The 72,089-nt window shown below is 33.4% G+C and overlaps 4 protein-coding genes across 5 annotated transcripts; 1 reads left to right on the top strand and 3 right to left on the bottom strand.

Annotated features, from left to right (window-relative positions):
• Nucleotides 1-16,662: 16,662 nt before the first annotated feature.
• On the bottom strand, nucleotides 16,663-17,530 carry LOC110683903 (protein FAR-RED IMPAIRED RESPONSE 1-like). Its single transcript, XM_021860309.1, has 2 exons — nucleotides 16,834-17,530; nucleotides 16,663-16,751 (listed from the first exon to the last, which is right to left on the bottom strand). The coding sequence occupies exons 1-2, from the start codon at nucleotides 17,528-17,530 to the stop codon at nucleotides 16,663-16,665; spliced, it is 786 nt and encodes a 261-aa protein (XP_021716001.1).
• A 13,928-nt stretch (nucleotides 17,531-31,458) lies between these two features.
• Nucleotides 31,459-42,083, top strand: LOC110683789 (DExH-box ATP-dependent RNA helicase DExH10-like). The gene is made up of 16 exons (XM_021860201.1): nucleotides 31,459-32,765; nucleotides 33,960-34,274; nucleotides 34,562-34,666; nucleotides 34,758-34,826; nucleotides 35,312-35,479; nucleotides 35,558-35,629; nucleotides 35,721-35,837; nucleotides 36,012-36,218; nucleotides 36,347-36,505; nucleotides 37,537-37,626; nucleotides 37,725-37,817; nucleotides 38,755-38,908; nucleotides 40,234-40,382; nucleotides 40,499-40,594; nucleotides 40,849-40,941; nucleotides 41,742-42,083. The coding sequence occupies exons 1-16, from the start codon at nucleotides 31,671-31,673 to the stop codon at nucleotides 41,850-41,852; spliced, it is 3,093 nt and encodes a 1,030-aa protein (XP_021715893.1). The 5' UTR covers nucleotides 31,459-31,670; the 3' UTR covers nucleotides 41,853-42,083.
• An 868-nt stretch (nucleotides 42,084-42,951) lies between these two features.
• Nucleotides 42,952-45,946, bottom strand: LOC110683790 (cytochrome P450 CYP73A100-like). Of its 2 annotated transcripts, none has more exons than XM_021860202.1 (2): nucleotides 44,444-45,946; nucleotides 42,952-43,861 (listed from the first exon to the last, which is right to left on the bottom strand). In XM_021860202.1, exons 1-2 carry the CDS (start codon nucleotides 45,337-45,339, stop codon nucleotides 43,129-43,131), a joined length of 1,629 nt encoding a protein of 542 aa, XP_021715894.1. In that variant the 5' UTR covers nucleotides 45,340-45,946; the 3' UTR covers nucleotides 42,952-43,128. The 2 variants fall into 2 exon arrangements, with proteins under 2 accessions (XP_021715894.1, XP_021715896.1); XM_021860204.1 differs by having other exon boundaries at nucleotides 42,952-43,786; nucleotides 44,444-45,945.
• Nucleotides 45,947-61,651: 15,705 nt separating this feature from the next.
• LOC110683788 lies at nucleotides 61,652-67,191 on the bottom strand. The gene is made up of 6 exons (XM_021860200.1): nucleotides 66,989-67,191; nucleotides 66,704-66,910; nucleotides 63,345-63,630; nucleotides 62,406-62,984; nucleotides 62,003-62,093; nucleotides 61,652-61,913 (listed from the first exon to the last, which is right to left on the bottom strand). Exons 1-6 carry the CDS (start codon nucleotides 67,157-67,159, stop codon nucleotides 61,769-61,771), a joined length of 1,479 nt encoding a protein of 492 aa, XP_021715892.1. The 5' UTR covers nucleotides 67,160-67,191; the 3' UTR covers nucleotides 61,652-61,768.
• Nucleotides 67,192-72,089: the final 4,898 nt, after the last annotated feature.

The raw sequence follows: 72,089 nt of genomic DNA, 5'->3' as shown, positions 1-72,089 counted from the left end.
ATTCCAATTTCCCCTGTTATTGGCATTCATGTTTTGATTGTATTGCCCTTGATTACCTGCATTTTGTTGGTAATTATTCTGATTACCAAAATTACCATGTTGATTATAAGACCCTTGGGGATTTTGGTCCCTTTGGTTCCTGTTTCCCCACTGGTTTTGCTGTTGGTAGTCAGAATTATTACCCTGTTGATTATAATTGTTCCCTCTTTGATTAGGTGGTAAATATCTGTTATTGTCATTCCTAGGTCTATTATCATAAGACAAGGCATTGACTTGTTCATTATCACACTCATTACCATCATTATAGTTGGATTGAAATTGGGAATCTACGTTACAGGCAGAGGTATCATGGTCATAAGACCCACAGTTTTCACAGAATATACATCCAGCAGGCATATTATTAGAGTTAGAGTGCATACCTGCTCCCTTAGAATAGGATGGAAGATTTTGATGCGGTAGAGCGTTGAGCTTCTCTTTGATAATTGACATTTCCTTACCTAGATTTACAATTTGCGATGTCAAATTCCCGATTGCATTAAGATGGTCTACCGAATAGACCGCTCCTCCACTCTTGCTCATGGCCTCTCGCTCTCCATCTTGCCAATCCATGTGGTGTCGTACCACATCTTCTATGATATCAATGACTTCTTCTTCAGTTTTGTTCATTATTGGGCCACCTGCTCCCGCATCCAAACTGGTCTTCCCTTGAGGACTCAATCCTCCATAGAAAATCTGTAAAACTTGATATGTTGGGATTCCGTGGTGTGGGCACTCTCTTTGGTACTCCTTGTACCTTTCCCATGCTTCATAGATCGACTCCCCACTCCTTTGCCGAAACCCTTGAATCAAGGCTCTAGCATCGGCCGTCTTCTTTTGAGAATAGAATCTTCCCAAAAATGCTGTCGTGACATCATCCCAAGTGTGTAGAGAGTTCGGCTTCACCTCCTTCTCTAACCATTTGAGAGCTCTCCCAATAAGTGAAAAGGGGAAAAGCTTCAATCTCACGAACTCTTGATTCACCCCATTAACCTTGATGGTATTGCAGTACTTCTCAAATTCGTTCAAATGAGCCAAAGGGCTCTCATGCTTGGCACCACTAAACTGCCTTCTCTCGATGAGGGTGATCATAGCCGGCCGGATCTCGAAATCATTGGCCTCAGTAGTGGGTGGAGCAATCCCACTTGAAGCTCTATACGCCCCAGGAGTTCCCAACTCCTTAAGGGGTCGTGGTGCTGGCCGATTGGGTTGGCGCGGTATGTCTGCCATTGGAACCTGTTGTGTGTTGTGTTCCTTTCCTTGAGAGTTTGATGACGTCAATCGAGATTTACGATTGCTCTTCAAAGTTCTTTCGATTTCTGGATCGAAGGGTATTAATTCTCTCTGTTTAGACCTGCGCATACACACTAACCAAACCAATTAAATAGCAGGGCTACAAGTGTAGCCAAAAGGGAAAAATCTTTTTGTGTTTTTTTTTATGATGAACTAGACTCAAGAAATCAGAAAGCAATTAACAAACACCGTTCCCCGGCAACGGCGCCATTTTGACAAGGGTTGAATCGGTCGCTACAATCTAACTCTCAATCAAACAATACTTATACGAACACCCTATAACCAAGTACAATGGCAAATAAAGGTTCGGTCCACGAGGAACGAGAGTAATTGCAAATCAATCTTAAACCTAAGCTAGTTCGAAATCAATGGAAAATGGTGTTCTAAAATAATACTAATAAGATGGAATAAATCAATAAACTAAGACACTAGGGAGAACGGGAATTCACCAAACCATTGGTAACTATGCAACAAGGAATCACAGAGACAAACGGGATATGCAAAGACAATATGTCTGATCAATATCATGTGATAGGAAGACAACGGGCAATACTAAGCTTGGATTTCTCATGCACTTAACATTACTCGATACATAATCAAACCACATTCAATAATGAAATACTCAATTCACAATCTCTTGTTCAAATCAAGAATATCATGCAATCAAATTCAAGATTCTAGGTTAGCTACTCCTATTATAATGAATTAACATGCAATCGCATATAATCAATTTAATCACAATCCGTTTATCAAAATCAATCCTCAATTACATAGATTACCTGGGCCGGGTTTCATCCCGAAACCCTAGCTAGGAGACTACTCACACATATTCATAATCAAAGCAATAATGAATTCCAAAAGCATAATAGATATAAACATGAATTCTGATTAAGGAATAATAAAGCTTGATTAATAAACAAGAATGAATAATACCAATTGTATTGATGCGAATCAATGGAAAAGTTCAGAACTTTGATATCCGTCGTCAATGAATAATACAAAGAATCTTCGCAAATCTTGCTTCAAATCAATCTAAGAAAACTAAAATCGCTAGAATAATCTTTTAGAAAACTAAAGAATCTCTAATACTAAGAACGTTCTCCAATAACTCTCTACAAAGGCTCTCAAAAACTATCTCTAAAACTCTCCTTTAATCCTCTTAAAGTCGGGCCTTATATACGTCTTCTAATTCGGAGAAGTCAAGCGCGCAGTTAACCCTGGATCAGCACGGCCGTGCTGTATTTGGCACGGCCGTGCTAGCTTGTCAGGAAGTAAACCGGATTTCTTCTTCAAATTGGCACGGCCGTGCTATATATGGCACGGCCGTGCAGCTTCCTGGCACGGCCGTGCTAAAAATGGCACGGCCGTGCTGAATATGCTCTAGCACGGGGCTCATACTGAAGCTGACACGGGCACGGGCAACATCTGGCACGGCCGTGCTAATGGCCTGCACGGCCGTGCTGGTGCGTGGATACTGACACGGCCGTGCTATTGGCTTGCACGGCCGTGCTGCCTTGCCTGGGGTTGCTTGCTTATAGGCCAGCACGGGTGTGCCTATGGTAACACGGCCGTGCTGCCTGTGCTATGTAATCAATGCACGGCACTTGAACTTCCTTAACTCCTCGGACTCCGGTCAAGGCTAGCTCGGTTACGCATCAAGGGCTCGGGATCCGATTAAACTCGGTTGATATTACCTGAAAACACATCAAAAACAAACCGAAAACCCGTGAAGCACGTAATTTGGGGAACGTAAGCATAACAAGGTAATAATCGGCCAAAGCGGCCCCAAATACATCCAAAATCATCCTAAAATATGCTCTAAAGCGCGCCCTAAAGTGCGCTTGTCAAAATGTTGATATGATTATTATGATATTAAACCTAGACCCATGGAATTTATATAAGGGTTGATATCGGCATACAAGTTGGTGATATCAGTAACTTCCCATACAACTAGCCACCCAAGTGAGGACGGCGGTGGAACCGATGTTCTCACTTAGTGCGTCGGCTGATATCTTGCTTTAATCATATTGACTTTCAGAGACTAAGAAGCAACTTAGTATCGTATGTTTCTTGCAATATGTCTAGTACTTGTTTTCTGATTTCATGTTTTGTGACACTCGGGTTTGTTGAAGTGAGAAAAAAAAATATAAGGAGGGAGCGAAAAAACTCTGTTTTCCCCCCAAGTGACCTTGTCTGCCAAGACCAGACAAGGTCTACTTCAAATATAATTCTGGAGCGAAAAAAATCCGTTTCCCCCTAAGTGACCTTTTCTGCCGAGCGCAGACAAGGTCTACTTCAAATATAAGTTGAGCGAAAAAACTTCGTTTTTCCCCCCAAGTGACCTTGTCTGCCGAGAGCCCGAGAGTAGACAAGGTCTACTTCAAATATAAGTCGGGAGCAAAAAAAACTCCGTTCCCCCCCCCCCTCACCCCAAGTGACCTTGTCTGCCAAAAGCAGACAAGATTTACTTCAAATATAAGTCAAGCGCGAAAAAAATCCGTTTTCCCCCCTAGAGTGACCTTATCTATCGAGAGCAGACAAAGTCTACTTCGAATTTAAGTTGAAAATACTGTTAGCCTGGCAAAAATAAATGTAAATACACACACACAAGCTCAATGGCTAGTACGTGGTCGGAAGTTGGGAACCTAGCGTAGCTCTGTATAAGTGGCGACTACTCCTTGACACACACACACACACACAAAAGCTCAATGGCTAGTACGTGGTGGGAAGTTGGGAACCTAGCATAGTTCTGTATAAGTGGCGACTACTCCTTGGATGAACATGCAACGTAACACCTTAGACTTTACCCTTGTATACTACAAAGACTATATGTATGGAGTACCATATAGTACCAACTTTCACTTAGGTACTGTTCTTTTGAGCTGCTCTACTAAGCTGAAATCCGCTTCGTTTTACTGTGTAATGTTGGGAAGCTCTACTCTATTCAGACCAGGGCCTTATATTTTAACAATATGTACATCACATGTATATCTGTCTATCTGATGAAGTTCATTGTGTGGAAAAGAAACTAACAGGAAAGATTAGATTTTCTACTCAAGTAATTGTCATTGACATTTTAAAGGCGGTTGGTAAGTTAGATTTTTGTTCCTTTGTGAATAATTAGCCTCGGGCTTGTAATAAAAGTGGCTGATTCCCTCGCCAAATTGTCCTTCTCATAAAGGAGCAACTTTGGATAGAAGACTGTCCTCCCTCTTTTTTACCCCTTTATGGCTTTCATTAATTTATAAATTTTGACTGGGTCGTTCTCGTCAAATAAAAACATTTATTCGACTTAAAGGTAATAACAAACAAAATTGTGTGTCAGTAAACGTGTCAAGTTCTTTAACTAAGAGAAGTACGTAGAGAGCTTATTATTGATAAAATGGTACGTAGTACAAATGATATAATTCAATGCATAACATGTGCATTACGATTACACCTAGAATTAAGGATGATTCTAGCATAGTGGTCAACTATGGTCGACTATAATAAGAGATTAAATATGAACCGTTGATATTATTTATTGCTTAATTTTAGCCTTCGAATATTTCATATATAAAAATATTAAAAAAAATTAATTTACACATCATTTAAATCACGACAAGTCAGCGACCAATCAGCAAAGTGCTATTTGATTTGTTACTTTTAGAGGGTAATTTTTTTTTTCCAAATTATAATATTATAATCTATAAACAACTATCAGCCAACGCTATAAAATTGAAATAAGACTTCATCTTCAACCTCCAATATTTATTATTCATCCAAAACACATACAAAAATTATCAAATTACATTTGGAATCAATAAAATTAATGTTTAATCATCATATATATGCTTTAAATTTTTTATTTCAGAGTTTGTATTAATTTAACTATCTATATAAAAAAATTCGATGGAAAATTACGAATTATAATATTTTGGGATTAACTTTTAGAATTGAAATGATTTTTAGTTTAATTTAGATCAGTCATATGAATTCCTGAGTAATCATCTGCCATTGTTGAATGTTGAAACTTGAGCATGTGAATAAGTGAATTTTTGTTGAAAATAAAATAAAACAAAATAACTAAATACTGATTTGCATTATTGTTCCTTAATTAACGTTTTTTTGGGGAGGACTTTTGCTATATAATTTGCTATATATAACTAAATAAAGATATCCCTACCTTATAAAAAGTAGAAAGTTTCTCTTATGAATAGTGCACGGACTTTTATACCCTTCAAAATGTTATTTATTTTACCTTTGTACCCCTATTTACCTTTCAAAATGTGTTTTACCTTTGTACCTCTATTTGTAATTTTGTACTCCAACAGTCCAAGTTCAAATCGTTCTTACCCGTCTATATTTCCTTACACATTTGAGCTTTCTCTCCTCCTCTCCATGACTCAATCTGTTGAAAGCTTTTAACTTATATATGTTAGAAAAACAATGAAAATTGATGTTCAAAGAGACCGGATAAATTCTTCAAGGCACGTGATAAACGCTTTCCTAATAGTTATTTATCGACTCTCTTTGGAATAATCGAGTTACACGATAACACTATTGGGATACAATGAAAAACCAATTAGTTTTGCTTGTTCTTACAAAACTAATTCAACAAAGTTTGAGTATAAATGTGTTTGTTTTCACTCTAAGAAAATTACTGCAGATTTTCTCTCAAAGTAAGCAAGAATGATTTGTCATTGTAATCTCATCCATCATACATGTCATATAAACTCCTATTTATAGAGTTTATATGAAGAGCAGTTTTAATTCCAACGGATATGTCCGTTCACAAAGCAAACCGTTCAAAAAACTGTCAAAACCGTCAGTTTTGAACTTTGCCCGGTCAGACCGGGCAATGGAGCCCTACCGGGCGCGAGCAACACTTTTGTAAAACATGTAAAAACTGACAAACTCCCTTCGCCCTGGCAGACCGGGCAATTGAGCCCTACCGGGCGCGAGCAACATCTCAATGAAATTGAGAGAATTGACAATTTTTACTCGTGCTCGCCCTACAGGGCAAGATTGCCCTGGCCGCCAGGGCGAAGCACAAATTTGTCAATTTTGCCTTGTTTTGTCACTTTTATACATCTTGCTTTGCTATACCTCTAAGTATAATCATTATACTAATCCTCCTCAACTCCTAGCATAATATAAACTTCATATATGATACATAAGCTCCATTTATTCCATAAATGTTCCAACAATATATATATGGATGGCTGCTTTAGGAAATGGTTGTTTCGGTTTCATCTAGAAGGATTGTACTTTTAAATTAGAAATGAGCTCATTGATTAATATTGTTAGTCTCTGTGGTGGATTAGAAATTGGTCGTTTCGGTTTCATCATTGATGATTCTTTAATTTCTCTGTTTCGTATTGTACCACCACAATTAAATAATGCTAATATCAACATTGCAAATATAAACAAACAACAATTCTAACATTTGTTCCTTTTCTGCATTATCATTGAAAAACCTAAGCATTATATTATACTGTAACTCTACGTAGTATTCCAATTAAAAGAATCACCATATACAAATAAAAAAAATAAAGATTTTTTTTTTCAATATACGAGATATTTCACACGTAACATTCAACTTAGGACGACTTCAAAAAAACAATGCCTAAGCAATAGAAATATATTCCTTTTACCGGTCTTTTATTCCTCCATGTGGAGTGCAAATACAAAATAAGTAAAATTGAGTAGCAAAGGCTAGCCATTCCGCGCGCAACACGCACGTTGACTGCCCTAGTATACAATAAAAAGTGGAATATATGCAAGATTTTTCTGACTCTTTTAATATATATCCTAGATTAAAGATCTTTTCATTTAATTTGTTTGTTTTAAATATATACTAGTATATCCTAGACCAACGATCCATATAGCAAGTCTATCTACTTTCTAGCAAATTAGTCTTGCATCAATGTCAATTATACTCGTATTTATTTAATGTCGTCTCTTAACACAAAAAAAAAAAAAAAAAAAAAAAAAAAAAAAAAAAAAAACACATTTTTATTCAAATTTTTTTTTTGGTTTTAAAAAAAGACAGGGGCGTTATTTAGGGAGGTTATGCATGACAAAATAAATCATTAACTTTTTTTTTGAAGGAAAATAAATAATTACCTTTTTTTTTATCAGAAATAAATAATTAACTTTTTTTCTCTTAAATTTACTCGATCTTGTTTATTGTAGCCATCATAAAAACAAAATCTATACAATTGATTATCACTATGTATATTATAACCATTGATTTTTATTGACCAAAAAAATATCCAAAATATCAAATTTCCTTCATTAGATTTTCATTACGTACTCCATTCTCTACAAAATAAACTGATACGAATGGTCGGATTGGTGGCTAATTTTGTCAAGGCAAATCTAATAATGTCAAAGATATTATATCAATCATTAAATATTCCAATGAAATGGCTTGATTACTGCAAAATTTAACACAGTATATGTATATCATATCTTTTTTTTTTTCTTTTTTGACAAGAGTATATACCATATCAAACTTTAAAAAAAAATATGATGTACAATAAAATATTGTACATCCGTTATAAAGTTACCCTAAAATGAGTTAGAGTTACCCCTGAAATGAATAAAAGTTACCCCAATACAAATAAAAATTATCTACGCTTTATTAGTAAAAAATCACATTTTAAATGATTAAAAATCAATTATTAGTGATTAAATGTAATTAAATTGCCTTTATAAAACTTTTCTTGTTAGCTATTTATATAAAAAATGTATTATGTTCAAAGTTAAACAAAAAAAGGCAAAAAGTTACCCTAAAATTAACTAAAAGTTACCCTTATACTGCTCGATGTACACTAATATTAGTGTAAACCGAGTGTATACAAAAAATTTTCTCAAATATTATTCTTCATCCAAATTTTTTTTTGTGTTATCTTTTATTTATTATATGATTAGTTTGGTCATGTAAATGCAATACCATTTTTTGTTCAAAAACTATTTTGTATTTTTTTCCTATTAAATATTACGAAAAAACTTATGTGCACTTGTGAACGCAAGGTCCATAATCGCGTAGTCACGTAACTGATATTTTATTGAATATGCATGGTGACCCTAATTTTAATAGTAACCTTTCACCATTATTTTTATTTTGAAGGAACCTTTTACCATTATTGTGTGACCTTTACTATTATTGTGATTTTTTTTTAAGAAGAAGAAGAAGACATATGTTAATTTTCTTACTTATCAAGCATTGTTTGAGAAATATAGGGGTAGAGGTTATGAATTTAAGAGACTCTTTGTTATGTTTGCAGTTTCTAATTTTTTGGCTCCAATTGGTGATAAGTCCCCCTATTTTAACATCATAAAGTCTTTGGAAGATGTACGTTTCATAAAGACTTACAACTGGGCTAGTTATGTGATGAATTGGTTATGTACATCTATAGCAGAGTTTCAGTCCTTTGTTTTGAAGAAGAAGGAAGGACAAGAATTGAAAAGTAAATCAAAACAAGTAAATGGTTGTTTAGTTGCCTTTATAATTGCTTTTTTGCAAAAGTTTGAGTTTGGGACCACTTTAGATAGGAAGTCATTTGTAATTAATTGGTCATGTGAATCTCTGAATGAGCGGATTAAAGCCGTTGCTAAAAATATTGATTATGGTACTGTGAAATTGTATCCTCGGACATTACCATTATAGTATGCTGGCAAAAGTGAACATGAGCTTCTTAAATCTTTTCAGCTGGATAACATTGAGTTTAAACTTGAAGATACTGATGATGATGAAGATTCTGGTGGAAATATGGAAGGTCGGGGTGTACAATCTTCCCCAATTGATTCTGGTGGAAATAAGGATGGTCAGGGTTTACAATCTGCCCCAATTGAGTTGAAAGCTGATGATGACCAAGCTAGATATGTCATGTACAAAATTCCTAAAGAATACCCAACTGATGATGAGATTGATAAAATGAATATTGATGTAAGTTTAAAATCTCATTTCTTTTATTAATTTATTAAAGCTTTTAATTCAAGAGTTCATTATGTATAATCTGTTATTATGCACTAAATTCCGAAAGCTTTTTTATTATAACCTGACATTAAGTTTAGTTTAGTTTAGTTTTATCAGGAGTAAGAAATTTGATATCATTATTAATATGAGAATGTTGATCAAGAATATCATAGTTTTGTTCAGGAATGGAATTATTTTAGTCAGGAAATAACTTATATCTCAATTGTATTCAAGTCTTACATATAATTCTAAAAGTTAGAAATTATCAAGTCAGATATAAGCATATTTATATCAGGAATTGATATATGTTTATCAGTAATAAAAATAAATAAAATACCCAATTGATGATGTCAATAGTTACAGTTTTCTATTTAACAATTTTAATCCAAAAATAAGATTATTATAATCAGGATTTAGTTTGTTTTCTTCATATATTAGATAATTTAATTAAGTTCTTGGTTTATTTTAGTCTGGATAACATTCTAAATTTCAGGAATTAGCAAGTTCAAGTCAGAAATAAGATTAGTATGATCAGGAATTATATATTATTAGTTAGGAATTAGAATGGTTAAAAATATATCTCAATTAGGTAAAACATTGTTTAAATTAGAAATTATATTACTTTTAACAGGAATAAAATTATTTTTGTCAGGAATGTGTTTTTTTTGTCAGGAATTAATTTTTTATAGTTAGGAAATAAGGTATCAGTTTCAGGAATAATGTTGTTTTATTCAAAAATTATTTAATTTTTATCAGGAATTAGAATCTTGAGTGTCTTTTATGTAGGATATGTTATTATATTTAACTCATTCATTTTTTTCTCATTTTTTTTATCAGGCTGTGAAAAAGAAAATGATGAAATTTAGTCGTGACTTGAAGATAGTATCAGAAAACCAAATTCACTTTGCTACTAATTTGAAGGATGAAGCAATAAAAAGTTCACAAGAATCTCAATCTCAAGGAGATGATGATATATACCACAGTTCTTAGCTAAAATTGATGAAATAGTGTTAGCTGCTATGAAGAGCAAAAAGTTAGCCACTGAATTGGATAATTTTGATCTTAAGCTTAAGTCTGATGAAATTGTAAGTTTTATTACCTTTATCTTTATTTTTTATATGAAATTAACTTAAGTTTTATTTTTAATATTAATGTTTATTTTATACAGGTGAATAATAATGTTATTGCTGATCTTGATTTGACGAAAGTCTTAAGTCAAGATATACCTAAAAGTGATAAATTAGAGGATAGAAATGAAGAAAAAGAATCTGAAGAAGAAGAAGAATTTGATGTACCTGAAACTGGTATCCCTGAACAGATACCAGAGAAAAATGAAGATGAAGCTGATGTTTAACTTGGTTCAGAAGCTGTTGTTGTTCACCAAGGACCTGTCGCTGATGTTTCACTTGGTGCAGAAGCTGCTGCTGTTGACAAAGTAACTGATGTTGATGTTTCAGATGTTGTTGAAACTGCTGCTGTAAATTCTGAACCTGGCACAACACCAGGAGAAAATATGGTTAGTTCAGTTGGTGGGGAGGGTGTTCTTGGTTCTTCAACATCACCTCCTAGGACACCAAGGAAAGCTAGGGGACTCAATGAAGTTTATTCTGCTGGTTTGAATGATAATCAGGCTAGGATTGTGCAAGAAGGTAGGAGTTTTTCCATGGGAGATCAGTCTATGCCAAAATTTAATTTAATTACCCTTACTCCTCCTTCTCCTCAACCATCAAAGGAGCAAATTGCAGAAGTTACCGAAAAAGAAGTTCCGGTAACTGTTGAAGAAGAAACAAAAAATGACAAAGATGATGACAACACATCTAAGGTCTAATATTTGTATTTTATTTGAATAATTTATTAAAATACTAGTAATTATTGTATTAAAATTGAATATTTTATATAAATAAATTTATTTATTTTTTAATTATGTTATACATATTTTTTCAGGTTTTTACTAAATCTGATGATGTTGGTCAAAGTAAAGTTACAGAAGAACATCAATCACCTATTGATGTTGTGAATCAGGTAATTTTTTTTGTTATTTTTTTCACGAGTTAAATTATTCTGGTCAGGAATTAGATTTATTTTGTCATTTATTATATAAGTTTTGTCGATAATTAGAATATTTTTGTCAGGATTTAAAATATAGTAGGGTTTTTAATTAAATTTACTGTATGAGTAATAATTATATTTTAGTCAGTTATTAGATGATTTGTGCAGGAAATGATAAAATTTTGTTCAGATGTAAATTATAACTCTAGTTGTTCATCAGGAATAAAGTTGTCATTGTCAGTTATTAGATTACCTCTATCTGTAGTAAGAATATTTTAGTCAGGAATAATAATTTTTTGAACAGAAATTAACTTCTTTTTTCAAAACAATACATTCTTAATTAGGAAAAAGATTTATTCAATCAGCTATTAGATTACTTTTGTCAGTAATAAGAATATTCCTATCAGGAATTAGAATTTTTAGTTCATTAATTAGTATAGGTTATTATTGTTTGTATTTAAGTTATTTGTTTTTTATTTTAATACATATTATTTTTTCTGTAGGAAGCTCGGCCTAGAGATATAACTGCAGTTTTAGATTTATTGAGAAATAAATATGTTGAAACGAAAACGGTTGCTAATGAATATGTTCCAACTGAAGTTCTAAAATCTCCCAGTGCTCCTCATCCTACCCTTATTGTAATAGATAAAACTCCCATTCCTACTACTGCTGATTTATCTCAAGATGAGTTTATGAAAATAGGTCCTCAGCCTCCTAAAACTCACATTCAGTTAATTGATGTGGACAAATTTCCTACTGATGAAAATGTCCCCCCTGAAATTACATTTATTGTTGCTGATGCATATGCTGAAAAAAAGGCTGAGAGACCGCAATATCTAAGAGATAAACAGCTGTTGGAATTGCAGGCTAATTTGGAAGCATCTAGTTTGGATGCAGATTGGGTAGATCCCCCTATTGATAAGATTCCGATTCAAAATCGAGAAATGATTGTCTCTAGGAGTTTGCAGGAAAATAAGCCTCTGTATCTGAAAAATTTAAGTGAGCATGAAAGATATATGTGTGACTTCCTCTTTTTTAGAAAATACGATGAGTTGTATGAGTTAGATCCTACAACAGAAGATGAGGGAGTTAAGGTGCGTAACAGGAGTCTGTATGTGCAAGATACAGGTGATGTTATCTGTCAGTTTAAAACTGAAGATCTTTCCCAAAGCGATATTATTTTGGTGAAAGAGGAGTTTTGTTCGGTGCGCCCCTCTGTCTGGATTAATAGTGCTATTCATGATACTTGGGATTCTGCTTTGAATCTTGAAGAGAGCCAAATAGCCGACAGAGGAATATTTCAGTACAAGAGATTTGTTTTTTTTACTGGAGTTGCTGTAAGTTTTTTTTTTTATCTTTACTTATAATCTTTGGAATTTTTATGTATATAACATAATATATGTTTCAATTTTTTTGTTTTGTAGGACACTGTACAGAGATATATAATAAAGAGAGAAAATTACAAAAAAGATGTCAAGAAGATAAAAGAACAGGAAAAAATTTTGAATTCTTTGGAAAATAATCCAGAAGAATATGCAAAGTTTAAGGAGAAGTTGAAAAAATTTGAGCTCAATATGGAATTGAAAAAACATGATGCTAATGATGTTTATGCTTCCATTGAAAAATGGGTTGATCGTTTTCCAAAGTTAAACATAGCAGAAGCAGAGTTGGTAAGTTATTAAATTTATTTCTTATTTTTACTCAGGTAATATATTTTTAAATTCAAGTACTAGCTTTTATAATCAGGTATTAATCTAATTTTTTTCATGTATAAAGATATTTAATGTAGTAATTAGACAATCTTAGAGTTTAGAGTGTTGGATTAACATTACAATATTTAATCATGAATTTGATTATTATAATCAGGAATAAGATTTTATTAGTCAGGAATTACTATGCTTAGTCAGATATTAGATTATTTATCTCATGTATTGTTGTATTTTGTCAGACTTAACAATTTAAGTCTTAAATATTATTATTCTATTCAGGAATTAAGGTATATTGATCAGGAATTAAATTTTAGTCAGATATTAATAATTTATAGTCTAAGAGTTCAAGTTTTGGATTTAACATTGTCAAGTTTAAGATAATATATTATTATAATATTTAGTCATAAATTATATTATTATAATCAGTGATTAGATATTTTTAGTCAGGAATTATCAAAGATTTCAATATTTTGTCAGGAATTATATTATTATAATCAGTAATTAGATATTATTTGTCAGGAATTATCAAGTATTAGATTATTTATGTCATTTATCATTCAGTCAGATATTGTAATATAAAACTTAGATAAAACTAGACTTTGATGGTTTATAAAATTAACAGATAAAAATATAAAAGTTTAAGTCAGGTATTAGTTTATAACTTATAATAATTTAACTTTTTTTTTTGTTTTATTGTTGCAGTTAATCTTTCCCATTTGGTACAAAAATCACTATACTATGATGGTTTTCAATTTTATTCCTGGTAAAACTCCACGTATAGATTGGATAAATAACAAGACTGACATTGATCGAACTCACTTGGATTTTATTGATAAGTATTTGGTAAGTTTTTTGTCTAGTAACTATTTCATTTTGTTTCTTAAATATTACACTTTTAGATGCTTATATATATAAATATTTATATTTATATTTATATTTACAGATTAGAGTTGTTCATCTTTTTCTGCGAAGGAAAGTACATCCTTTAGCGGAAATAGTTCCTGACTTGACATGGAATACTTCAGTTTTTACTTGGAAGACTAGCACCGTAAATTATGATTGTGGGATTTTTGCATTAATGTGTATGCAAAAATACAATGGATTTGATGGAGGACTTATTGATTTAAAAAGTGTAAGTGTTTTTCTGTCTTGATATTTTTTGTTATTTAAACTAATTATTTTTTAGTGTTTTTATTTTTTTATTTTTGTATAAATTTGCAGAAACAAAATCGCAAGTTGTATAGATGCAGAATAGCATATAATTTGGTTAATAGAGAAGACAATTTTTTGCGCAAGCAATTATGGAATTCTTGCATTGAATTTTCTATTAACAAAGATAAAATTTTAAAAGCTCAGCCTGCAAGGAAGAAGCTTGAGGCTCAATATAAAAAGGATGTAGAAGCTATACAGAAAGAAAAAGATAGGAGATACAAGTTGGAGCAGAAGAAACTAAAGGAAATGGAAAAACAGCAGAATATAGACGATAGTTACATAATTTTATTTTGTATATATATTACCTTTTTGTAGTTAAATATTAGGTTTGTTTTGGTTGATAAACTTTGTTTATACAGTTATTTATATATGTATATATTTTTCTTTTCTTTAATATTATCAATCAGGTGTACATGCGTGTTTTTCCATAAGTTAGATTATTTTTATCAAGAAAAATAAAACTCGGTTAGGAGATAATATTCAAGGAATGAGTGAATATTATCAGGGAATAAATCATATTAGTCAGCAATATCATTACTTTGTTCAGAAATTATATTTAAGAAATGAGTGATGTTTATCACGAAATAAATCATGTTAGTCAGGAATAGCATTATTTTATTCAGAAATTTCATTAATTCTGTCAGGAATAATAAAAATTATCAAAACTTAATTTTGATTATAAATCTAAAATATCAAATCAAAATATACTAGAATTAAATATAATATTTTGTACAAATATATTTAATGAATAAAAACTATTTGATGAATGTCTCAATATTTAATGAGTTGTGGATTTGGAGTTTTGGTACCAAACTCATTTGGATCTCTAGTTGTTGTTCTTCTTCTTTCAAAATGCCCTCTAATTCTTTTGTTTTTCTTTGGCCTTCCTTTTGTTTTTGGTCGTTTTGGATCTTTTACAACATTCCTTCTCTCTTGTTCTTCATCAAGCTCACGAATTTTTTCTTCATTTGTTTGGAACACTTTTCTTACAGATTTGTACATTTGTTACAAAGCATCGTCACATAATTTTGTTGCTTCTTCGTTCCCTTGACATATTCTTACATGGTTGTAGAAATTCTTTGTTATTGATTGCCTCCAAGGAGTGTTTATTAATGAATGATCTGTAGTTGCATTTCCTAACAAAAAAAAAATATTACATTTGTCATAATATAATATAGGTCAGGAATAAATATATCTATATCAGGAATAATATTATTATTGTCAGTCATAAAAATATATCTATATCAGGAATAAGATTACAATATCAGGAATAAGATACGTATAAGTATGAATAACATATGTATAATCAGAAATAAGAATCTAAATGTCAGGAATAATGTTAAATTTTTCAGTAAAAACAATTTTGTTTTCTCCTTGAGTCATAAGTGTTCATGTATCATAAAAAGTTATAAAATATGAAAATATAATATATTTTATGATAAAAAAAGTTATACAAATTTGACTAAAGTCAAAATAAAGTCATATAAAACTGAAAAAGCATTTAATTGCAACTTCAAAAAGTCATATAAATCTTTAAAAAACTGAAAAAGTATTTAATTGCATTATTAAAAAGTCATACTAATCAGATAAAACTGAAGAAGTCATATAATTTCAAAGTAATTTATTCCATCATGAAAAAGTCATAAAAAACAGACAAAAGTCATAATTTCTTCTGTTAAATTACATGTCAATTATTGCTGTTCATACATGACTATTTTCTATTTAAAGGTTGTTTAAATCAAGCTTTTTCCATTAAAAACCTTAAATTAACAACCTCTATTGTTTCTATATATATAAGGTTGAGTCCTATTTTTTCTTTTGTACAATTTTGAAGACAATGGCTGATTTCTATCAAAATTTGGCAAAATGTTCTGTTAAGTTCAGATCAATTTATCGGCTTAGTTTGGTAAAAAAATTTAGCTTTATACTTATTTTTTTGTTTTGTATCTTAGTAAATATTTAATGTTTTAATTCTATTTTGTGTTTTTTTTTTTTTATTTCAGCCACTTCTTGCAGATTGGAAAGGTTTTCTTTTAAGATTCAGAGGTCCAGTTAGAATCTACCGTGGGAATAATGGCAGATTTTGGGAGGTTAGAGTGTTAAGCGTACCACAAAATACAGGAACCTGTGGTGGTTGTTTAATTGATGATGCTTGGATAAGCTTTGTATCATCAAATAATATTGTTAAAGGAGAAAGACTGAATATTTATCATGATAATGATTCAAATTTTTACATTAGAGTTTTTCATGCTGATGGTAATGAGAGGGTTCCTACTGAAGCAGAAAATGGTATTAATGTATAAGTTTATTTGTAAAGATTATGTTTGTAATAAATAAATTTATATTTATAAAAAAATAATAATATTTATAGCAGGTATAAAATTATGTTTGTCATAATTAAATTGTTTTATCAGATTTAACAATATTTGTTTCAGAAAAAGGACAATATTCGTCGGGAATAATATAATATTTGTTAGGAATAAGTTCTTATAATTAGGAGTAATAATACTTTTATTTTATATTTAATTAACAAATAATAAATTTTAAAATAACAAAGTATGTACGTACCTGATTCATTCTCATCCCATATCATTGATTTAGTAAGCTTTGTCCAGCGTTTCAGAATGTATCTCTCTAGTATAGCATGTATGCTGTACATTTGCATTATCTTGAGAATGTGAAAGCACAGCAATCCAGTTTCTGTGAAGCACATACAAGAACACATAAACTCATTGTCTTGACAGTGATATATGACTTGATAGGTGTGCATATAATCTTCATCAAGAGAAACATCAAAGAATTTGACGTATTGCATTGAAGTTGGCTTTTCCTTTGCATATGCTCCTAGATTGGTGTCAAATTCCAACTTAAAATCCTTGTATAAGTTCATAGTATAAACTTCAGCAGCATGTTTTAAGATCTTTGTTGTTGTTTTTGGTTTCTCAGTAGTACATCTGAAGTTGTCACTCTTTTCAGTGCTTCTCCATCTTCTCACAGTAGCTTCAAATATGTGAAAGAACTCCAAAAGTTTAGTGGTTCTGTTGGCCTTAAATGAAATTGCTCTGTTTGTTACTTCTACTCTTTGAGATGAAAGGATTCCCGCAGAGAAAATATCCTTGCTCAATGCAGTGCACCATTTTTCTCGTAGCCCGAATAACCTATCAAACCACTCTTTTTTTTCTAATCCATGTTTTAGAACCATCTTGTTCCAGACATCTCCGAATTCTAATTTTGAATCACAGCCACTTAAGCACTTGTGAAACATATTCTTGAATTCAGGGTTGTTTTTTAAAGTTCCAAAGTGTGATACAAAATTCTTTTGTAAATGCCAGTAATTAATAAGGAATTACATGATATTCATAAAGAATTACATGATATTCAAATAATTTCATTTTATAGTCAGATATTAGATAAATAATGGCAGTAATTAATAAATTTTTGTCAGGTATTAAAGAGTCAAAGTTAGATATTATATAACTCACGTCAGTTATTAATCTATTTTTGTCAGGCATAACAATTAATTAGTCAGGAATTAAAGTGTTTTAATCACATATTAAATAAATAATATCAATTATATATTTATTTTCTTCAACAATTATAGAACAATTTGATTATTTTTATCAGTTTTTAGATTATATTTATCAGGAATTACATGATATTCATTAGGAATTATTAAATTATAGTCATTACTTAGACAACATAAATCAAATAATTTCATTTTACAGTCAGATATTATATAAATCATGGCAGTAATTGATATATTTTTGTCAGGTATTAAAGAGTCAAAGTCGGATATTAAATAACACACGTTAGTTATTAATCTATTTTTGTTAGGCATAACAATTTATTAGTCAGGAATTAAAGTGTTTAAATCAGATATTAAATAAATAATGTCAATAATAATTCTATTTTGTTCGGGAATAACAAAAAAGTCTAATAGTTCGCATTTTTTAATTTATCTAAGTTATTGTTGTACTATCTAATAATTAGAGTCAGGAATTAGATTGGTTTAGTCAGATATTAGATAACTTAAATCAAGTATTGTAGTATTTTCTTCGGGAATAACATTTTTTAATACAGAAATTAGCACGTTTTGGTCAGATATTAGATAACTTATATCAAGTATTAGTGTATATTTATCAAGCAAATTTTTTTACTAGTGTTTGATTTTACTTAGAGTAGCTTTCAGTACTTTGTGATTTGGATAAAGATATTTAAAATAAAGATATTTAACATAAATATATTTACCTAGACTTTTGGATAAAGATGACAAAAATGTAAGAATAAGAATTATTCGTAGAAAATTATTCTAAAAGTAAAGTATTTTTTTAATCTCTTATGTTTGTCTATAAAACCAAGAATTGCTCATACATTTGCATGTTTGTGTTCTTGTATATTCTCTCTCCTAAAACAAACTCTTTTTCTTTATTCCTCAAATATGGAAAACAATTCTCAGTCTTCTACTTCATCAAACGATCCAGAAGAAAATGTTTTTGACAACTTTGAAAAGAGATTAAATGATCTACTTGAGAGAAGAGATAGAGTGAAGGATGGGTTGATGAAGCTGTATGAAAAAGTTGATAAGAACGAAATCGAAGAATTGAGGAAGAGAAAGAGGGTTGAAGAAAAATTCCAGGAAGAACAAAACAAAAAAAAGAAGAAAGAAGACGATCAACAAAAGAAGAAACAAGAAGAAGAAAAAGAAGATCAAAAGAAAAAACAAGTTTAAAATCTCAAGAAGATGATTAAGATTCTAGGGTTTTTTTTATTTTTTTTTGATGTATTATATTTTTCAAAATAGTATATGAAATCAAGTATATTTCAGTAATGTACTTTGATTTTATTTTGGTTTCTCATGTATTGTCTTTTTTTTTCAGTAAAATACTTGTTGGTAAAAAATTAGTATATTTAAATTTTCATATAATAGGTTATTTTTTTTGTCAAGAATTATAATATTATAGTCAAGAATTAAAGAGTCAAAGTCAGATATTATACAAGTCACGTAAGTTATTAATATATTTTTCTCAGATATAACAATATACTAGTCAGGAATTAAAGTGTTTTAGTCAGATATTAGATTAATAATGTCAATTATAATAATAAAACTATAATACTTGTTAGTAAAATTTTTATATATTTAGTCAGATAATAGATTTAAATTTTCATATAATGGTTTAAATTAATCAGAAATTAGAAACATAATCAGTTATTATATTACAATATTTTATGTTAGGACTGAGTATTATTACGTGGGCAGATAAAAAGCCAGGAAATGATGAATTGATTGATTTAGAATTAAATTACTTGGGAAAACGCGCAGTAAAAACTGATTTAAATAAAGTATTTCAAACATCATACTCTCAAAAAAATCTATACACCCTTTCATATTTCTCTTCTGTTTGTTAAAAAAACCATCCATTTCCAGTTTTTCAACAAAGGATATTTAGCAATTTTGTTCAATTTTTATTCGAATTCAACTATATTGTAAGGTACGTATTTCAAAATCATATTCTTTTTTTATTTTTATTGTTTTTTAATGAATTAAATTTAAAATATTATTGGTATTGTATGATTTAGAATTGTACGTGGATCATTAGTTTTTTTGTGTGGATGTATATAATGTGTATAATTTATGTATTTTGTTACTCAAGGAATTTAATGGTTATTATTGATTCATGATCATTGTTATTATTTTTAAAAACAGAGTATTTTTAAGTTTGAATTATTTAAATTTGTGGTTGTGTTAACACTATTATTATTGGTTGTTTTGTTAGTGTAAATGGATCCAATAGACGACCCTCATTACATGGCTGCTCTAGAGGATGCCCCACATGCATTATCTGTTCCTGAAATCTTATGCATGTATATCTTTCTTAAGTGCACCCCTCGAGCCCAAGCGATGTGTAATTGTGTTTGTAGGCATTGGAATGACTTATGGTATTTAAATACCTGGATTCCTCATGTAGTTAGAGCCAGACAGCCAGTGAAAGGTGGTGGATTACAACTGATATTATGAGGCATAATGGGTATGGCTTTCATAATTCAATGGTTCAGGATTGGGCTGAATTTCTGGATGGGCTGCGATGGCTATTTAGGGATAAGGAAGATATGTGGAGTAAGAAAAGGAAGAGGGAGGAAGCTATTCAACCTGGTGGACCGCAGAAGAAGATTAGGCTAGCTTAAATGCCCTGTAACTATGTTTTTCTTTAATTAAAAGGCAATGTTTTGTATAGAATGGTATTGTTTTGATCTTGTCATAGTTTAAAGTGACAGTGTTCATTTGCTTTTGTAAGGCATTGTCACAAGTATGACAAATTATTATGAATTAAATGAAGAAATATATACTAATTTGGACTTATTTTTTTGTTTTTGTTTTTGTTAATTTCTTTTATGTGCATAATGTCGGTGAATGAAAAAACTCTCCTGAATAATTGCACTATGTAACCTCAAAAAGGAATATAATTCTTTCGCTCAGAATTTAGATTATATCATCAACAACATTTATATATTTTAGTCTGAAATTATACTAATTTATGCAAGAATTAAAATGGTTTTTTGATCAGGAATAATATTATTTTTTTTCAGGAATATTAGTCTTTAAGTCAGGTTTTATATTATTTAGGGCGGAATTAAATCATATTTCTCAGAAATTATTTTTGTTGTATTTGTGTAAGGAATTATAAAATTTAATTCAATTCATTATATATTATAGTCAGATATTAGATAAATTTTTTTTTCAGATGTTACTATATTTTAATCAGTATTCAAATATATTCAGAGTTTAATCAGTGTTTTGGAATTAGTATTTTTAACTCAGAAATAAGCTTAACTTAGACAGGAATTAGATATTATTTGTCAGATATAATTTGTTTTATCTTTGGTATTGGTTGATTTATGTCAGGCATAATAATATTTTACTCAAGAATAATAATATTTTAGTCAGGAATTAAAGAGTAACAGACACATATTATATAATTTACGTCAGTTATTAATCTATTTTTGTCAGGCATAATAATATATTAGTCAGATTTTAGATTATTTTGATCAGAAATTACATGATATTTATAAGGAATTACATGATATTCAAATAATTTCATTTTATAGTCAGATATTAGATAAATAATGACAGTAATTAATAAATTTTTGTCAGGTATTATAGAGTCAAAGTCAGATATTATATAACTCATGTCAGTTATTAATCTATTTTTGTCAGGCATAACAATTTATTAGTTAGGAATTAAAGTGTTTTAATCACATATTAAATAAATAATGTCAATTATAAATCTATTTTCTTCATCAGTTTTTATATTATTTTCATCAGATATTACATGATATTCATTAGGAATTAGCAAAGTTATAGTCATTACTTAGACAACATAAATCAAATAATTTCATTTTACAGTAAGATATTATATAAATCATGGCAGTAATTGATATATTTTTGTCAGGTATTAAAGAGTCAAAGTCAGATATTAAATAACTCACGTTAGTTTTTAATTTATTTTTGTCAGGCATAACAGTTTATTAGTCAGGAATTAAAGTGTTTAAATTGGATATAAAATTTTAGTCATCTATTCGTATATTATAGTCAGATATAAAATAATTCTTGTCAGATATAACAATATTTTAGTCAGGATTTAAATATTTTCAGAGTTTAATTAGTGTTTAGTATTTGATATTTTTAACTCAGAAATACATTTAACTTAGACAGAAATTAGATAATATTAGTTAGATATAATTTGTTTATCTTAGGCATTGGTTGATTTAAGTCGGGCTTAATATTTTTTCAGGTAATACATTATGTAGGGCAGGAGTTAGTTTATAATTATCAGGAATTAAAAAAAAATTCAGGATTATAATTATTTTTATAATTAAATAGTTTTTTTAATGAGAATAAGATAGTTTTATTCAGGTATTATATTACTTTTGTCAGGAATTAAAACTTAAATATCAGAATTAAGCTATGTTAAAAATTACTTAGATTGTGTTAAGTTATTTGATACAAAACATATCCCAATATAAAATACAAATACAAATATTAAGCTGAAACTGCTTACCTATGGTATGGCGTTGCTCATTGCAAGATCTTGATCAGTGAAGATTGATTTTGATTCAATTCCACACATTGACTTTTTCAAGATTGAAAGCAGCCAAACAAATGTATCAGTCTTTTCATCAGTTAAGAATGCACATCCAAACATTGTTGTTTTCTAGTGATTGTTTATACCAACAAATGGAGCACATATCAACCCATATTTGTTTGTTCAATATGTTGTATCGAAGATTAAAACATCACCATAAGCTTTGAAATCTTCAAGCATTTGGGAGTCACGCCAAAAATAGCTCACAACATTATATTATTTTCTTCTCCAAATTTCAATCTATAAAAGAATGAGGGATCTTGATCTGCTCTTTCTTGAAGGGTGTCTAATACATTTTGCATGTCTCCACCTTCAACCATACTCATTTTCACCCTTGATACATAATTAAGGCGATCTCTCTTAGTATGACCTACACATTCTTCTCCTCCAGCTTCATTGCTTATATAATTATAAGCATCCATTGGTTTAATACCACTCTCAATCATGCTCTCAATTAGCTCACCCATTGGAGCTGATATTTGCCTTTCTGATCTTAGATGATGTCTTTGAACTGTTATTACCAGTTCATGATTATGTTCCAACTCATGTGTAAGAACAGCAAATCTACCTTCTGTATTTTTCTTAAAACGAATATGAGCTTTGCATCAAGTTCTTGTTTCATTTACCTCCCTTTCTTTTCTCTTTCTTTCATTAGTTTTACCCAATATGGGTATTTCTACTGATTTTTGTTCACCTGCTGTCTACATTTACCCTTTGTATGTCCTTCTTTAGAGCATCTAAAATAAAACTCATATAGTTTATCATTGGTATCTCTTCTTTTTGTTGATTTTCTGACACTGAAACCAACTGATCTTGAATGAGCTTTGTATAAAAAAAATCCAACATTGTAGTCCAACACAGTATAACCTACTAAACATCTACTTATGTTTTCATCCTTGTCATATTTGTAATAATCTGCAACAAAAGTAAATATAACTCATATCATACCGTATTTTTGTTAGGAATTACAATATTATACACAGTAATTAAATATTTTTAAAAATTTATAATACTCAGGAATTAGCATTTCTTAGTCAGAAATTAGATTATCCAGATCAGGAATTACAATATATTAGTCAGGAAATTAATTATTACAGTCAAGTATAATATTAGTCAGAATAATATTAGTCAGGAATAAATAATAACAGTCAGGAATTATATAGGAAATGAAAAAGATATAGTATTAGTCAGGAAATAGATAATAATAATCAGGTTTGATATAATAATAGTCAGTTGGATTTTTTAATTTAGTCATAAATACATTGAAATTGTAAGGAATTAGATAATAATAGTCATGAAATAGATAATTATAAATAGGTTCAATATAAAAATAGTCATACAGGAATTAGATTTTTTAATCCAGTAATAAACACATTGAACTTGTCAGGAATCAGATTATTTTCACAAATTACCAAAGTAGTCAGGAAATAGGTTCTATTAGTCAGAAGTTATATTGTTTTTGTCAGAAATTAAACTATATTAAATTAATTGTCTGCATTTACATCATTAAATTACAGAGCATTTAATTATCAATATACCTATTATAGCGGCATCTTCATCTCTTTCTTTAGCATCTCTTTCTTCATTGATGTTGTCTTCTATAATTACATTATCTGCTGCATACATCATTAGTATTAGTATATTTGAATTTTACTTTAAAATTATCAGAAAAATAGATTCAAATTTAAATTAATTTTCTACGACATCTTATATATACAATTCGAATTAAAATAGCTTTAATTGCAAGTTATTTGTCGAACTTAAATGCGATCGGAATATAATTAGCATTGATTTTAAATTATAAGTCGAAATTAATTACGATTTGAAATTGAATTAAATTATGCTTCATTCAAAATTAATAACGATCTGTAATTTCATAAGCATTGATTGCATATTATAGGTCTAAATTAACTCGAATTTATATACGATCTGAAATTAAATCGAAATTTAATACGATCTGAAATTCAATTTGCCTTGCATGTAAATTATAAATCGAAATTCATAATACAAATTCACTATTACATTTAACAAATATTATTTGAAATTAAAAACAATCTGAAATTATGAATTGTATTGTACCTTTTTCAGCAGTAATTGTGCTAGAAATTGATTCTATGGGTGAATCAGATTCTACTTCAGTCATCATTGTGTTGTTTGATTTCTCCATTTTTTTGATTTGAATTGTTTGAAATTTGAAGATTTGAATGCTCTGAAATTTGAGGAAATGAAGTCGTTGAATTTCGTCGAAATGAAGGAGTTCGAAATTTTGAGAAAATGACGGCGCTCAAAATTTTAGGAAAATGATTAAAACGAAAAAATTCAGACATTTTATTAAATGGCGCGCGGGCTTTGGTCAGGTTTATCAGACCCGCGCCTTTTTCATTTACAGCCCGGTCTCACGTGAGTCCAGTCTCACACAAAACGCTTTAATGGTAATATGGCAATATAATGGCATGGCATGCCCACTTATAAAGCTATCCAGCAGTCGTCCTATCGTGTGGCATTTTTGGAGCGCGAGGTACATCATTCGATTTGCAAATACAGTCGGATTCCTTACATAATTGTCTCTGGCGTCCTTATAATCCTTACAGTACAGTACTGCTACGGCAACTGTTGTAATAGTATAACTGATAACCAAAAGTAATACCAAAAACATGGCATCCTTATTTCCAAACACTACCTTATTATTCTTACCCATTCTATTATGTACCACTTAACTTGGACAAGTAGTATTATCTGATCGAATAATTAAATGGCTCTATGTAATGATAATAAGGGTTTGTTTTTCAAGAGAACAAGACTAGCTAGCTTATATATACTGCTTTTAAATGGATTTAATTAATTAATACTCACAATGCATTAATCATTTATTATTATTTAATTACATCACATTATGAATACATAGTGAGAGATGTAATTTCGAACATCCGACGGCAGATTTTTTTTAGATCTCAAATATTCCCAATCATTATCTTATGTATGTTATGTCATTATGAATATAATCATCCGACGGCAGATTTCTTTTGAAAAGTAAAATTAATCTATTAATTAAAAAAACATTTATGGACATAGCATATTGAATCCAATAAAATACTTCATAATTCGTATAAATTATGAATGACCGTCGAAGAGATCTTGAGCTATGGAAGATCTCTTGTTTATTATTTACATGGCTATCTATAATATATATACAACCTTTTTGAAAAGGCACTCTAACGATTTGTTATACCCGTGATGCTAATTTCATCTAATTCTATACTCGTGATGATGATATTCATCTAATTCATCTAATTGTTTACGAGAAATCAATTGCATTCTGTGTAATTCTTCCCCACAATAATCCATCAATGCATAAAAAAGCAAATTTGATCATTTGATCACAATAGAATTTAGGGAAATCGTTCCGTGTATCCCCAAGATTTTAAAAAATGCACCATATACTCTTGAAAACTTTCAAATGCACATTGTACCCCTTGAGGTTGGTTTAAAAAAAACAAAAAAAAAAGGCACTAAATACTATACTCTAATCGTCTAACAAATGCACATATCATTGACTTATCAAAATAAAATCATGCCTACACACGTACTCATTGATAGTACTCCATACTTTATATATATGCAGTAAAACCACCTAAAAGCATAAATTACATCAAAATTTGAACTCCAACGATCATTCTAAATCCAAAATTTTTGGGTGTTAGAATTTGCTTTATTAAGTTTATTTCATTATCATACGGTGTAGCATTATAGTAGCATTAAACTGTAATAATTTAAAAGAATTTGACGCTTATGAGGTCTTAATTTAAAAAAAATTAATATTTATTGTGAGTCTAAGGGTATTTGATGCAAGTTTTTACAAACCTCAATGGTACACGGTGCATTTAAAAGTTTTTAGAGGTACATGGTGCATTTTTTAAAAGCTTAGGGATACACGGAACAATTTCATTTCCTAGAATTTAAGCAAGTGTATTTTGACCTCACTTGATTAAATTATATGTCTAGATTTGCCACTATGACCAAAACCATACCCTTGGTGGGATCAAAGAGTACAACAGCATGACTAAGGGTGTGTTCGATCTATTCACCTGATTTTTACTCTGAATTTCTCTAATCTTATTTGAATTTATTAGATCTTATTAGAAGTTATTTTAGTTATAAATTAAACTTGGATAATCCTGATTAACCCTTATTACAACTTATCTGAATTTATCTTATCTAAACTTATTAACCTTATCTAAACTTATTTTTCTTGAAATAAATGGAAATAAGGTGAACCAGGGCCTTAGAGTTAGAGTCATTATTATGTTTCTAAGCTCAGTTGAACGTTCGTTAGGATACTCAATGATGAGTACTCAATAGGAGCTAGAGGCCAAATCATGGTGGGCTCTTAGCCATGGGTGTATGATTGCCGGGGGGGTATGGCTTAAGGAAGACAATTAAGGCATGTTTAAGATGTGGAGAGGCATATAAATAGGTTTGAGAAGCTAAGCACACATGTGTATTGTGGGTGCAATGTGTGCATCACTTATGGGGTGTGGTAACCATGAACACTACATTAATGCATGAGAGGTAATTACTGATTGGTGGCTACCTAGCAACTACCTTGGATGGTTCTTGGAGATATTGGGTGGAAAATACTCGATGTACGGTGAAGGAACAATTAGTGTGGCAGTGGACGATCACAATAACCACCCACCCCATTCCTCACTCCTCTAGTGGACAATTACACCAACTCGCCAAGGCACATGCTACTGATAACTCATGGACTCTAGTGGGCAATTGGTCTTGGCTGCACTCTAGTGCAGCCAAGATAGCTACAACGAGTGAGGCCCAAAACGCGCGGTCCAAATAAAAAATGAACATTTAGTTAAAAAATATGAACATGAAAAAAGAAATGAACATTTAATAACAAAAAATGAACACGTAAAAAAAAATGAACATTTAATATTAAAAAGTTTACATGTTATAAGGAAATGATCATTTATTAAAAATAAATCTGATTATCATATAAATATAATCATAAATTTTCTAGACCACGACCTTAAAAATGAACATTTAGTTAGAAAAATGAACACATACAAAAAAAGAAAAAAAAAAGAATATTCAGTAATAAAAATGAACATTTAGTAATAAAAAGTGAACATGTAAAAAAAATGAACATTTAGTATATTAGAAATGAACATTTATCATACAACCATAAAATGGGATCGTATACATCGGAAATTCTCCAACTTAAAGGCAAATTCGTTGTAATATCATATACTTCTTCATCACTTCTTACTTGTTTCTTCACTAATTCAGAGTCTTTGTCTTCTACAAATACAATTAATCTGTACTCACTGAAATATAACAAATAATCAAAATTCATAATCATCACAACATATGTTCATAATAATTATTTAGAATGTTCATAATATATAATCATCAATACAGTAGTTAAAAATATAAATAATTATCACTCTATATGTCATATGTGTTCATAATCAATAAAAGATATGTTCGTAATGAATAACGAAACATATATATTCATAATAAATTGTTCATATTTTCAACACTAAATGTTCAGATAATTTAACTTTCAACGTATTAATATTTTTCTTTCAACCTAATAAAAATTAATATTTAGTATTAAAAAATAAACACTTATAAAATGAACATGTAAAAAAAAGTTATGAACATTTAGGATATTAAAATGAACATGATTTTCTTAAAGGTTCAAATTCATTGTATATAATTATTAATGAAAAATAAAGATAAAATAAATTGTTGAAATATGTTCATTTTTTTATGTATTTAATATTCATTTTCGGTGTACTAAATGCTCATTTTGTAAAAGATGTTCATTTTTAAATTCCTACGTGATCATTTTTTTTTACAGAAATTATATTCAAGATCGATTGTAATTATTGAAACTCTCAAAAATTAAATATACACCTTAAATCTAATCTTGATTCATCATAGAGAAATTAATTATTGATTTGTAACATGATTAGAAATCAAAAGAAAAAAAAATCAAAAGAAAAAGAGAGAGAGGGGGGGGGGGGGAGAGAGAAAATAACTACAAATTAAGCAATACAATTGATATTCATTAACAATTAAGCATTTTAATTGATATTCATCACAAACTCATAATAATTTCAAACAATCAAACAATAAATCATCATGCATAGTCAACGAAATCATACAAAATACAATTACAAATTGATAAAATCTAACCTCCATTGTTTTCTTTGACCTTCAACTTTCTCTCTCCTCCATTTTTTTTCTTTCCTCTTTGATAAAGCCAAATGATTGAATCTGAAACTCATAGATTTAGAAAGAAAGAAGTATACCTATCAAAACATGAATTAGTAACTCAAAAATTTATATAAAGAAGAAGAAAACTTTAAAGATTGAAGGGAAATGAGGTAAAGAGGAGAGAGAAAATGTTAAATTGAGAAGAAAACTGAAGAGAAAGAAAAATAATAGAGCTAAGGAAGAAGAAGAAAGAGAATTAAGATATAAGGAAGGAAAAAAAAAATGTATGTTCATTTTAACGTACTATATATTCACATTTAATGGTGTTGCAGCTAGCTTGGCTGCACTAGAATGCAGCCAAGAATTTGCACTTTAGTGGGTAAGAACTAACCTACTTTGCTTGGGCCCTAGCAATAGTTAGAACAATTCCATCAATTGACTAATTCATCTTAAAACTTTTTATGCCATATTGGAGAAACTATTATCTAGCTACCTAAAATTTATAGTTTTATACCCTCATAAACAAACAAATAGCATGTGTTTGGGTCCAATTTAGCCTAATTGGGCCTGATCCATAAATGATTCAATTATAGCCCAAGGTTAAAGATCCAAATCTCCAATCCATGCCAAGTCAAGCCAAAGGCCTGGTCAATGTGGTCAGCCCACTTGACCTCAAGCCCATTTCTCCTTATTATGCTAAGGTATAAAAGCCATCAATTGTACCATTTTATATTCATTCACATAAGATTCAAGCAATTAATTCTCTTGCATAGCTTTCTCTCTTTACACATTGTACTGACTTCGGCATCAGAGGGGCCTTCCTCGACACAACCCCCGAGGCTAGTTTACGTGTGTTTGCTGTGCAGGAAACCCTCGGCCAAGCATTACTTGGACCAAGCCCAGTCTTCAGCCATCTCAGAAGGACCTTGCCGAAGGTCCTATTGTTTTACCCGAAACAACATGTTTATTCACCTCTTCGTATAGTAGTCTTCACTAGGGTTGAGCAAAACTACCCGAAAAAACCGAAAAAACCCGAAAAACCGATCCGTAACCGTTCCGAAAATTAGGGTACCCGATCCGATAACCATAACGGTTCGGGTATCCGTTCCGATAATTTGTTATCGGGTATGGTTATGGGTATCATTTTAAAATTAATGGTTACCCAATTCGATTCGATAAGCAATTTTTTTTGCTTTACTTTTACTTAAATCTATTAATATAAAGGAAAAATGGAAAAGAAAAATCCAACCTTTCAACTTTTTCTTTACAAAAATCTAACATTTTGATTATTCCTCAAAAATCCAACCTTTATACCCCTCCTTCTCCAACAGGTCCATTTTACCTATAACCTGATAAACAGGTTAAAAAAGTTTTTTTTTTTATTTTTTGCATTTTACCTTTTCACTCCTATTCTTTCTCACTCCTCTCACCTCAACCACCAACCCCACCTCCGTCACCACCACTCAACACCGCAGAAATCGCCGATTTCTACCAACCCTCGACGACAACGAAGACAGCGATGAACAGAGGATGGGGTGGACTTGGATAGTGCGATGAGGAGAGCAATCGAGCGTGGGAGATGGGTTTTTGGTGGTTTTGCGTGGGAGGGATGGTTTTGGGGAAGGGGGTTCGCGCTGGTTGCCGAGGAAGAGGGAAGGGGATGGCGGTGGGGGAGAGGGGTCGGCGACGGCGCCAGGGGAGGGGAATCTGGGCGCGGCCGGCGCCGGGGGTTGGGAGGATTACGGGTTATTGTGGGTGGTCAGGGAAGGGAGAGGGTGGCTGGGTTTGATTGTGGGGTGGTCAGGGAAGGTTGTTTGGTGATTGTGGGTGGCGAAGTGGTGATTACGGGTGGTGAGGGGAATGTGTGATTGCGGGTGGCGAATGGTGGGAAAGGGGTTGCTGGGTTTGATGGCGAAGTGGTGCTACAGTTGACGGTTTAGGTTGGTGGTTATTTGGTGTTGTGGGTTATGCGTGCGGGTGTTGTGGGTTGTGATTATGGGCGGTGATGGGAATGGGGTTGCATGGTTTCGGTGGCCGATGGACGATGGGGAATGGGGTTGCTGATTTTCTGGTGGCCGGTGGGAAAGGGGTTGCTGGGTTTGATGGCCGTTGGGTGGTGGGGATACGGTGGTCAGTGAAGGAGGGTAATGGGGCTGGGTTTTCTATTTTTTTATTTTTTTAATAATTAAAAAAATTAATTGACCAATTAATGGCTGACACGTGGCACATGACTTATAAAAATCGGTCATCAACAGGTAATGGATCTGTCGGAGAAGATGGGGTATAAAGGTTGGATTTTTGAGGAATAAAATAAAGGTTGGATTTTTAGGAGGAAAAAGTGCAAAGGTTGGATTTTTCTTTTCCATTTTTCCTAATATAAATCTAAACTTTTACTTTACTCCATAATCACTTTATAATATCAATGATTAGTAATATTATTAATAATTTGGTCAAGATCATATGTTATTGTTTTTAATTAGTTGTAAATTATATCATAATAACTACATAATTAAGTTTAATTATCATTATTGGATATCTTATTGGGTATCCGATAATCGATCCGAAAATCCGGGTACCCGAAATTCGGGTACCCGAACTTATCGGTTCCGGTTATGGGTATCACTTTTAGTGATTTTGGTTATCGGGTACCCGAACCGTTAGTACTAACGTACCCGTCCCATGCTCATCCCTAGTACTCTTCACACTATTTATAAGAGTATTTTCCCACTTTTTATAAGGTAGGGATTATCACTAAACAATTAAATAACAACGTCATAGCTCAACACGAAGGTAACGACACACTTTCTATTCTAGGACTGAGTAACCAAATGAATTTCAGCTCACACACTAGAGCCATTGGAGAGTGGAGACTAGATTAAACAAACCCTTTCCTTAAACCCCAAAGTCCCAAATTCGACTAAGTAATTATAATCATAATCATACAAAAGAGGGATTCAAAAACCCTAACCTCCTCTCAAATACTCTTCTTCATTTCCCCAAATTGAAAGCTCTCAACTTCCGTCAACAATGGCGGAACCACCTCAAGCAACAATGGCGGAATCGGAACCTCCATCATCAACAACACTGGAAAATCCAAACGATTCACTTACAGAACAACAAACCCTAGGAAAGCGAAAACATTCCGAATCCGAACAACCATTACTTCAACAAAACTCACCAGAAAAACAACAACAACAAAATCAGCAACAATCTCAGGAAAACTCAGAATTACCAAGCTCAAAACGACGAAATTCGACTCGAACTTGCGTACACGAAGTAGCAGTACCGAAAGATTTCACCTCAGACAAAGATTCAACCATTTATGGAACTCTTGCAAACCCTAGCTTCGATGGTCCAATGGCGAAAACGTATGCTTTTACTCTCGACCCATTTCAGCAAGTTTCAATTGCTTGTTTAGAGCGTAAAGAATCGGTTCTCGTGTCCGCCCACACTTCCGCCGGCAAAACCGCCGTTGCCGAGTATGCGATTGCCATGGCATTTCGCGATAAGCAGCGAGTAATCTACACTTCGCCTCTCAAAGCATTGAGCAATCAGAAGTACAGGGAATTGAGCCAGGAATTCACTGATGTTGGTCTTATGACTGGTGATGTTACCATCTCTCCTAATGCTAGTTGTTTAGTGATGACAACGGAGATTCTTCGCGGTATGTTGTACCGGGGTTCCGAGGTGTTGAAGGAGGTTGCTTGGGTTATATTTGATGAGATTCATTATATGAAGGATAGAGAAAGAGGGGTTGTTTGGGAGGAGAGTATTGTGTTCTTGCCTACTGAGATTAAGATGGTGTTTTTATCTGCTACTATGTCGAATGCAACCGAGTTTGCTGAGTGGATTTGTAATATTCATAAGCAGCCTTGTCATGTTGTTTATACTGATTTCCGGCCTACACCGTTGCAGCATTACGTGTTTCCGGTTGGAGGGTCGGGGTTGTACTTGGTGGTGGATGAGAATGAGCAGTTTAGAGAGGATAACTTTTTGAAGCTTCAGGATACATTTGTGAAGCCTGGTAATGGGATGAAGAATGCTGCTGCCAAGGCTAGTGGGAGGATTGCGAAAGCTGGTTCCGGAGCTAAAGGGGGTTCGGATATATACAAGATTGTCAAGGTATATTTTGTTGTATTGCTGACTAATTTATTGCAATTCAAGTAATTATCATGTTGTACAGAGTAATCTTTTTGGATCATGATAGCTTCTCCATGAGTTTTGAGGAGGTTAACTATGGTATCTTTTTGCTAGAAAGTTGTTGATTACTTGCATTGTTAATTCATATTAAGTGTTATCATGTTGAAGTATTGAGGGACTGATAGCTTTAGCTTACCAAAAAGAGTTTGGGGCAATTGTTAACAGCCAATCAATTCAAATTTTTCTTTGATTTGACTTGAGCTTGTGTATGTACATGTCACCTGAACTTCCTCTTCCGACACTAGCTCACTTTTCATCTTGGGCACACTGATAGGTGCGATTCCGACCTTTAGAAATCACTACAAGAAATGAATGGTAGCAATGTTGCCAAGTGGCTCAACTTGAATTAGTCTAGTATTGAATGGAACCTGAAACAATTGACTCTTTTAGATAATATTGCATTGGATGGGGATGAGTTGAGGAGAGGGATCTGCATGAGCCACTCATGGTGATAGTTGTCCAACAAGTGTTTTTGCAATCTTCTTTTCTTGAGTATACACTATGTTAGATTTCAAGAGTGATAATATTTTGATTTAAGAGAATGTGGCTAGAATTTTAGTGAATTTTGTACTTTGTGGATGAATTTCATATAATTATTTTGTGGCATTTGTTAGTTGGATTTTTATTCAAAATTTAATTTTAGTTAGTGTGTGTTGGTTTGTGCAAAGCAAAAAGGAAACAAGAATGATGGAAAGCTAAGCCTGTAAATTTACATAGTTCTTTGTTATAGAGATAAGAAAGGGAATTCCCCCTTCAACCATCATAACCTTTCCCTTTACCTTTCAATTAAATGATTATTAATTGTTGAGTTTATAAATTGGCTGTAAGCCTGTAAACCACTTTATCACTGAATACCTGAGAGGTAAACCAACCTTTATGCTACACTGGCATTCTTTGTCATTCTGAACAGCAGTGTCACTCGTTATCCTGATTCATCCAGATCATAATTAATTGTTTACACTTCCCGTTTGTTCTTTCTGGTTTATACTGACTAGGGGTAGGGGTGTGTTATGGTGGGATACATACACTCTCTGTTCATGTTGTTGTTCCTGTTAGTTTTCTCCGAGCCAAAAATTTGACTTTATATCAACATTTTGTCAATTATTTGTGTTGCAGATGATAATGGAGCGCAAATTTCAGCCTGTCATTGTATTTAGTTTCAGTAGAAGGGAGTGTGAACAACATGCAATGTCCATGTCAAAGCTAGACTTTAATACGGAAGAAGAGAAAGATATTGTGGAGCAGGTTTTTAAAAATGCAATTCTCTGCTTGAATGAGGAGGACAGGAGCCTTCCTGCTATTGAGTTGATGTTGCCACTTCTTCAACGAGGCATTGCCGTGCATCATTCTGGGCTTCTTCCAATTATTAAGGAATTGGTGGAGCTCCTTTTCCAAGAAGGGCTTGTGAAGGCGCTATTTGCCACTGAGACAGTAAGTTTTTTTGGCATATACCAGCCATCATTTTGATTAGGATTATTTCTTCCATTTATTACATTATTACTAGATGCTTCATACCATATTTTGTATCTTTTCAAGATACCCAGTTATAGAAATTTTCTAACTTTGATGTAAAGTAAGATACTGGTTGGCATGAGAAAAAAAAAAGCATGTCATGTCCTCTGTCCTTAACTTTTTATTTTGTCTTCTATTCTGAAACATCTTCAATGATTGTATGTAACTAATGATAATCTTTAACACATTGGGCTTAATTTTTGTAGTTTGCAATGGGATTAAATATGCCTGCAAAAACAGTTGTTTTTACAGCAGTGAAAAAATTTGACGGTGATAGTCATCGTTATATTGGATCTGGTGAGTATATTCAGGTGAGTGAAGTCTATCTGTACTGTGCTGTGATCATCTGAAGTCTGGTTTTGTTTTTGTACTTATCAATGTCTCTTTGCCTTTTCTTCAAAGATGAGTGGAAGAGCTGGTCGCCGTGGCAAGGATGATCGAGGCATTTGCATTATAATGATTGATGAGCAGGTAAATCTTGTGGTCTAAAAAGTTATCAGCGATCTGCTATACCACAGTTTTTTATGTAATGTGTTGATGATCATATTTTCTATGAGAGGCTTTTTATATGGCTTGTTTAGAGTTATGTATGTATTGGATTTATCTGTAGAGCAGATGAAAAAGAAAACTGTAATTCCAAGATTTTTCCCACTCAGGGCAATCTTTTTTCTCAAAACCTTTTGTTAACAAATTCATGGTGTTAATTTCTTTCCTCGCATATTCTTCTTTTCTTCCATTTTTTTTAATTATTATTTTTAATGATAGTCATCGTTATATTGGATCTGGTGAGTATATTCTTGTGGTCTAAAAAGTTATCAGCGATCTGCTATACCACAGTTATTTTTTAATTCATGGTGTTAAATTCTCCTTACACCTACTTTTAAATCGTACTAAACATACTCTGCAGACCTTTTATACGGCATTTAATGATCATTGTCTTTCTTTACTTATTTTAGATGGAAATGAATTCTTTAAGAGATATGGTGTTGGGTAAGCCAGCTCCTCTTGTCAGCACTTTTAGATTGAGTTACTACTCAATCTTGAATCTAATGTGCCGAGCTGAAGGCCAGTTCACTGCGGAACATGTCATTAGAAATTCATTTCACCAATTCCAGCATGAGAAGGTTATCCCTTGTACCTTTTTTTTAATTAGATCTTCTTGTAGATGAGGCATGCATAACCAATTAATGTTTCTTATACAGACTTTGCCTGAAATTGAAAAAAAGATAGAGAAACTTGAGCAGGAAGCTGCCATGCTTGATGCTTCTGGAGAGGTATTGTTTCTTTTGGTCAGAGAATTTTCTTTACAATATAATTGATTTTTCTTTTTGAAGAAAAATTCACTCAAGTCAGTTTTTTATGTAGTCTGAAGTTGCAGAATACCATAAGCTAAGACTTAATTTAGCTCAACTTGAGACGAAGATGATATCAGAGATTACAAGGCCCGAGAGAATTCTTTACTATCTTGTTCCTGGAAGACTGGTAATCATCTGTAATCTAATGTTCATGTCATTATCATTCATCATCCACTTTAATGGTGCATTGGTGCTTCCTTAGCTACGATATTACCCTAATACCCTTTGATTTTATACAGCTCAATGGCCCAAATTTATATACTAATAATTGGCTTCATTACTTTGTCTGAAAATTTTTTAGGTTAGGATACGTGAAGGAGTAACTGACTGGGGTTGGGGTGTTGTGGTCAATGTGGTGAAAAAGCCTCCTGCTGCTGTGGGAACTGTTCCACGTGGTGGGGGCTATATAGTTGATACACTGCTTCATTGCTCCCCTGGTTCAAGTGAGAATGGTTCAAGACCTAAACCATGTCCTCCTCGTCCTGGGCAGAAGGGTGAAATGCATGTGGTGAGTTAACTTGTATGCTCGCAGCCACGCAATTCACTATTATGATCTGTCTAGATTCACTTTTATTTTTCTTGAAAGGTCGAGCACTTTACTAATTTGGCTGTTAAATGATTTTATATATGCTGTAGGTTCCAGTGCAGTTGTCCTTTATAGCTGCCCTCAGTAAGCTCCGGATTTCTGTTCCTCCTGACCTTCGACCTGTTGATGCCAGACAAAGCTTACTTCTTGGTGTACAGGAGCTGGAAAAACGTTTTTCTCAAGGTCTCCCAAAGCTTAATCCCGTGAAGGTCTGTCTACCTTCTCAGTATTTCTTCCTTTTGGTGGTTCATTGCTTTGGCTGTTAGACGTTGAAACAATGGGTTATCATTTAGCTAACTCCAATTTATTAGATAAGTTCCTTGTGCTGTCCCTTTTTCATTTTGAACTTGTACAATATTGCTTCATTAATTTTAATTCCTGATTCGGGAACTACTTTTTAATCATGTATGATGCAAAAGGTTTTTTCTACTATGACTTGAGACTTTTAAATTTTCGGATAAGGTGCCATAGGCAGTAGAGGTAAACATTGAGGCTAGGACTAGTTGGCAGCTGGTTGGACATGCAATTGTTGGAAACTGGATCTTAGATAGCATTGTATTTATGGTGGTGGTTATGGGAAATATTTGTGGTGATTATTTCTTTTATCCTCATAACTGCATTGCACTAACTGGAGATTTTTTTTTATCACAAAACTATCTCTAGTACATGCCTCAATGGATGTGTTGCATATGAAACTACATGTACTGGGTTGATGCTATAGAAATCTCTAGTCTCTATCATTCATTATATTGGAAAGGCATAATTTTTAAATTAAATATGTCAATTTGTCAAATCACACTCATATTCATGATGCCATTTCATTTATAATACACCATTTCCATACTGTCTCAACTAATTCCTTGACTCAATGCTTTGTCTTTTGAGACCATTATTTAGAATTTTTCTCATGGCAATAGGAACAATGATAGTTATATGATACTCATTATTGTATTATATTACCATAAACTTTGTAAATCTTCTTTGTTTTCAACTATCAAATGCAGTTAAATAACTTAAATATCCCCTGCAATATTTTTGGGTACTCTACAGAATGTAGGCCTGGAGGGATTGTCTGTCTGATTTCTAGTGTTTATCATATCATTTTAGTTTGGATTTGGTAATATTTGAATGTTTTGTTTGGTCTTGGGAATGGGAGGCCTTCATTGCTGATTTTGGTAATTAGATGTTCAGCATCAATATCAAAAAAATTTCACCACTCACAGTTATGTTCTTACTGCAGGATATGGGTATTGACGATAAGGAAATCGTCGACTTGGTCAGTCAAATTGAGGAACTTGAGCAGAAGTTGTTTTCGCATCCGATGCACAAGGTTTGCCCCATATTCTAAATTTTCAGCTCATGGTTTCTTGATGCAACACTTTGTAATATTTCTTCTCTTCCTTGATCAATCTTCTTAATGCTTCACAGTCTCAAGATGATCATCAGGTCAAATGTTTCCAAAGAAAAGCTGAGGTGAATTATGAAATTCAACTGTTGAAGTCGAAGATGCGTGAGTCTCAGGTACCATTTCGTGGTTCTGCTAGTATTGCTCAGTAGATCATCACTTGATTGTTAAATAATGGATAATTATTCTAGAGTCCCCCACTATTCTAGATGTATTTTTGTTCTCTTTTTCTTTTCCAGATAATTTCTATTTATTCATTTTTTATAATTGTATTATTATAATTTTTTACTGCTCCCTCTGTCCAGAATTCAATGTCCCATTTTACACGTGCACACTTCGTTAGGAAAAAAATTGGGGTTTAGTCGATTAAAGGTATTTTAAAAAAAATAGTAATGGATTTTCTTAATTTATTTTTGAGTTAGATGGGAGAAGTATCACATGGGAGAGAATGGAAGAATGAAAAAATGAAACCAAATTAGTTGATAACAATATTTAATAAAAAATGATATTTTTATTTGGGGATAGAGGGATTATTTTTAAAATTATGTACTTGTATATTATTATTACTCCATTAGTCTCTTTTGATTTGCTCCATGAGACTTTGCAAAGATTTTAGTAGAGTCGAAAAGTAGAGAGAAAAAATACTCGAGGAAAAAAAATAAAGAAAGTAATTACCAAGTAGGAAACGGACTCATTAGGGAATTTTCATGAGATTGAGCTCTAAGAGGAAATATTATGGCACTCTCCCCACAAATGACCAAATGAGTGCGGACATTGAAAAACTAATCATCCCTCCTCCCCAACAAAAGCACCGATAAGAAGGCCAAAAAAAAAAAAAAAAAAAAAACTTTCGCCAAAACCTCTACCCCATACGCTTTTACAGCTTCATGTACTGAAGGGTTAATAATTCAGAAGTTCAACTGTATAAGGGGCTGTCATTATATATATATATAGCATCAACTTATGCATAGTGCTTGTTTTTCCTATTCTTTTAAGGGAATATGTGTGACAAACTTGAGCTGAGTGTATATATTTCCTTCAATTTTTTTTCAGCTTCAAAAGTTTCGTGATGAGCTGAAAAATAGGTCACGTGTCTTGAAGAAGCTGGGTCATATTGATGCTGATGGTGTTGTCCAGTTAAAGGGACGGGCTGCCGCATTGATAGACACCGGAGACGAACTTCTTGTTACCGAGCTGATGTTTAATGGTATGTGGCTAAGATCTGTACATCTTAGGTTGTAGTTGTGGTCTAGTACTTGAGCTATGACTAATTGATTTTAAATTCTGCCCCGCATCAAATGCAGTTCTTTTGGACTATGTATGTGATGTTTTGGCCAGTGTCTCTTCATATATACAGATTATATTACTTCTTTCTTGAACTCTCACTACCTTCATAATACCATGCACAGCTTTATATTTAGTGTGAAAACTTTTAGTGGTTGTTCTCTGCAGCTATATTGTGTAGGCATCTATGTTACTCGGACTCTTTCATTTACCTCACGTGTCCGTGTCGACACGACACGTGTCGGACACCGACACTTCATTTTTAACTAAAAACACAACTTTTTCCAAGAAAATGGATGAGTCCGATGCTTGGACACCCGTGTCTAATTTGACACTTCATCCAAGTCCAAGTAACATAAGTAGGCATTTTCCTCGTAATGAAATTATTAATGATGAGCTTAGATTTGCTTTTATTTCAATTTTGTTTTTGTGGGATGTGTCAGTTGGAGTCTCCTGCTTTGTGGTTACCTATCTGGAAGTTCGTTTAGACGTACCTCTGGAGTACTTCTTTTTACTGTTTAGGATCTGGTGTGAGAAAATCAATGAAAATTATTTTAAAAAGGTCAAATATGTCCTTGCTAGTTTGTATTACCCTTTTTTAGTTTTTCTTGTCTAGTATCCCTTGAATTTAGCTTCCTTTTCAAGATTCACAGGGCTGTTGCTTGTAATGAGAAATTGTTTTGTATGGTCTAAATTGGATACAGAGTTGAGGGACCCATAGCCCTGTCCAAATTTAGGATGGTTTCAGGACTTTCTGTATGCTAAAATGTATCGGACACATGGATATGTACTCAATACCCATACCTGAGTCCTGGCAACATAGATTTAGACCCCTCGGTCTCTGTCCCATGATGGTTTCTGTACACTGTACCCATTGTGTGTCCAATATATGGTCTTTGTAATGCATATAGCGTGTCTTGCTGTATCCAGAATATGGCACATCCTATATCAAGCTTAACAAATTGTCAGGGGCGAGAATACTATTGTAATATTATTACCCTTAATGGAGTCATTTACTTGCTTTATCATTGATATGGATTACTACTTTTTTTTTTTTTTTTTTTTTTTTTTCCTTCTCATTTCCTTCTATTATGCTTTTGTGGCCCTTCATACAATGCTACCTAATAACCCAGTTGATCTCAGTCTAACTGGCTTCTGGGGTATCTATTTGTCACTGCAGTTTTACCTTTCGAATCATGTGTACTTAGGGTGACACACTGTCTAACTTTGTTTGCTAACATTAATCAGGTACATTTAATGATCTGGATCATCATCAAGTTGCCGCTCTTGCAAGTTGCTTTGTCCCGTGTGATAAATCAAACGAACAGATTCATTTGCGAGCAGAACTTGCAAAACCCTTGCAGCAACTCCAAGACAGTGCCAGAAGAATAGCAGAGGTCACTCCCCCCCCCCCCCCCCTTCTCTCTCTCTCTCCTGCTCTTTTCTTAAACTTTAGACCTTTTCTTTATCCTTAATTCCTGCTGCTTGATTTGACAATCTGTTTATGTTTCAGATACAACATGAATGCAGCCTGGATGTAAACGTGGAAGAGTATGTTGAGTCAACTTGCAGACCCTACTTGATGGATGTGATATACTGTTGGTCAAAGGTTAGGTCTATTTTGTGCTGAATAACCTTTCGTGATATTATACAATTCCTTTAATTTTGATATTATCACCTGTTTGATCATTGTTGACCTTTTTTGGAGTTAATGCTCTTATTTTCCTTGCCCCCAAAGTAAGGTGAATATTTGCTGCAGCTTCCAAAGGATATTCTTCAATATTCTTTGATCTCTTTATCATGTCGATCTGAATGTTGATATCCGATTTCCTTTTTCTGGTTTCTGATACTGCATTTGATCAGGGATCCAATTTTTTTGAGGTTATACAAATGACTGATATATTTGAGGGAAGTATCATAAGACTGGCGAGAAGACTGGATGAGTTCTTAAATCAGGTGAGTGAAAAATTTGAGAGTTCTCTTTTTACCCCCCATCCCTCCTTGTATATGTGTGTGTGTGTGTGTGTTCGTGATCTTTGTTGAACTTCTGTAAACTTGCATGCTCCATCATCCTTCCTGATAGATGTAGTTTCTTTTTTTTTTTTTTTTTTTTTTTTTTTTTTTTTTTTTTTTTTTTTTTGAGGGGATGTAGTTTCATATCTGCTTGTATGCTTCTAAGTTTATACTGGAAAATGCTTGCTTTTGATAAAGAAAAAATTATTTTTTCAAGACTGTTTTACTCATAAATTGTTAGCGGCATAGATCGACCAAAATTTATCCAACAGTTGATATCATGTAGGATATGATTTAGAAATAAATCTTGTAAAAGGGTTTACTTTGTAGGTGTGCTTCATATAATGTAAAATCTGAAGCTCATTTGTGGGCTAGCAATTCCTGAGCAGCCATTAAGAGGATTCATTAAAAGAGCTTGAGGAATAGCCCAAATTCCAAATTAAGAAACTAATTGAGTGAAGTTTAGACCTCAGTTTGATAATGAGGATATAGGTTTGTTGGTGTTGTGGAGATTGAGACCAAGGCCATCTTTAAGTCTTGACTTAGCAGCAAATTCCTTGTTTCGTTGTAGATGGTATATTATCGAGTCTCTTTGTGTAATTCCTAGTAACTGAATACCCAATAGAAATGTTACATTTGTTCAATATATGCCTTTTTGGGTCAAGCTGGTAACAGTTTCTCATTCATTTAATCATTTACTGTGGCACTATAAAAGTAACCATGTTCTTTCTTACCTTTTCTAGTTGAAAGCTGCTGCTACTGCAGTGGGAGAGACTGACCTGGAAAACAAGTTTGGAGACGCCAGTACCAGCCTCCGTCGAGGTATTATGTTTGCTAACTCTCTATACTTGTAGTTGCTATGTTCAAGTCATCTTACATTTTTTTCCCAATCTTCAAACTGTAGTCAGTTGTATAAATGTAAGGTTTTTTTGTTTTTGTTTTATATAATTTTAGATTCAGAACTAGTTAAGTGCTCGTCAATGAGAAGAATGTATACTCCATATTTATCAATTGATATCCCTCAGTTCATCAGTTTTGGGCTTTTGGCCATGAGCTTTTTGATATTCTTAACTGGTCGGTGGAAACTGGATTGTGATACTCTACTTTGACCATCTTTTTATACGAGGAAGATTTTTTATTTTTTATTATTTTTTTCCCCATGTTGTTTTGTTAGATTTGTCTCGATAACTTCTAGATCATCGACTTTCTACAAGTATGTATTTAACAAAATATAGTTGTAGATAAAATTTATAACTTGTACATAGGCAAGCTACGTTTTTCACTTACACCAATGATTTATTTTTTCAAAATCAATAGGAGTTGGGCACACAAGTAGGACGCATGGGATTTTAATGGCACGGTGCCCATGCGTCTGTGTACTTGAAATGTTGTGCATTTTGTTCAAAGAGCATGATTGCATGACTATCCGTCTCTCTTTCACTTGTGTTTGATCCCTTTAGGGAGTTTAGGGTGAGCTTTCTAGCGAGTGGCTTCACGTTCTTTCAGCCGTTGTCGCTAAATCCGTCAAGTACTTCCATAACTTCTCTACTCCATTTCAACGGTCAATGTATCCTTTACTCCGATGCCTCTGAAGAGGGGGTGTATTAAAGAAAAAAAAAAAAAACCATAATTTCCATTTTGATATAAAAAAGACATCCACAATAAAACACAGTATATGAGTATATTGTTGTCTGAATGTCCAATGTTTACAATTTACCAAGTGATCAGGGCATGGTCTGGGTTGTGGAACCCCACAGTTGTGTCAATGGTTCCCGTGCGCAAGCAGGTTATGACTAAAATGGGTCTTAAAAACTGTGATATGTCGGGCTCATAACTCGTAAACCGTTGTGTAATGCACTAGGGTTTGCATTGAGCCATTGACACATCTCACATATGAGCAGTGGCAAGGCTAAAAATTTGGTGAATAATTTCATGACATTAGCCCATTTAGTGTTAAAGATGACAACATTTTCCCTTATTACGAAGTATGTGGAACTCTTACAGAGAAAACTAGAAATTTACATGTTGTCTTGAGAACAAATTACAAACAAACTGTAAATTACAGTATAAGATCTCAAAATAAACCTAGGTCTTATAGCTGCGCAATATTGGCGCATAAATCATAAACCATTATATGGGAGAGAAGAGGACAGTTGAATGCTTGGCAATATGCAAACTAAACTGTCCTCCTTCCTCACTCACATCAATCTTTTCTTCTCCTGGTGGAGGTTTCATCTCAAAATTAGTCACCAATTTCGAAATTATAAGCCCTAAAATTGGCATCGCCAATATAATTCCAGGGCAACTCCTTCTCCCTACACCAAATGGCAAGAACCTATAATCCACCTTCCCACCACCCACTGTTGCATCCGTTGATCCTTCCTCCTCAATGAATCTCTCAGGGCGGAACTCTTCTGGATTTTTCCACCACTCGGGGTTGTTAGCCAACCACCACGCGTTTACCACGACTTTTGACTCTCTAGGTATAGTATACCCACCAAGCTTAGCTTCTTCAAGGTTCATATGGGGTACCAACAAAGGTATAGGGGTGTGTAACCTTAGGGTTTCCTTTACTGTCGCTTGTAAGTAGGGTAATTGTTCAAGGTTTGCTTCTGTCACTGGCTTTCCGTTGAGCACAGTGGCGATTTCTTGCCGGATTTTCTGTTGGATTTTTGGATGATTAACTAGCTCAGCTATTGCCCACTCCATGGACCATAAGGTCGTTTCAATGGCAGCTACATTAATGTTCTCAACGATGTAGAGAACATTATCCTTGCTGATTTCTCCTCTGTTTTCGGCATCAATAATGTAGTCAATAGCACAACTTATGTTGTGATTTTCTCCATTTGCAGCCATTATTTTTCTGTAATATATGATTGCATCAGTTGTCTCATATTGACTTTTAGAAGAAATTTATGCATACTTTTCCAATATGTTTTTGTCAATAATACTATTTTTCATTCTTGCTCATTAGGCTAAATACTTGTTATTTCTTTATTATACGCTTTTATATACATAGCAATATAGCATGTCATGAATGATGACAAAATGAGCTTCTAGTGAGTTCTAGGTATAGATTATTTACTTATTAAAACCCGAATTCGCTTAAAATATTCTATTTTAGCTCAGTATTGATAAGCAGGAAATACGAGTAATTCCAAAAGCTATTAAAGAACTTTCTATGGATAAACACTAGTCAATAGACTCATTACTGTGTCCGGTTTTATTGTCAAGGTTGAACTAGTTATGTGAATATGTGACAACTAAATTCATATTGATTTTCATTTACATTAAATAATTATTAGGTGATGGTATAGTGTGTATAGCAAAAGTCTGTCATTGTTTTCTTTCAATTTGGAAATTCTAAAATTTATCTCATTGATAAGTTATTGTAAATTGGTAATATACTTATAAGTGAAGAAAAAGGTGGCATGTAATGTCATACCTTCGTTTCTCAACATAGTAGTTGTTGAAGAAAGCCAGCCTCCTCTGCTGCAAGTCTCTGCACTTGCTCAAATACCTCCTCAAAAATGGTCTAAGCAAAGGTATAAAATCACCATAATTATACTCGAAACTCTGAGCTAATCTACTCCTTTCGGAGTTAAACTTGGTTGCCTCCATAAACTTGGGATCTTCCATAGACTCAAAACCTTCATCAAACATCATCCTATACATTATGTTATACAACATAAGTTGCAGCCTCTTCCTAATCACAAACCCTTCGGTTTTCGCTTTGATGCCAATCATATTATCATTTTGCTTCAAATCTCTAACAACCTTGTCCATTTCATCTTCCCACATATTGCTATAAGTATTCACCACCTTGTTGGTGAAGAATGGCAACGTCATTATACGCCGCATCTTCCTCCAATGATCACCATAGACAGTAAAAACCATGTCTTGACCGCCTCCAGTGAAGATATCAAAGACAACATTCCTAGGTCGGGAACCAAACTCCACCCCTTGTGCATGGAGGACCTCACATGCTAGCTGAGGGTTGGAGACCACGACTAGGTTTCGAACACCGAGCTTAAGGAGGAAGATGGGGCCATAGGATTTAGAGAGGTTTGCCAATCGGCGGTGGTTTAGGTCATTTCCTACTTGGAGCCAATTGCCAAAGATGGGGAGGGCAAATGGACTAGGAGGGGTATTTTCGTAATTTTGTGCATGGGAAGAGAATAGGGAATGGACCAAGTACAATATGATGGGTAAACATATTGCAAGATATAGGGAAAATTTTGGGTTAGTTGATGAATATGTTAGTACAGTGATGAAAATGGCAAGAAGGATTAGGTTGCTAAGAAAATTAGTTTTGGACATATTTTTTGAGTGTGTTCCCATATTTGCCCTCTTATGGAGGTATGTAATGATCTTTGATTATATATTACTTAAAATGTTTGATATAATTGCAATTATGAGCTTTGTGTATATATATGTATAGTTTTGTGGGGTTGGTAAGAAGAAGATGTCGAAAATTCTTGAAGCAGTGGTTTTGAGGGTGAATCCAAGGGGCCTTTTTTTTTTTTTTTTTTTTTTTTTTTTTGAAGATGTAGAAAATTCTTGAATCCAAGGGGCTGTTTATTGATGGTTTTATAAAATAAATCTAGGTAGGAAAAAAAAGAGAGTGAGGATAGATTTGCCTTTGTAATAAAATATTATTGGTAAGTCACTAAGTTGGTAGGTAAGTACATGCTCAAAAAACATAAATAAATATTATTTATTTTTTTTTCAGAGAATTGGTAGGTGAGTGGGATGGCGTGGTTGCTCTCTAATGTCAAATATAGTCATTTGGCATGAGAAAAATGGTCAGACATAATTTAGAATGCCAAGTCAAAATTTTGTTCTTGGTAGCTGAATGTCAAAAAAAAGCGTATAACGATGTCCAATGTCAAGTTATTTGGCGCAAATTCGCTATAGCAGGGTATTTGTCATTTCGCATGAGAAAATGGTCAGACATAATTTAGAATGATAATGGTATATTAAAGTATATATTGACTTGTGTTATGATATATAATAACGTATGTCCATTATGTATTAGATCTCATAATGGTTAAGATCCCGTTTAATTGGTAACTAATTGATATAATTAGTTGTATTTTGACTAGGTTCGCTGTAAATAGTTGTTAATTAATTAATTGTTAGTTATTTAGTACTTCTTCCATAATAGAGAGTTAAAGATATTAATGGTCAAAGTTGCGTCTTGACAAATGTGTCAGTTAAACTGATACATTATAAAAAAAAAATTATAAACACTAAATAAAAGTTTTGTGTAGAACGGACTCACGTGAGTCCGGTCATACAAACGGGAAAAAAAATCTTAATGGTCAGGAATTAGATAATAATAATCAGATCTTACATTATAATGGTCAGAAATTAGATTATTATAGTAAGAAATTAGATTATAAATATCAAATACTATATTAAAATTGTCAGAAAATAGGTTAAATATATTAGAAAATAGATTGTAATGGTCGATATTAAACCCATCATTTCTTCCTCTCTTTCTCTCTCCTCAACAACCCACCATCTCTCTCCTCTTTTTCAGCAACTCATATTTTCTCTCTCCTCCATAAAAATGGCGAGACCACAATTTCCACCACCAACAACACCGGCCTTCTTGATTTTTTAATGGTCCTGTGGTGGACCACAACCGTAGTCCTAGGAATTACCGCAGCGGCGGCGGCTTCGCTGGTACTCGCCGCGGGTTCGAAAGCCTTCCTCGGCAATTACCCCCCGTTTGGTTCTTCACATTTGGTTTTACAACTACCTTCTTCTTCCTCTATTAATCCAACAATCCCAATTCAGAAAAATACATAAACAACAGGAAGGAAAAAAAAAATTAATTTAGAGTAGTATTAATAAGTGAGAAATTCTTCCATGAGGAATCGACCCATTGTAATTCTTGAGCCCATTTGATATTGTGAGCTTGATTTCTAGAAATTCTACAGGTTGAAAGCAACACAAGACGGCGTCGTACGGTTGCCTTGGTCGTTTGTTATGATCTCCACGGTGCCGTGCCGCCAAACAGCCACGCATGAGTAGGTGGTCCCCAAGTCTATTCCGACGGCCGGATGCTTTCCCTTTCCTTCCACGAGAACAGTCGTCCGACGTTTAGATGCACTGTAGGAGAGTCGTAGATGCACTTTAGGAGATTTGTCGAGGTGTTAGGTGGCCAAAGAAGTCGGTTGCCTGGAAGTTGAAGGAGGTTGCCTTTAGGAGATGTCCACGTACTGCTTTAGGAGTATCAGGGTCTGTCCATGTACTGCTGGAGTCGTAGCCAGGTCTAGTGGTTGAGTTGATCGCATGACAGATGGTTCGTTGTCGAGGTGTCAGGTGGCCAAAGAAGTCGGAGCGCCCTAATGAAGCGAAAGAATGTAATGCTCTGAAGAAGGAGGTTGCCTGAAAGCTGAAGAATGTAATGCTTTCGTGGCTTTTTTGCTTTTATTGTTTTCGTCGCTCCCTTTCGGCTGACACGGTACTCTTTGGAAGACGGAGACTCGGATTGGGCAAATGTCGGGCAAATGCTGACTCCGACGAGAACAGTCGTCCGACATTTAGATACACTGTAGGAGAGTCGTAGATGGTGCAGATACCACACCGACTATGGCCACTTGACGGAAGAATGTAATGCTCTGAAGAAGGAGGTTGCCTGGCAGCTCAAGAAGGGTAAATATCAAACGGCGGTACGGTGAGCCCTTTTGGGTAAGCGCGGGTACTCGTTGAGCCCTTTTAGGTTCCGCTCACCAAGTACCGTCGTCTGACATTTTCCCGACAAGAACAGTCGTCCGACGTTTTCCCTAAAGCAGCCAGGTCTGGTGGTTGAGTTGATCGCATGACAGATGGTTCGCATGGAAATTGGAGGCATCAGCCCTACCAGAATGGTTCGAATGGAAATTTAGTTAGTTTTGATAGGATATATTTTGGGTAAAATATATTTTCATTCCTAGATTATATGATATATCATAAGATATAGTTCGTTGGAGATTTGGGAAGATTGCCATGTATTATAAATATTCATGCGAGTAGCTAATAATATTGTGAGCTTGATTTCTAGAAATTCTACAGGTTGAAAGCAACACAAGACGGCGTCGTACGGTTGCCTTGGTCGTTTGTTATGATCTCCACGGTGCCTTGCCGCCAAACAGCCACGCATGAGTAGGTGGTCCCCAAGTCTATTCCGACGGCCGGATGCTTTCCCTTTCCTTCCATGACTCTCTCACTCACTTCCTAATTATTTATTCAACTCAAGCTTTTTTCTTTTTTTATTTTTAAAAAAATGGATTAAGAAATGAGATGAAAATGAAAATTGAAGATGATTTTAAAGATTGATGATGAAGCAACCTTTCACTGCATCGGAAAAAAACACCCTTTCACCTTCAGTCCTATCACTCTGTCACAGTGTCATGCCTTTAGGAGATGTCCACGGTACTTCTTTAGGAGTATCAGGGTCTGTCCACGTACTACTTTAACGTGGACGAAGCTGGAGTCGTAGATGCAGTGTAGGAGAGTCGTAGATGCACTTTAGGAGGTTTGTCGAGGTTTCAGGTGGCCAAAGAAGTCGGTTGCCTTGAAGCTGAAGGAGGTAGCCTTTAGGAGATGTCCACGTACTGCTTTAGGAGTATCAGGGTCTGTCCACGTACTGCTTTAACGTGGACGAAGATTGAGTCGTAGATGCACTATAGGAGAGTCGTAGATGCACTTTAGGAGATTTGTCGAGGTAAATGCTGACTCCGACGAGAACAGTCGTCCGACGTTTAGTACACTGTAGGAGAGTCGTAGATGCACTTTAGGAGATTTGTCGAGGTGTCTAGTGGCCAAAGAAGTCGGTTGCCTGGAAGTTGAAGGAGGTTGCCTTTAGGAGATGTCCACGTACTGCTTTAGGAGTATCAGGGTCTGTCCATGTACTGCTTTAACGTGGACGAAGCTGGAGTCGTAGATGCACTGTAGGAGAGTCGTAGATGCACTTTAGGAGATTTGTCGAGGTGTCAGGTGGCCAAAGGAGGTTGCTTTGAAGAAGGAGGTTGCCTGAAAGCTGAAGAATGTAATGCTTTCGTGGCTTTTTTTGCTTTTATTGTTTTCGTCGCTACCTTTCGGCCGACACGGTACTCCTTGGAAGACAGAGACTCGGATTGGGCAAATGTCGAGCAAATGCTGACTCCGACGAGAACAGTCGTCCGACGTTTAGATGCACAGTAGGAGAGTCGTAGATGCACTTTAGGAGATTTGTCGAGGTGTCAGGTGGCTAAAGACGAGAACAGTCGTCCGACGTTTAGATGCACTGTAGGAGAGTCGTAGATGCACTTTAGGAGATTTGTCGAGGTGTTAGGTGGCCAAAGAAGTCGGTTGCCTGGAAGTTGAAGGAGGTTGCCTTTAGGAGATGTCCACGTACTGCTTTAGGAGTATCAGGGTCTGTCCATGTACTGCTGGAGTCGTAGCTAGGTCTGGTGGTTGAGTTGATCGCATGACAGATGGTTCGTTGTCGAGGTGTCAGGTGGCCAAAGAAGTCGGAGCGCCCTAATGAAGCGAAAGAATGTAATGCTCTGAAGAAGGAGGTTGCCTGGCAGCTCAAGAATGTAATGCTTTCGTGGCTTTTTTGCTTTTATTGTTTTCGTCGCTCCCTTTCGGCCGACACGGTACTCTTTGGAAGACGGAGACTCGGATTGGGTAAATGTCGGGCAAATGCTGACTCCGACGAGAACAGTCGTCCGACGTTTAGATGCACTGTAGGAGAGTCGTAGATGGTGCAGATACCACACCGACTATGGCCACTTGACGGAAGAATGTAATGCTCTGAAGAAGGAGGTTGCCTGGCAGCTCAAGAAGGGAAAATATCAAACGGCGGTACGGTGAGCCCAAGCCCCTTTAGGTTCCGCTCACCAAGTACCGCCGTCTGACATTTGCCTGACAAGAACAGTCGTCCGACGTTTTCCCTAAAGCAGCCAGGTCTGGTGATTGAGTTGATCGCATGACAGATGGTTCACATGGAAATTGGAGGCATCAACCCTACCAGAATGGTTCGCATGGAAATTTAGAGTATATGTTTAGTTAGTTATGATAGGATATATTTTGGGTAAAATATATTTTCTTTCCTAGATTATATGATATATCATAAGATATAGTTCGTTGGAGATTTGGGAAGATTTCCATGTATTATAAATATTCATGTGAGTAGTTAATAATATTGTGAGCTTGATTTCTAGAAATTCTACAGGTTGAAAGCAACACAAGACGGCGTCGTACGGTTGCCTTGGTCGTTTGTTATGATCTCCACGGTGCCTTGCCGCCAAACAACCACGCATGAGTAGGTGGTCCCCAAGTCTATTCTGACGGCCGGATGCTTTCCTTTTCCTTCCATGACTCTCTCACTCACTTCCTAATTATTTATTCAACTCAAGCTTTTTTCTTTTTTTATTTTAAAAAAAATGGATGAAGAAATGAGATGAAAATGAAAATTGAAGATGATTTTAAAGATTGATGATGAAGCAACCTTTCACTTCATCGGAAAAAGAACATCCTTTCACCTTCAGTCCTATCACTCTGTCACAGTGTCACTTAATTCTTTAATTTTGTTTTTTCTTTGATTATTTCATTTTCCCTCTTTTTAACATGTACTGTATAGTGTAGTGGTGTACCGTTTTTTCTACATTTAGCATTACTCCCTCTAATTTAAAATACAAGTAGTTGTTACATACTTACATCACTTAAATACTAGCGTTTTGAGCACACGATGCGTGCTTACATGTAAGTCAATTCAGCATCAAGAAACTCACTATTAGTTTCATGCTATGACATTGATTTTTTAAAGTACCTTAATTAATATTCAACAATTTTGACATTTGATCACTAATTAAATGAACTATTTAAAAAAATCTGTATTTTTATCTTGATCACAAAAAAAAAACTTGATGAATCATTAACAATAAGAAAATATTTTATTTTTAATGATGTTTTCTTAAAATATTTTTTAGCACTTTTAAACGTTTATTTTTTTTAAAAAAAAAACATCTATTGTAATTTTTAAAAAAAGAAATTGGAATCTATTGATCAATCTTTGGAAGATATTTTTAATTTTTGAAGTAAATTTTAAAGATAGCTCTATTTCTTTTTTTTTGTCTTCATTTTTTATTTTAATTTGGAACTACAAATTATTTTCTCATCAAAAAACTTACAAATTATTTCTAACAACAAAATCATACAAGTTATTTAATGAAATTCAAGTATTATACTAAATTTATAATATCGGTCTCTTTTGCACCCTCCCGATACAGGTAAACACAGTCATAGAGTGAATACTGAACACCTCTATACGTAAAAGACTTGTAAGCTACAAGATCCGAGTCAAGTGTGTTATTAGCAATCTTGACTCCCCATTTAAATTTTTCTTGATTTTCCTCAAGTTTTGACATAGTTGCTCACCTCACTGAAAACACAGCTCTACAAACATTTGACAAGTAAAAAAAAAATAAAAAAAATCAATATCACATTATAAATACAAAAGTCCAACACTTCAACTAAAATATGCACAATATTACAGTCATAAACTTCTATCCCTAACCTACTTATTGCATTTAACTGAAACCATTTTACATATACTAGCTAACCTACAGCTGCATTCCATTGAGGTAGTAAAATTCAATGCTTGCACTACATTTGCAAAAAAAGGACAAATAAGGCAACACTAATGTTTATTTACTAATATCATACACCAATAAACTCTAAGCAAGCAATTTGTACAAAATGGTTCTAATAAAAGAACATTCCTACTCACCATATTCTGATGCAAGGATCCCACCACTTCTAATTCTATCTTATTGTTGCCAATTGCTAATTTGCTAGTTGCTACTGCTCTAAGTTACGAGTTAAACAATTATAAATGCAAAAACTTAATACCTTTTCTTGATTTAAAGGCCAATAAAAAACTCTTGTGTACTGAGTTTTGAAGGCAAAGTATTTCCCTAACAGCAATGTCTTTAAGGAGGAATATGTTTGGAGTTAATTACAGAGAAGGTATCAAGATGGCTGATGGGAAGACTTAAAATGTATGACTGAGTGCTGTTTCTAAACTGAGAATGTTTGACTACTTTAGCTATAATAAAATACACTCAACAAGAGAACACTATGACACTACCTGATATCATGTTTGGGTTTGTGGTTTAGGATATATAATAATAAGGGAAGAAGTCTAAGTTATGTTTTAACCCATGTTATTGCTAAGATTGATCTTATGTATTTTGGTATGTTTTAACAGAATTTTTTTCCTCAATAATGTTAATTAGATCAAAAATTACGGATATGCTTTGGTATTGAAACATATTACCAAACTACCGTCCACGTAGGATCGGTAGTTTGGTTTAATTTTTTTTTCATTTCTCGTTCATAGAACGCTATTTAAAATAGCGTTTTATCGAAATAAAACGCTATTTAAAATAGCGAAGTACAAAAACGTGACATAATTGAAAAATTGGGGAGTCGTTGTTTAAAATAGCGACTTATGGTAGGAAAACGCTATTTACAATAGCGTTGTTCCTTTTAATGATATACGAAGTAATTAAGAATATTGAAAAAAAAACACGTGACAAATCTCTTCCTCACTCTTCTCACTTCATTCACACTCTTCCTCACTGCCTTTGCACTTCCCACTCTTCCTCACTCTGCCATCGCCGCCGCCCCTCCGTCGACGCCGCCCCTCCCTCGCCGTCACCCCTCCGTCGCCGCCGCCCCTGTGCTGCACTTCAGTCGAAAATCGTGGAGGTTAGTTCCCCTTGGAACCCTAATTTTCGTTTTTTTCCCAATTTTGTTGATTGTTGGTTGTTTAATAATTACTGGTTTGATTGTTCATTGTTGATTGTTGAATAAACTTCTTTGTTGATTGTTGAATAAAACAAGTGAAGTATTTTTTGATTACTACTTTGATTGTTGTTTAATCAAATTCCTAATTTTCCGAAAAACCGAAAATAAGAAATACATAATTGCTTACCCTAAGAAAAAGCTAAAGAAAAACCAAAAGAAAGTTTTGTTTTTTTAATCAAATTGCTTACCCTAAGAAAAAGCTTTCTTTTGCTTACCCTAACAAAACAAAGAAATACATAATTGGCATTCTAATCAAATTGACTGTTTCTTTCTTTTACTATCAACAACCAATTATATGTTGATATCATGAACATAAAATTTGTTTGTAGTTGATTAAAATTAGATTTAGTTTTAGAATGAGTTTCTAAAATTAATTTTTTGTTGTCGAATGTGTTTATTTAGAACATGGAAAATCCAAATTTTCCCATTTTGTGTTGTTGGGGTGGGAAGCTTATTCATATCAATGGAGATGTCGAGTATAGGGATGGCGAGAGAAAGTTCATCTTTATCAACTCTAGAATGAGGTATTTGCAAGTGTTAGAGGAGATTTACGTAGTCATTGGTTGTGATCGCACTCTTTTGGACTTAAAAATTCTAATGAGATATCCTTTGGACGTTAATTCCTTTGCACCCATGCCACTAAATGATGATAACGCACTAAAGGCTATGTGGATGGCAATTTCTCAAATTTCTGCTAATGTAGTGCAGTTGTTTGTTGAATTGGTACCAATGAACCCAACCACCCAAACCATTACGGGTTCCATGCCTCATGTAGAATCAACCATGCTCTCTGAAATGCCTCTTACGAATACTAGTCTCGGAGTAGGTTCTTTTACAAGAATGCTTGTTGATAATGACTATGGATTGGAAAACTTGGAGTTGGAGGAGTTGGAGCATAATAATGTAGATCATTTTGGATATGATGAGGTGTTTGATTTTGGTGGTCTGTACTGTGGTGGTTGTATGGTGGTTGCAATTGTGGTGGTTGTATGGTGGTTGAAAAAGAAAATAGATTTATATATGTCAAGGCCTTCTGAATTGAGCATGGACAATTGCCTTAAGCTTTAATTGCTAAAGGACTATCATGCACTTTCACTAACAAATTGCTATTAAGGTGCACTTTCACTAACAAATTGCTATAAAGGAATAATCAAAAGGTTAATGCAGTCATTGGCTCTTATCTTTCATTAGATCCAAAATAAAATAAAAAATAAATTAACAAACATGCAAGATTGTAACGGTGTGGATTCGATTTTCTGATTTTATGTTCCTGAAAGCAACCTATGTGCATGTTGATTTGATTGAATTTTCCTTTGATTGCAGAATAATGGAGCTTATGTGTCCATGTGGAAATGGAGAACTAATCAGGCGAGTAACAACCAAAGGGCCTAATAAAGGTCGTGCTTATTACGTATGCCCTGGTACAGACAAGGCAAGTTTTTTTTGCTATGTAAATAAAATTTCATTAAAGCTCAGAAAACAATACAACCTAACAACATCCTTCCTAGGCAACTTAGAAGGTAAAACCCCCCTTAATTCTGCCTATCACTGTCTCCCTAATCTATGTATATAAAACATTACAATCAACAGCTACATTTGACCATAATAAGCAATTCCTAGCTCTCCAATTTAAGTACATTGCAGCATTGATGACAGCATAATAGAAAGATTTCTGAAATTTAGTTTTAGAACTCCTTTGCACCTTCCTAAAGCTGTGAACATAGGTATTACAAAAGCAGCCAGGAAACCAGCTTCTGACCTTGTCCCTGATTAGCTTGATAACAGAACAACCAAAGAACAAATGAGTCAAAGACTCACTTTCAGTCCTGCATAACACACAACACACAGATATCAGTATCAGAAATGCTCATCTGTTTTGGAATGATATTTGTTTATTTTTCCCTAATGTTATATCTTATTAAATGTTATGTGACAGAGAAATAACATCAAAAGTTGCGAGTTCTACTCGTTTGAAGACGAGCTTAGGTTATGTCCTTGTGGTCGTGGCTTCTGTCGCAACACCTTTGTAAAGAGAGAGAAATTTTGGAGTTGCTGTGTTGAGGTGTGATTTTTTTTATGTTTGTATGAAATGTAATTTGTGTAATTATACCATCTTTTCACGTTTGTGGGTGCTGCAGGGTGCATGTAGTTGCGGTTTCTTTTAGAAGGTCATGTCAACCTGCGAAGCTGCTTCGAGTTTCACTCGATCTCCTACCAATCCCTTGGTTGTGCCTCAGACTTCTCCTCCTCCTCTCAGTAGTAGTAGTAGTAGTAGTAGCAGCAGCAGTAGTAGCAGCAGCAGGAGCAGCAGCAGTAGCAGCAGCAGTAGGAGCAGTAGCAGCAGCAGCAGCAGTAGCAGCAGCAGCAGCAGCAGTAGTGGTAGTAGTGGTAGTGGTAGTGGTAGTGGTAGTGGTAGTGGTAGTAGTAGTAGTAGTAGTAGTAGTAGTAGTAGTAGTAGCAGCAGCAGCAGCAGGAGCAGCAGTAGGAGCAGCAGGAGCAGCAGTAGGAGCAGCAGGAGCAGCAGTAGGAGCAGCAGGAGCAGCAGCAGGAGCAGGAGCAGCAGCAGCAGCAGCAACAACAGCAGTCTATGTATGAACTTGTGTTATTAGCATGAACTTTCTGTGTAAGAAGCAAAACTTTTTGAATCTTATTGTGATTATATGTAAAGGATTATATCTTTATATTGCATAGAGTTAAGCCATAGCAGCCTGGCAGGTCACTTGAAAAAATATTCATCAATGCATATGTGCAGGGTAACAACCCAAATGCATATCTACTTGAGGATCCATGCTTTTAAATTTGTTAGGGATCATCGAGTATGAACTTGTGTTAACTGATTGAGATTTCAATAGGATGGGAACCTTCACCCTAAAATTTGATTATGATATGTCTTGAAGTTAATTGGTTTAAATATATTTAAAATTTGTTGATCATTAATATATTTAACATCAGACTCGCAAGTAGCCAATAATTGTACGTAAATGGTCAAGCTAAGGTTGATGAAGAGAAAAAAGAAACCGTATTAATAAAGCAAAGAATCGATTCCTACAAAGAAAGAAAAGTTATTCACAACTACAAAAAAGGGCTAAGGGGTTTGATATTTCTTCTTAGATCAGTAATTGGTAATTTCTTCTTAGATCAGTAATTGGTAAAACATAATTCAAGCCAACTAAATGTGGTTTATCTTGTGAGGCAAACATCGAACGACGGAATCCGTCACCCCTCTTGGGGTAACACAAATTGATGATTTGCATTATAGGTTTAATTAATGTTTGTCTACCAAATGGTATGACTGTTAGCGTTGGGATTAGAAATCTGGTTAAATAGATAATTTCACTTGAAAAATTTGCATTATAGATTTTCTGAAACAACAAAGAATTTTGTTTGAAAGATTGTCGTTAATTAAATTTCTCACGGCTAACCATCCCTATAACATATGGAAAATCTGATCCATTGAGCCGGGCACAAGCACAAGTCTTTGGGTTAGTGCAGATTAGTTAATCGAAACCATTCACTTTAATTTTTTGTTTGGAAACACAATCTCAAATAGATGCGTGCATGTAAGACTAGTATATTATATATGAACAGTGATAAAGTATTTTTTATTTCTTATTAAGATACCACATCAAAACAAAAACAAAAACAAAAACAGACACCAAAATAAGATAATCTTGTGTAAGATACCTGGTAGCCATCTGTTTTTCAATGAGTCAATTTTATAATTGTAATTATTGATTGATAATCGAACAATTCACTTTAGTTTTTTGTTTGAAGTTTCAATATCAAATAGATGCGTGCATGTAAGACTAGTGGATTATATATGAACAGTGATGAAGTATTTCTTTAAAAAAAAAATTGTAGTTGATTTGTCAAATTTATGTAACATTTAATCAATAATAATTTATTAAACTAAATTAATTGTTGTACATTTTTTCTTTTAAAAAAAATTGTAGTTGATTTGTCAAATATATGTAACATAAAATTTGTCTTATCGGCCTTATAAATAGAGAATGTAGTAACATATAAAATGTTGCATAAAACATCCCAAATACACATAAAATCACTAATACGAAGTATAAGAAAACATCTCAAGTACACGAAAAACGTCAACCATAGGGAGACTTTATTTATTTACATATTGTCAAAACCAATGAATTGACGTTGGTCGTTGGTCAGATACAAATTTCTGAAAAGAAACTTTATACATCAAGTAGTGAGATGGCTTAAATTTATCAAACTTGATATTACAAAAAGTGTGAAACAGTTTAAAAAAAACAAAACAAAAAAAAAAAAAACAAAAAGTGTGAAACAGTTTCAAAAAAAAATAAAAAATTGCTCCACTTACAAACCATTACAAAGCAAAAACATGCTCTTAGAGGTGGGAAGGTACCATCTTCATAGAGTGTGTTGACTCTTATGAAGTTTTGATGATGTTAAAAATTGAGCAAACTTCCTTTTAATAAGGATTTTCTAGTGTTGTGATGTTGGCAGGTTTAGTAAGCGTAGAGGGCTGAAGTAGGAACTGGAACAAAGGAACTTTAGAAGATCCATGAGGACAAGTAAAGAACAGAAGAAGAGTTCCAGCAATGGAACTTCCCGAAGTTTCTCAACAGGAACTTCAAACGGGTTGTAACGACCTGGTTCTGGTGTAATGTTGGGGCAAGCCTCAACAATCAAGGTTCAACACAAAGATCGAGATATCAACCGAAGAAGATGGACTTCATAACTTATAGTTGTGTAAAAGATAAGTTTGTTTTCGTAGGATGATGTAAACATATAAATGATAGATATGCATGGAACTTATTAGAAATCAGATAAAGCTTGGCAAACTAATTAATTCGTAAAAGATAATTATAAGTTTTATGAAAAAGTACTTAATTTATTTTATCTTATAAAATCTGGTTTAACTTGGTTTTATCTTTTTCATAAAATTCTATCTTTTAATAAAAACGAATTTGATAAAATTTGGTTTTCATAAAAACGAAATTAAATCCGTTTGGTTTCGGTTTTAAGGAAGATAAGATCAGATTTCTATTTGATCTATCTTGTTTGCGAAAACCCTAGTTTGAGAAGCTGAGAAACTCCTATAAATATAGAAGTATTTCAGCTTAGCAAGATGAGAGTTTTAAGCGTGAAAACCACTTAGTGCTTAAGAGTAAGTTTGCCAAAGGTTCAAGCTTTATCATTTTTATTTCGGGTTTCATGTGTAGCTTTCCATTTATGTGTTAGAGTGTGTCTTTGAGTTGTAATTGGTTTTGGGGTGAGATTGTGAATTCTCTTAAATTCATGTTTGAGTGTATGAGTTTGAATTCTCTAAAATTCGAGTGGTAGTCAGTCACCCCGAGTGTGTCTTGGGTTGCATAGTGGGAAAAAGGAACCTGAGTGTGTCTTAGGTCGAGAAAGGAACCTGAGTGTGTCTTGGGTCGAAAAAGGTGCCTGAGTTTGTCTTAGGTCTGATAGGATAGGTTCTTATCAATCAGCAAGTGTCTTAAGAGGAACTTGCGAAGCAAAGGTCTGTGTAATAGGTTGTACTAGGAGAGTTGCCTATTATAGTGGAATTTGTTTATAAGTCCCAATAGGGCCGAGGTTTTACTTCCAGTTAGGCACTGGATGGTTTCCTCGTAAACTTGGTGTGTGCTTTAAGTTTCTTTATGTTTTTATTGTTTATTTCCGCTTAAGTTCCGCGATTGGAACCTACTACTATTCACCCCCCCTCTCGTAGTAGTTCATCTAAACTAACAGAGTGACATGCTTCACTGCAAGTTATAGATTTCGTTTTTTGATCAGGGACGGTGTACACAATGGATTTTCTAAAGCAACTGAAGCAGATTTCTCGCGGTCAAAACCCCTTGTACATATATAGCCTACACCAATCAACATGTTAATATATGCACTCAAGTGCTCAACCCATTAATCATAACCTTGTGGCTTTAAGATGAGAAAGGGGAAAAAACATGAAGAAATGCACCTTCATTGAAAAGTCTTTTCACCTCACTGGCGGATAAACCTGACAAGACAAAAATCGTTAAGTCACTTGAATTATTTCAAACAACAAATTTTACGTCCATACATAGTTGCACCACTTAGTCCTATACTATATTTTGAAATTTTTAGTAATAGGTAGTAAAAAATAATCATTTTCTTCTAAATCATGGATTAAACTATATTTATTTGTTACTAAACATGACTCCAATAAGAATATGAAAAACTATCCAAGGACAAAGATCTCAGGTTCTTAGCGCTCTTGTAAACAAAAAACAAGCATTTGTAACCTGTAACTATTTTGGATAAGTTGCTTCCACAGTACAGCGTCGTCTTATGTAGTTGTTGTAAAGTTTTGCAACGAACATCAATTGGCACTTGACTGGTCTTCTGATCAGCAAAAACCTAAATAGTAGAATTCTTTAAGCATTGATAGCATCCTGAAAAATACAATGGTGTACCTCATTTGTCTGAAAATAAGTTCCATTTAGTGGAAAGTTCCCCCTCAAAGCTGTCCTAAAGGGAATCTGTAGATTTTTATTTAAGTTTAGAAATGGACATCTTTTTACATATTTATTGCATATAAATCAAAAGATTTAGCTTGCATCTTTCTCACCATAACTGTCCCAGGAACTGTCTCAGACCATTTTCTGTTACTAAGACCTGAAGGCGGTGTGATTTCCACCGATGGATCTCCTGAACAAATGGCATGCGATTAGTAAAAAAATAAATTAAAATAAATCATGTCTTAACATCGAACAAATGACTACCTGATTCCCATACCAGAAGAAGATATGGGGATGGATCATCACACATTCGGTCATCAAACTACACGAGCAATAAACAGTCATGACAGATTTGACTAAGCGTAGATAAGTTTCAAATAGATACAAAATTAGCAGTCACCGTTTCTAGAATCGGATGCCAATCTGGAAGCTCATAACTGCATTGGCAATTACACGAGTTAGTAGAAATATCAACATTTAACAATCTTTTTCTAGCTTTTCTATATTGGTGCTAAAATATTGACAAGACTTGTATAGAAGTTTTTACTGTCCATGGATCAGCAACAAAGTATCGATATACTCATTAAGCAAAATGTCAGTAAAATGGTTGAAAACTAAATCATTTTTTCTTCTAAGACTCCATACCTATGTTTGGGACGCATTTTCACAACAAATATAAGATACACCAAAACAAGGGCTTCAAATTATGGACTCTTTCATGCTTTTTGGACTAAAATTATTGAGCATTGATTCAAATATTTGAGTGTCAAACTTAGACTTGACACTTGCAACAATGCCTAATATGAAATGCTGAGTATGAGTAATAAGGTTTACAAGCAACTCACACACAGTGTTGTGTCCTTGTCTGGCTTTTTTTAGGTTTCCTTCCTATTGAAGAAGAAACATGTGTGTTCTTTTCTTTGTGACTTCTCGGTTTCTGGTGTGATTCATCTTTTGCTGGTGTTTTTGGAGCTTCAATACCACCAGAGTGAAATGTGTCTGATCCTTCTTTACTGGACCTTCTTGTCCTCTCAGTTTTGATTTTGATGATCCCCCTTTAGCTCTTGTCAACATTCTTTGAGTGATAAGCCAACCCATGCCATCAGAGTCTTCTATGTCAATATCAGCATAACTTTTGCACTCCTTTCTCATGGGACATTCGGCACAGCTAGGTTTCTTCTTTGTACAGAAGACCTGTAATTAAAAATAACAAGCCACTATTACTTGTCTATAAGAAAATAAGATTATAACTCTGAAAGTTAGATAATAAACTTACCTTCCCAAATGTAATCATCTGATAATGCAGCTCATACCTAAATACTCAAAAGAATTAACCATTGAAGATATATAACATTATTTAGGCAAATGAAACAAGTCTTTTCGCATTTAAATGATTATAGTTTATATAACATTACAAGGTATTATGGTCAAGTTTGCTCAGCCGGGGCCAAAGATATTGATTAATCAAATCATGAAGTTTAGAGGACCTGCAGACATATTTTTTATGATCTTTATCACTGCAACCAAAAGTGATTCAACGAAATTATAAAGTGATAATTCTCAGTTTCTTACTCATACAAAACAGACATTAGAAGATTATCACTTGTGTTTTCTGGGATTGGAACCTCCCCAAGACGCACTGTCACTCGAGCAACATTCACATCAACCTGTTCCGCAAAATTGATGTCAAATTCCATTGTCAAAGACTATAATCTTCAAATTATAAAATAATCAGACTTCATGAAAAACCTTACAGGAAATGCTGGTTGTTTGAGGGTCAAAAGTTGGACACAGCCTACACTCTTTAGCCCTAATCCATATATGCTTAGAAGAAATTCCCTAAAAGAAGATGTTGGTGAATAAAAAGCAGTACAAAATAAAATAGATGATTTCTGAGAGTTCAGTGAGGTTATTCAACAGTAAATGACTGTCAGGCTTACTTTGCTTTGAGCCGGGGAACATTTCGAACCCATTCAAGGTCCAAATTCCCGTGATCCTTCATAAGTCGGTCTAGGAATTCCTGCAAATGTAATACCCTCTGTTCAATAATATGTACTAATTCACAGAATCTTAGAAACAGGAAAATATATTCACACTTTAAAATAAACTTAGGTTTAAATATAATTTTCAAGAAACTCCGGTTTAACAAATCTTATATCAAAACCTTTTCTTTTTAGAATAGTACCAATTGTACCAACAACATACTTTGATGCGGTGAGCTAGCTTAATGTTCATGCCTCTTAATAAAATGGCATCCGAGATGTCCTCAACTTTAGCTCGCCTAACAGCATTCCAATCCACATAATCAACCGTATTAATGGTTCGTTCTATATCCACACTGCCATATTGCATCCTCTTCCCTGAAACTTTTCCTTTTATCGAGTTTTTCACTTTCTTCTCATCCAAACTTTCCTTATTGTCAGCACTCAATTTCATTCTGTTCCCTTTTTATCCTGATTATTATGGCAAACACGACCACCTTTAATTCTTTGATCTCTCAACATTTGATGATGCCGGCCATAAGCAACGCAATCACGGTCCTGGGAAAAGATCACGCCAAGTTCCATAAAAGCAGAACTGCACCGAGAATTGAAAAGTTATTTCTGCAACCTGCTGTTTTTACAATAGTTTCCCGAAAAAGTTCTTAAACATATGAGAATATGTACCTTGAAAAGTTGTCGCCCACCCTTTGAGTCAATAAAGCACCAATAACTGAGTCCAACACTGAGCCTTTCCATGGAGAATAATCTCTTTTACCTATGCAGAGATTCAAGATTAGCTACTTTACTGTAAATATAACAAGCTACTTAGGTGAAAGTAAGCAAGATTATATTAATTTGGAGGAAACAAAAGATTATATAGTTTTCGAGAAATTTTCCTTTTAATGAATGTCTCTTTCGCTCAGGTTTTGGTGTTAACATATAGGCAGTTTAAGTAAAATGGAGAATTTAAGTGATATATCTTGATTAGTTCAGTAGTTAAGTAACAAACTTCTCCTGCTAACAACAATTTTTTGAAATCAACATCTTGTCAATCAATCACCAAAAACATGCTAAGCTGATTGCTCACCCTGAATGGTACCCACTTTGGATATGAATGATTTCACCTTTCTGTGGAAGATTAATGAATTATCTTCCACTGAGACGGTCCCGTCTTTTTCAAAGACTGTGTCACAACTCTCAGCGATAGCTTTCTTCATCAAAGCTTGCCATACTTTATTTGCATCCTTTGTTTTTTTCAATGATAGCTGGTTTTTCGAGTTTGGGGAGACTCTTTTGTTATGCAACTTCAGCACACGGCCTATTCGTGTACGACTTACCATTTTATCTTTATCTTTTTCAATAGCTATCAACACTTGCTCCATAATTGAACGAGTTAAATAATGCGAATGAGCAAACAATTCTGAGACTTCTTCCATTTTATTTTTCTGAATTTTCATGGTAGGCTTCGCACGCTTTCTCCTTGTTGGAGAGGGGGTTGGTGGTCCCACCACAAAAGCGTCTTTCCTGTTTTCTTTCTCAGACACCATTATTTCTTCTCCGTCATCACTTGAGACATACTCACTAGCTGAGCCAACATTTGGCTGCAACAACGTTAAACATTTATGGAGTATCTCTGGTTCATCTTGCTCCTTATTCTTTAAGTACCCTGAGAACAAATTATTTTGATTCAATGCATATCAATTTTCGATTGGACTATGTTTAAATGCTTAAGTAAAAGTGTAAAACCATCAAGTATCACTTAATCAATTAGGGATGGAACATGCTAGTTCATACTAGTAAAACCTTATAGGCAAGTCTTAACTCTTAAGTAGGTACGTACAGTTTTGGTCACGTACTCCATTTTAACTTTCATGCTTCATCCATTTATAGTTGTTCAACTTTGACTTAATTTTTTCTTGTCACATGATTTGTAGTGTTTGGTCTCAAAATGTTATGAAATTGTAATATAGTTGTAACGAAACAGAAATGAAGATAAAATTTGCATCCAAGGTTAGAGGTCACATACCAATCTCAAGAGGTGGTTCAGGGATTTCTTCCTTTTGTTTCCCCAAGTCATCAATAGGGACAGTAATTCTTGCATTAAGATTTGAATCCTGCTGTGTACTTTCAGAAAACCCCATTTCATCACCAACTCGGCTTCTTTTTCCGAGAAAAGATGTGTCATCAAAATCCAGGCGTCTTTTGCAGTGAAAAGGCTTAGTACATGCTTTTCGTGGCACAGCAAAAGGAGAAGACACAGATAATTTTGAGCAGCTAATCATACTTTCTTCTTTGATAAAGTCCATAACTTCCTGCACATAAAAATCCATCAACATTTCTTGGTTAAAAAATTACAATTCAAAAATTTAGTTTCATACTGATTACTACTATCTTCTTAGTTAGTTTCATATTGATTACTCCTATCTTCTTACACTGCAATGATAATTTGAAGCAATGTCTTCAAACAGAATCAGATACTGACTAAGATAGACCATTTAAAATTATTTTAAATTTTTTGTATGTGTAATAGGCTCAATCCTTTAATAGAGATTTTAAACAAAAGGAAAGAGTTTGAGTATATTTGACTTATAATAGAAATTACTAAACAATAATCAACAATTAAATTTTTTTTGTATGTGTAATAGGCTCAATCCTTTAATAGAGATTTTAAACAAAAGGAAAGAGTTTGAGTATATTTGACTTATAATAGAAATTACTGAACAATAATCAACAATTAAATTTTAAAATATAATTAGTATAAAAAAATATTATTTTGATATTTGAAGTTATTTGATAGACAATTTTTTATCTTAGATTTTTTTTTATAAGATAACATGTTTAATATGTCAAGTAAAATAAGTCACGTCAATTTAATTTTTAATTGAAAGTTTTCAAATGTAGTGCTTATTTAACTTGTTCAATATATACGACAAGTTGCATGAATCAATGATTTAAGATATTTTTTAAAATAAAGTGAGAATTAATAAATAATACTTCCCCGTTTCTTAAAAATTGTGTGCAATCCTCGATTTCTTACACGTTTGTCAATGCACAATTTCTAAGAGTCTGTTTGGTAGAGAGGAAATGGTGGGAAAGGAAGTGGAAGAAAATATAACACTTTCCGTCATTCCTTTATTAATGTCTAAGAAAATAAGCTGAATTTCTTTCACTTCATTTATTTGAACCAAACATTGGAAAATAAGCTTGTTTTCTCTTCCTTTCCTTTCCCTTCCTTTCTCTTCTTTTCCTTTCTCTTCTCTTCCTTTACTAATATTCAACCAAACAGGTTGTAAGTCAAATATCTTTAATTGTACATGAGTAAAATTATAAAAATTGAAATTTAATAAACTAGTTGTTAATACGATTTTAACAAGACTCCACCTGACTATTCTTATATTTATTTTGACTACTAATGAATAGTGTCGATTTCCCTTATGGCCTTAGGGCATGAATTTAGTGGAACCGAGGGAGTATATAATTTTTTTATTATGATCACATAAATGTATAGTGAAGTAAATTTACCAACACCCTTTTTTTTATGAAACCTAAAAAAATAAAAATTGTTTGCATGCATTAGGCTCTGTCATCTAAATCGATCAAAAGCACTACAAATTGAATACTGTACATGAAAATTAACATGACAAACTGTGAATTGAGAACCAAGCAAGTAGTTACACATGCAAGCTATTTGAAAACCCCAGCAAAACAAAAGCATATGAAAATAAACTTTAAATTGAAGGAAATTCAAAGATGAATTGAGAAAACTTACATAAAAGCAATTGAAAAGAGTGAAACGAGAAATGACGAACAATGATCAGAGCAAATAAAAAATAAGTGAAAGAAATTAGAGCAAGTTTGAGGGCATTTGAGCTGGGAAAGAAAGCACCAGAGTACAGTGTAATCTAAGGATTCTAAGGTGAAATAAGGTCAAAGTAAGCGGCATATAAATGTCAAGTTATTCAAGCGGTAGCACTGTAGTCCTCTGCGGTTATCATTTGTTGTTACCACAAGTTAATTGTCCGATCAAATGTTCGGTTTTAAATAATATTGGTCTAATTTACACGCCATGCGATGTTTTTTAAACTTAATACTCAATTTTAATAAAATAGTTAATATATGAATTTTAATCTTGATGATGGATTTTAATATTGTATAAAAAAATATAAATGAATGTGTTAGTATAAAAAAATATAAATAAATAATAATCTAATATGAACCAAGAAATTGATAAGGGTTTTACAAGAGTCAATAAAAATAGATTAAAGTGAAATTTTCTAACAAACACAAGCATGCAAAATTATAATATCGGTAAACAATGTTTGAAAAGTGAAAAAATCATAAAGAAAATTGTTGCAAACACAATCGACAACATTAGAATTAGAGAACAAAAGAAGAGAAAAAGAATTGTTATTAGTACGTAGAATAAAAGAAAGCAATGTGAATTATGTGTGTATTTATACCCACCAAGGAAGTGGATTTTTTTTAATGTGAATATTTTTTTATCAATTATCATAGTAATTGATTGACTAATGAATGAGGAAGTTAATGAAAATAGAGAATTAATCATGTTACTGACATGCTGTATTAAAGGAATTTATTGATTGATTGAAAGATTGATTTGTTGATTTAGGAGGCACATCTGGCACATTAGCAACCACAGTAGGTTTGGGGCAAAAACTAGGCGGAACACTGAGTGTATTGCTAACACCCTGATGGGAAAATCAAACCAAGAAATAGAGGAAATAATGTCCTCAGGCAGGGGAAAGTTACAAGGAAGAACTATGACAAGAGTAGCAGTGACAAGTGGATATGAACTATGATAAGGGTTACATTCATTACAACAACAGCTAGCTAGGGTGGTGGCAAGGAGTATCTTTACTAGAGATCTCGGGGTCTTGCATCGATATGAAGTTCAACCAATGATGATGTTATTTAGTTTGATCTATTTCTTGTAGCTATGGTTTGTTTTAAACACTGAATAAACATTGGTGGTTTAAACTTTGCAAAAATAGAATGTTTTGTGTGACCTTGTGTCATTGTTAGGTCGTAGACTCTTTGAAGCTCATGGTATATGGAGAGGGATGTATATAATAATTGAGATTGTGATCTATGAATTTGGTTTTTCACAATATTGGTTTGCTACTCCTATTCTACAACATGTTGCAAGTATATATTGTTATTGTCGTAATGTCATATATCACTTGGTATTTATATATAAAGGTATGATTTTTAATGGAAAAGGACGGAGTCAAGCACAAACATAAGCAAGCTTAATTAAGATAATATGAAATTTTATCCTAATAACCACTTCAAATGTATTGTAAACATGATAATTAAGCAAATAAAACATCACCGGGCAAAGCCGGGTAAAAAACTAGTTAGTACCTGATCTTCAAGATTTTTGAAAACAGGGTCCATCTTCTTGAGGTAACCCCCCCGTTGATCTTTTCCAAGGGTGGAGACTGCCAGCTTCTCCAGTATCCACCTCATTGGGAATGGGTGTTGAGCTAATTGCCCCGCCTCCATCTCTTCCCTCACAGATGTGAGGCCTATAGAATCCCACAACTTCGGGATTCGTACGAAGAAGAAACACTGTAAAGTACAATCACATTAATTTTTAAATAATAAATTTCATAAAATAAAGATTGATTAAAAAAAAAAGAAGCTTACCAGTATTAGCCAACCACAATATATCTGTTTTCTCGGAAGTATTCTCCACAAATAACTTCTCCAAATGATGTTGGAGGAAGGCAAGCATGCCGGCCCCCCATGCATAAGTCCCACATGTCCCATCTGGATCGCTGAGGACCTCGAAAAATGCGGGATAAAAGTGATTCCCATGGTGAGACGGCATTATAGCGCATTGCACTATTAACATCAATAGTGCTGCCTTGCGCTTGTCTTCATCCAAACTTGTGTCGCCGATAATCTCCTGAAGGTGGTCAAAATCATTGACAGCCTCACCAAAAATATCATGGCAATGCTTGTCGCTGTAATCTTTGAGAAGGACGGGAGTCCCATCAATCTTGATCCTAGCTAGGAATAATACATCTTCAAGTGTTATTCCTAGAACATTCCCTCGAATGTTGAACGTGTTGGAAATGGGATTGTAATATTTCACCAGCTTTGACAAAAGTGGTGTTGGAATCGTGGATTTGGGTAGGGTTAGTAGGTTGTACAAACCTCCTTTTGACAAGCAATCCTCGAGAAACGGCTGAGAAGTTTCACGTAATATATTTTCTGTATCACTAAGGGTAGTGAGCTTGCCGACGAATTTATAGTTGTGCTCCATTCCCTGGTAAATGACAAACACATACAAAGCCCATTAGGCCAAATAAAAATCTTCAGTATATGATTTAACATAGTAAACTAAAGATAAGCATAACAGCAGTGAATAAAACTGCATGCATGAACTGCATCAATAATGAACTTGCATCAATAACCGAGAAGTTGGAATTTGTAAATTTTAAAGGTGTCATCTTTATGATGTATTTGGTTAATGAATGTCAAAGTTGAATTTCTTTATGTTCAAAGACTAGCAATCTTATGTGGAGGAAATTGAGAACAAGGGACAAATTGTTTGATTTTGGAGTTGTGGAATCTGCAGATTGCCCTCTTTGTGGTTTGGAGGATGAATCTATGGATCATTTGTTTTTTGCTTGTCCTTATAGTCAGAAGTGTTGTGCTATAACTGCAGCTTCTACTACTGTGCCTGTTGATCTGTCTAATCTGGATGCTTGTCTTTCTAGCTTGAATGCAGTAAGGGGGAGATTTAAAGCGATAATCGGAATTCATATTTTAGTACAATAGTAAAGATGGCCACTACTATTTACAAGTGCAGGTTAACTTCATTTTTTGTACTTGAAACTAAAACTTTTTTTTGTTAAATATTAATCAATTACACTAACTCTCTTGAATCTAGGTGAAGGCTTCAGGACTTGGAAATCAACCCATAAGGTAATTCCCAAAGCTGTTTTCAAAATTTAACAAAACTCAACTACAAGTACCTACAAACATAAAGCTGTTTTCAAAATTTAACAAAACTCAACTACAACTACAAGTACCTACAAAGAAAATGCGATCAACTTAATTTGGGTAAGACATAACTCGGCCAAGACAACTCCCTAACCACAAGGACATAACCTAAGCTCGTCTTCAAACGAGTAGAACTCGTAACTTTTGATGTTATTTCTCTGTCACATAAAATTTAATAAGATATAACATTAAAAAAAGGGAAAAATAAACAAATATCATTCCAAAACAGATGAGCATTTCTGATACTGATATCTGTGTGTTGTGCAGGACTAAAAGTGAGTCTTTGACTCATTTGTTCTTTGGTTGTTCTGTTATCAAGCTAATCTGGGACAAGGTCAGAAGCTGGTTGCCTAGCTGCTTCTGTAATACCTGGCCAAGTTAGACTTATATAATATATAATATACAAAGAATGACCAAATTTTTATCAAAAATGTCCATAATGTTACTTGATAACCAAATTAAGCTTGCACTGCAGGCTTACACTTGCAATCAATATGTCATTTTATTTATACGTGTAATTTAAAATATCTTTAATATCTTCATAAACCATCTTACATGTTACTTTAAAAAAAATCCCTCCACTTTTTTTTTACCAGATATATAATAATCATAATAATTTCTAAAAGATATTGCAATTTTAATGATCACTAAAATAACAATATCAACCTTTCAATTAAAAAAAATTAATTAACCAAAACCTATCTATTCTACTCGTAAGCAAAATTATTAAAATGAATATAGCCAATATTAGTGTACAATGAATATAGCATATCATATAGAAAAAAAATATTATTACCATATCATAACATATCAAAAAAATATTGTAAAAAAATAAAAATAAATTAATTAAAAAAATAAAAAGTAAAAAATAAAAATATTGTAGTGCTTATATATATTTTGACTTAATTACTACCTATCATAACATATCAATATTATAGCGTATCAACAATAAAATATACAATAATAAGTAACACCTTAAAAGAAATGAAAACAAACTTACAATAAAATAGACAAAACTAACAAACTAACATACATGTGAATGAAAACGATGAAAAAAGAAGACAATTTAAATGTAAAGATGGTGAGATTTTTACGATAAGGAAAATAATCTCATACCTAAATTGGAAATATTATTATTATAATTATTATATGATATGATATAAAAGATAATAATATCCTCGTAAAAAAAACATATGTGAGTGAAAACGATGAAAAACGAAGACTATTTAAATAAAAGGATGGTGAGATTTTTACGGTAAGGAAAATAATCTCATACCTAAATTAGAAATATTATTATTGTATGATATGATATAAAAAGATACTAATATTCTCATAAAATAAAAATAAAAAGATACTAATATCTTATTTTATAATATTTTTACTCTGACATAATATTTGGGTTCTTTGCAAATATTATAGTGATTAAGCATATACTCTTATGATATTAAAGATATAGAAAATATTTTATGATCCTCTATCCTTTATAATATACAAAATATTTTTCTTGTCTGATTATTTTTATTATAGTTAAGATTGAGTATAAATTCTTTCTTTATTTATTTTTTATAATTATGTAATAATAATTATATTATATTATAAGATAAGCGAATCAGGGAGTGACAAATGTCAGCTCCACGTTGATCTGCTTGTCTTATAGTATAGGATATATAGATACTAATAAAGCAAAACACAGATGATGTCATCAATGCATATGTGGCGGCCTTTCATTAAAAAAATTCCCGCCAAAAGCATTGAAGACATCGTAAATAAAATTATTTTTTTTCAAAAAAAAAACGACAACTACATGCCAACTCACTCTATCTTAAATTAAATCCGGGAAAAAAAATTAAATTCAATTAAATAAACTATAAAAAAAGGATATATCCCATCTTACTTTATTTTAAATTAAATCTAAATAACAATAACTATTAAAAAACAACTATATCCCATCAAAACAATATGAAAAAAACAACTATATCCCACCTAAAAAACAACAACTATATCCTATATTAGTACTATTAAATCAACAACTTATATACGAAGTATAAACTTTAAATTTATAAGAATTGTATAACTTGAATAAAAAAAGACATAACAACTGCTATTCTATCTTATTATCACTTTAACTTTGTCTAAAAATAAATTAGTATATTATAAAATTGTTTTTTTTCCAAACCGTGCATTTTAATTTATTCCTCTCAAACAAGTTTCTTACTCTAATCTTTCAAACAAATTTCAACTTCAAATCATGTGTGTTTTTTCATTTGAAATTCTATTATAATTATTTTGGAGACAAAAAGCAGATGGTGCTGCCCATGGAATAGATAATAAACACTTCATTTTCTTATTCAATCTTCATTGAGAAAATATAATTAGGAAGCGAGAGATTTCTCGAATGAAGATTGGTCCTAAGTCAATCGCCCTAAGTCACCCTTTTCGGGGAACTTCCCCAAAATCCCTGATAGACTATAAAAAAAACAAAAATTAGGGATGAGCAAAAAAAACGTATTAAAAGAATTGTTAAAATCGTATTAAAACCGTACTAAAATTAAGGATGAGCAAAAAAACTGGGTACCCGGTCTGGTACCTGGAACCGGCTTGGAACCGGCGGGTCCAGAACCGGTTGTGACTAGTTCCGGTTGCGGGTAGAAATTTTTAGGACCCGGTACCCGGCGGGTACCCGGTTATACAAGTTTCATGCCCGGGTATGCCATATATGCTTGCGTTTTTTATGTAATTATACAGTTTGTATTAACATTTTTGTTCATATGACATGTGTGTTAGTGTGTAGTGGCCCAAATAAAAAGAAGGCCCACTACTATATTTCTACGAAGTACTCCGTACAAGTTTATAAAGAAAATCCTAAAGTATAATATCTCTTTTTCCTAAAGCATAATAACACTCTTCTCTTTTTCATCTTTAATGTGGACGAAGCTGGAGTCCTAGATGCACTATAGGAGATTGGTCGAGGTGTCAGGTGGCTTAAGAATTCGGAGCGCCCTGATGAAGTGAAAGATAAGTCCAAGTGGTGCAGATACCACAACGACCATGGCCATTTAACGGAAGAATGTAATGCTCTAAAGAAGGAGGTTGCCTAGCAGCTGAAGAAAGGTCTCCTTAATTAATCATCTGTTGGACAAGAAGGGTAAAGGAGCTGAGCAACCGAAAGAAGTTGAGTCAGGTGTTCCACCACCTCCCCTAGCTAATGCCAAGGTGATCCACGTGATATGTGTCGGATCTGAAATTTGTGGTCTCACATATTCTGCTGCTAAGAGATTCGCTAGAAGTGACTGCCTTGATACTTAATACATAGAGCCTCAATGTCGAGGACTCGATAAGGAGGAGCAATATCGAGGACTCGATAAGGAGGAGCAAAGACATGCATCTTTATAGTTGAACGAGACAAATCTCAAAGGGAAGTTATAAATATAGGAGTATGTTTTTTTAGGATCCGATACGATTTTAGCTGAGTCAGGTGGTCCACCACCTCCCCTAGCTAATGCCAAGGTGATCCACGTGATATGTGGCGGATCTGAAATTTGTGGTCTCACATATTCTGCTGCTAAGAGATTCGCTAGAAGTGACTGCCGTGGGGTAACGCAGGTACCGATAGAGCAACGTAGACTTCTTGGAGTTAGCCCTTTTGCCATGACCAATCATCCACTGATGTCGCTACTTCAAATCATGTGTGTTTTTTCATTTGAAATTCTATTATAATTATTTTGGAGATAAAATA

The sequence above is a fragment of the Chenopodium quinoa genome, unplaced genomic scaffold (genome assembly GCF_001683475.1).
Source record: "Chenopodium quinoa cultivar QQ74 unplaced genomic scaffold, ASM168347v1, whole genome shotgun sequence".
Taxonomy (NCBI): Eukaryota; Viridiplantae; Streptophyta; class Magnoliopsida; order Caryophyllales; family Amaranthaceae; genus Chenopodium; species Chenopodium quinoa.
The sequence above is the reverse complement of the archived record's forward strand: the minus strand, read 5'-3'. Positions and strand labels throughout refer to the sequence as shown.

Excerpts from the sequence above, each read along its gene's own strand:
- LOC110683903 (XM_021860309.1), bottom strand. The coding sequence starts at position 17,530 with ATGTTTCACAAGTGCTTAAGTGGCTGTGATTCAAAATTAGAATTCGGA. Across the intron at positions 16,752-16,833 it reads ATGGGATGAGAATGAATCAG|AACTTATTCCTAACAAATAT; the intron begins GTACGTACATAC and ends CCTAATTATAAG.
- LOC110683790 (XM_021860202.1), bottom strand. The coding sequence starts at position 45,339 with ATGGGAACACACTCAAAAAATATGTCCAAAACTAATTTTCTTAGCAAC. Across the intron at positions 43,862-44,443 it reads TACTATGTTGAGAAACGAAG|AAAAATAATGGCTGCAAATG; the intron begins GTATGACATTAC and ends CATATATTACAG.
- LOC110683788 (XM_021860200.1), bottom strand. The coding sequence starts at position 67,159 with ATGGGAATCACTTTTATCCCGCATTTTTCGAGGTCCTCAGCGATCCAG. Across the intron at positions 66,911-66,988 it reads ATTGTGGTTGGCTAATACTG|TGTTTCTTCTTCGTACGAAT; the intron begins GTAAGCTTCTTT and ends TGTACTTTACAG. Across the intron at positions 62,985-63,344 it reads TGAACCACCTCTTGAGATTG|GGTACTTAAAGAATAAGGAG; the intron begins GTATGTGACCTC and ends ATTTGTTCTCAG.
- LOC110683789 (XM_021860201.1), top strand. The coding sequence starts at position 31,671 with ATGGCGGAACCACCTCAAGCAACAATGGCGGAATCGGAACCTCCATCA. Across the intron at positions 37,818-38,754 it reads CGAAGATGCGTGAGTCTCAG|CTTCAAAAGTTTCGTGATGA; the intron begins GTACCATTTCGT and ends ATTTTTTTTCAG. Across the intron at positions 38,909-40,233 it reads TACCGAGCTGATGTTTAATG|GTACATTTAATGATCTGGAT; the intron begins GTATGTGGCTAA and ends AACATTAATCAG.